This window comes from Rhipicephalus microplus, chromosome 1 (genome assembly GCF_043290135.1).
Source record: "Rhipicephalus microplus isolate Deutch F79 chromosome 1, USDA_Rmic, whole genome shotgun sequence".
Lineage (NCBI taxonomy): Eukaryota > Metazoa > Arthropoda > Arachnida > Ixodida > Ixodidae > Rhipicephalus > Rhipicephalus microplus.
Genome location: NC_134700.1, coordinates 130376056 through 130448144, shown reverse-complemented (window position 1 = coordinate 130448144; position 72089 = coordinate 130376056). Strand labels below are relative to the sequence as shown.

The window sequence follows — 72089 nt, the reverse complement described above, 5'->3', positions numbered from 1 at the left end:
ATTTTGCTGACGAGTCCATAACTAAGTTAACTGAATTTATTAACAAATCATGGAAGGCAGGACAGATTCCGCAACAATGGAAGACGGCAAAAATTGTGTTAATACCCAAGCCAGGCAAGCGACTGCAGATTGCGGACTTTAGACCCATATCTCTCACGTCTTGCGTGGGGAAACTCATGGAGCACGTGATTCTGGAGAGGAAAGCTACCTATCTCGAGGAACGGGATGCGCTTCCACCCACAATGATAGGGTTCAGGAGGAACCTCTCAACGAAAGACGCAATTCTACAGCTAAAACATCACATTATAGATAATCCGGGAACAGCGACAAAGTGCATTCTAGGGTTAGACCTCAAGAACGCTTTTGATAATGTAACCCATGCAACAGTGCTAAAAAGGGTAAACGATCTAGATCTGGGACAACGGACGTACAATTACGCGCGTAATTTCCTGACAGGAAGGAAGGCAAAGATCATGATAGGGGACCCAGTTTCGGAGGAAATTGAGATGGGCAGTGTAGGTACGCCGCAAGGATCGGTATTATCACCTATGTTATTCAATCTGGCTCTAATTGGACTGCCAACCAAACTCCAAGAATCAAAGGACTGCATCATACTATATATGCAGACGACATCACCCTATGGGTGAGAAGTGGTAGTGATGGCGAAATAGAGGAAACGCTTCAAACAGCAGTCAAAACGGTCGAGCAGTATCTGGAAGGTACTGGGCTAGCCTGCTCTGCGGAAAAATCGGAGCTGTTGCTGTACAGACCTACTCGTGGAGGTCGCAAGCCAGACAACTGCCTGCAAGGTCTCGCTCATAGAGAATAAATGCAGTTAAGAACAGCCGATGGAAAAACCATACCCATAGTCGACAGGATCAGGGTACTGAGTCTACTCATCGAAGCCAAGGGCAACAATGGAGAAATCCTCAGGCGACTGGATGCAACTGTAGCCCAAATAATGAGACTCATAAAAAGGATAGCAACTAAGCACAGTGGCATGAGGGAGGAAAACATGATAAGGTTGATACAGGCATTCGTGATAAGCAGAATAGTATAAGTAGCGCCATACTTAAAATGGCAAGTCGCGGAAAATATCAAGCTAGACTGCTTCATTCGAAAAATATCCAAACTAGCTATAGGGCTACCGATTAGCACAAGCACCGACAAACTGTTACAGCTAGGCCTGCACAATACAATAGATGAGCTTATTGAGGCGCAGCGTATACGGCGCAATATGAACGTCTCTCTAAGACACGAGCAGGAAGACATATTCTAGAGCGAATAGGCATAACGTATCACACGCACACGGAGTTAAAGTGGACATACCGAAAGAGACCAGAGAAACAATGATGATACCACCCTTGCCAAAAAACATGCACCCCGAACACAATAAGGCCAGACGAGAGACAAGAGCAAAACAAATACAAAAAAAGTTCGGTAATGACAATGACGCAGTTTTCGTAGACGCTGCTCGATACAAGCGCAAACGGGGGTTTACCGCAGCCGTAATCGATAGCAACAAACGCTGTATAACATGCGCATCGATACGCACCACAAGTACCGAGACAACGGAATAGGTAGCCATAGCGCTCACTGTAGCTCAAACAAACGCAACCGTGATAGTCAGTGACTCTCAAACGGCAGTGAGAAACTTTGCCAACGGCCGCATCTTCCCGGAGGCACTACGTATTCTCAAAGGTGGGTGTCGAGCAAGCCCCAGAAATACATATATTATATGGACACCTGCTCATGCCATCGCGGGGGATAGCAACAACGGGGCGGTACATGACGCAGCTCGAGGGCTCACCGACCGAGCTGCCCTCTCAAGTGCCGCCCCAGCCTCCTCCGGTGATTACGGCGTGGCAGACGGATGGGAGTGGGAAGACAGAATGACCAGATACAATGAAATTACAAAACATTATAGATTACAGAGGAGCATATTCCCGCCCCCTCACCCAAAATAACAAAAAGACAGTCTGTCGAATGGCGGCAGTTACAAACTAGGACATATCCGAACCCTGTGCTATCGCACATTATCTATCCTGATATATACAAAACGGACAGGTGCAAGCGTTGCGACTCCAGAACCACTCTGGAGCATATGTTATAGGAATGTAGAGGGATTAGTACTCATAACAAGTATGCGGCCTCTGCTGACAGCCTTCGCGCGCGCTGGGAAGTCGCAATGCTCAGTTCCGTCCTCGAAGACCGAATGTGGGCCGTCCAGTGGGCCGAGGAAGCCGCCAGAATTCAAGGACTCCTGGCCGTAACCTATGCGGGGCCAATCGCCCACCCCATCTACTCACCGGACTCTTAATAAAGTTCTTTCTTCCTCCACCGGGCACAGTACAGTATTGGTAAGCAGTTTCAAAAGGAGGCGCTCGTCAGCGCGATGCAGTCCCTTACAAGGGTCTGCATAGCGCCGGTGCTCTTCCTTGTAGTAATTGGTAATATTGTTACGGGGAGAAGGCATCTGAAAAATGCCTTTACTTTTGGTAGACAGGCAGGCATACAATATGGAGCCCGGTCTGCATGAGCTCGCGCTAAACATCGTCCTCTTTTCTAGAATGTTCATTTGTGGCGCCCCGTAGCATCACCCCCGGCGGCGAAGGCACCGTCTCGGTGCTTGGCTGGTCTGAGTAAAATCGTTTCAGCCGAGTCACGTGAACAACGTCAGAACACGATCGCGCGCGGGTGGCGTTAAGAGGTTCATTTTCATATGTCACGTCGGTGACTTGGCGCACAACACGGTACGGACCTGAGTACGGTGAAGTCAGCTTTTCGCACAGGCCAACTCGCCACGACGGCGTCCAGAGAAGGACTGTGTCACCTTGACTGAAGTGGACATCACGATGGCACGCGTTGTAGACCTGTCCTTGTCGTTCCTGCGAATCGGTCAGACGCCGGCGAGCAATCTCACGTGCCTCTAGAGCTCTAGAAATCACATCGTGGGCGTATTCTGACGTGTGGCCAACGGCAGGAAGGAGCGTCTCGAAAGGCAACGTAGGTTATCGTCCATACAGGAGTAAAAATGGCGAGAAACCTGCAGTGTCATGCCGAGACGTATTATAGGCAAATGTTACAAATGGAAGGGCGAAGTCTCAGTCACGATGGTCGGAAGAAACGTACATGGCGAGCATGTCCGTGATGGTTCTATTTAGCCGCTCCGTGAGCCCGTTGGTTTGAGGATGATACGCCGTTGTGAACTTGTGCTTTGTAGCGCAAGAGTGCAATATGTCTTGAATAACTTGTGATAAAAAGTAGCGACCCCGATCGGTAAGCAGTTGCCGAGGAGCGCCGTGGTGTAATATGACGTATTCTAGAAGAAAGTCAGCGACGTCGGTCGCACAACTGGTAGGAAGGGCCCGTGTGATGGCATACCGAGTGGTGTAATCCGTGGCGACTGCTATCCACTTGTTTCCGCTCGCCGATAAAGGAAACGGTCCTAGTAAGTCAACACCTACCCTATAAAATGGTTCGGATGGGATCTGAATGGGTTGAAGGCGTCCCGCTTTAAGGGTTGCTGGTTTTTTGCGGTGTTGACAGGATTTGCATGAGGCGACGTAGCGGCAGACGGATCGGTAAATACCGGGCCAAAAGAAGCGACGTCGAACGCGGTCATAAGTTCTTGAAACTCCCAGGTGACCAGCTGTCGGAATATCATGCAACTGTGCAAGGACAGTCTGACGCATATGTTGTGGTATGACCAACAGCAGCTCAGGTCCGTAAGGATTCATGCTGTAGCGATATAAGACGCCATCTTGGAGCAGGAACATACGGAGAGACGGAGGAGTTGTGGGACCACTAAGCCGAAGGATTATATCTCTGAGGTGAGGATCACGGCGTTGCTGATCTCCGATGTTGCTAAACGCGGAAAGTGCCCAAACGCAAGTAGACTCATCGCTCTCAGAAAGGTCTGCTGGGTCTACTGGATGACACGACAAGCAATCAGCATCGTCATGGTGGCGACCTGATTTGTAGACAACCGTGTAGGAATATTCCTGTAGCCGTAGAGCCCACCGGCCGAGATGTCCACTAGGATCTTTTAAGGACGACAACCAGCATAAGGCGTGGTGATCAGTGACAACCGTGAACGGGCGTCCATACAAATACGGCCAAAATTTAGCCACTGCCCAGACGAGTGCGAGGCATTCGCGTTCTGTGATGGAGTAATTTCGCTCTGCTGGCGATAAAAGACGGCTAGCGTATGCAATAACGCGCTCGCAGCCATGCTGTCGTTGTGCCAAAATGGCTCCGATGCCGTGGCCGCTGGCGTCGGTACGCACTTCCGTTGGAGCGCATATATCAAAGTGGCCGAGAATCGGTGGCGTCGTAAGTCTACTCGTCTGTTCAACGAATGCTCTGGTTTGTTCAGGTCCCCACACAAAAGTCAAATTTTTTTTAGTAGTTCCGTGAGCGGTCGTGCGACGTCAGCGAAATGCCGCACAAATCTACGAAAGTAAGAACAAAGGCCCACAAAGCTTCGAACATCGTTCGCGGAGGTCGGCACAGGGAAATCTTTGACGGCACGGATTTTCTCAGGATCGGGACGAACACCAGAAGAGTCGATAAGGTGTCCAAGGACAGTGAGCTGCCGGCGGCCGAAGTGACATTTCGACGAGTTTAGTTGGAGCCCTGCTTTGCGGAAAACCGAAAGAATTGTTGAGAGACGCTCGAGGTGAGTTTCGAAAGTTGGCGAAAAAACAATGACGTCATCAAGGTAGCATAAGCAGATTGACCACTTGAAACCATAAAGAAGAGCGTCCATCATTCGTTCGAATGTAGCCGGGGCATTGCATAAACCGAACGGCATTACTTTGAACTGATAGAGCCCGTCGGGAGTTATAAATGCCGTCTTTTCACGGTCCAGATCACCAACTGATATCTGCCAGTACCCGGAACGAAGGTCGATGGAAGAGAAATAATTCGCGCCACTAAGGCAGTCAAGAGCGTCGTCTATCCGCGGCAGAGGATACACGTCTTTTTTTGTAACCTTGTTAAGATTTCTGTAGTCGACACAGAAGCGCCAGCTGTTATCCTTCTTTCTCACAAGCAGAACGGGCGAAGCCCAAGGACTTGAAGAAGGTTCAATGATGTCTCAGGCAAGCATCTTGTCGACTTCTTGCTGGATCACGTGGTGCTCGGTGGAGGAAACTCGATAGGGTCGCCGGTGTACTGGATTTGCATCACTGGTGTTGATCGGATGTTTTACGACGGTCGTTTGACCTAGGGGTCGGTCGCAGGGATCAAAGACGTCTTGATACGACGCAAGAAGGCCACGAAGCGCAGACACATGCTCGGCCGGGAGATCATAGGCAATCATTCCAGTTATGCAGTCTAGTGTACTGCGCGACTGAATACTTGCAGATGATGGTGTATCCTCTGTTAAGGCCGATATGTCGCAGTCGCCGGCCGGGGCAAGGGTTGCAAGGGATATTCCTCGTGGCAGCACTTCAGAGCAAAGTCCAAAATTCACAATAGGGAGACATGCCACGTTGTTCTTCATTGTGATGATGGTGTGGGGGAACGCAACATTGAGCGAACAGAGTACTGTAGGATTAGGTGAAATGACATAATCGCCGTCAGCCACAGGTGGATCAGAAGAGACGTCGATATACGTCACAGCTCGACAAGATAGGCGGACAAAGTCGGCGGAGCATAGCTTTGGCGGCGCAAGATCAGGAGGGTCAACGGCGTGTGGTAGGACGAGCTGAACAACACCAGCAGAACAGTCAATTAGGGCGGAATGCTCTGACAGAAAATCGAGTCCCAATATGATGTCATGTGGGCAGTGGTCCAGTACGTAAAACAGAACAGTGGTATGACGTCCAGCAACAGTGACACGGGCGGCACACATCCCGGTTACCGCTGTTGTTGCACCATCAGCTACTCGAACAAGAGTGATCGGAGCAGGAGTGAGCACTTTCTTGAGTCGAGCACAAAGGCTGGAGTTCATGACGGATATGTGAGCGCCGGTGTCAATGAGTGCTGCCACAGAAGTACCGTCAACATTTACTTTAATCAAGTTGTTGTGTCCGGGTATAGTGTGTAGAGGAATTTTGGGCCGGGTCGTCGAAGCAGGCTCACCTCTAGGAGCTGCGGCCGTCAGTTTTCCGAGGACTGGTGGTAGGAGGGTGAGGGGGAGCGACGTCGGTTAGTTGAGCGGGACATGCGTCCAGAGGGCTTGGTTGGGTGGGCCTGGATGGCGAAGCATCATTTTGTGCCGTGTAGATCGGCATCCGAGAGCCAGCAGGTGGGCGTCGGGTGTTGGCATAATGCGACCATGGCTGCCAACCCCAGGAAGTGCGGCAATGACGTGAAATATAGCCCACTCGTCCACAGTTGAAGCAGGTCGGCCTGTCATCGGAAGTTCGGCATTCTGCCGGGTTCCGGTAACGTGGGCGGTTGTTCGGTCCGCGGGACATATTAGGTGTACTGGGCAGTCGGTAGTCAGGTCGGTTAATGGGGCATAGCGTCTGAAGTCCGGCGTTGGCCAGTTCCTGGCGTACGACGCTCTTGATTAAAGAAATCGTGGCGCGAGAGTCGTCAGGGGCCTGGACTTGGTCAGACAGAGGAGATGCTGCCTCGATTTCGTGGCGCACAATGCTCACGATATTGTCGGAAGCAGCAGGGGCTGGTGCCAAACGGGCGTCCTCGCAGGTTGATGTTGCAGCCGTGTTGGGAAGACGCGAAAAGTGTGGAGTGATACGGCGACTTTTCGCGTCTTCGAAGCGTCGGCATTCATTAATAACGTCGTCTATGGTCGATGAGTTTCGATATACGAGGAGATTGAAAGCGTCATCGGCGATTCCTTTGAGGATGTGCGCGACCTTTTCAAATTCCGGCATCTTGTCATCAACCTTCCGGCAGAGGGCGAGCACATGCTGTATGTATGTGACGTACGACTCGGTGCCGGACTGGAGTCGGGACGCTCGTTCTTTCTGCGCAGCACGACGACGCCCGATGGGCTTGCCGAAGAGATCGATGAGTTTCTGCTTACAGATGTCCCAACTCGTAATATCTTCCTCGTGGTTGGAAAACCAAACTTTAGCTGTACCGTCAAGGTAGAAAATAATATTGGCCAACATGAGCGTCGGACCCCAGTTGTAAAGAGCACTCACCCTTTCGTACAGCTGGAGCCATTCCTCCACGTCAGTACTGTCACTGCCCGAAAATGTGCCTGGGTCACGCGGTTGAGTCAGGACGACGGTGCGGTTAGTAGCAGCTGGATGTGGTGCTGTTGGTTGCTGCGTAGTTGGACGAAGCACGGTTGGGGTAGTCTCCGAATAATCCTCGTGTTCGTCTTGATCAGGCATCGCACAGGCAGCCAAGGAACGTCCGCTGCGTAGAATCGTCGTGGTGTTGACTGTGGGAAGACCCGCACTCTCCACCAAATTGTTACGGGGAGAAGGCGTCTGAAAAATGCCTTTACTTTTGGTAAGCAGGCAGGCATACAATATGGAGCCCGGTCTGCACGAGCTCGCGCTAAACATCGTCCTCTTTTCTAGAATGTTCATTTGTGGCGCCCCGTAGCAATATCTTTGAATGAAAGGGCCGAATTGTCTGATTGGGAGTAAGCTTCCAAAGACAGGGAGATAGCCCGAGAAGAGAGTGCGCGGGGGGCCTGATCGGCCTGTTCGTTACCCCTGAGTCCTTGGTGACTGGGTGCCCAAACGAGATTTCGCGGAGTTGGATTAACGTATCGGCAGCTAGGTTCCAGTGCGCACTGAGCAAGCGGCGAAGCCCACCCTAGCTGATAGTTCGGACAGGCCCCTCGTGATTCGGTGATGATATGTTTAGAAGAGGGATAGGTGAGAGCCAGAGCGATGGCAATCTCCTCCGCGTGTGTTGCGCTGTAGTATTTGAAAGTGAGCCCGTTTATGGTGTTTGTGTTGTGTATGACTGCGGCCGTATACCACCGCCCATGGTGCGGGCCGGCAACTTCCACGTAGCACACGTGTTCCTCTTGACCAAAGTGTCGCTGCAACGCTTCCGCGCGCGCCTGGCGGCGACCACTGTGGTTTTCTTTGGACATGTTGCAGGGAAGGGGTTGGACCAGGAGGGCACGTCTCCAAGGTTTTGGCACTCTCACCCTTTCCGCAATATAGTAATCATGTTTTATGTGTATGCGGTCCAAGAGGCGGCGACCGGAATGGGTCTGTGCAAGGCGCGTGTATTGGTTAACGAGGTGGGTTTCTCCAAGTTCCCGGTAGGTATTCACCTCGCCTAGGGCCAGAAATCTCTGATTGGACGTGGTGATAGGGAGGTCGAGAGCCCGCTTGATAACTTTACGGTGGATGACCTCGAGTTGATCATCCTCGTGTTTGCGTAGGTGCAAGTAGGGAGTCGAGTAGAGTATTCTACTCGTTACGAAAGCATGGGCAAGCCGCATTGCATCCCTGCTTCGTAATCCGCTACGCTTGTTGGAGACCCGGCGGACCATACGCCCCACCTGGTCTCCCACCGTGCGAAGTTTGGCTATTGTGGTGTCGGCCTTGCGTTGGTGGTGTATGAAGAGGCCAAGGACGCGGATCTCTTTGGCCTCACGGATCGGTCCCGAGGGAAGACTGATATGGAGCTGAGTTGTGTCCTGAGGGGAGGGACGTACGTGCACAAATTCTGACTTAGCCGGGGCACACTGGAGTCCGCAGTAGGTTGCGTAGTCGTCGACTACAGTCGCTGCTGCTTGCAGGCATGACTCCATGTAACCCAGGTTACTTTGCGTGGCCCACATTGTGATATCATCCGCGTAAAGAGCGTGATGTATCCCCGGTAGAGAAGCCAATTTGGGGGGAAGGTGAAGCATGGCTACATTAAATAGGAGGGGAGAGAGGACCGCGCCTTGAGTAGTTCCCCTAGAGCCAATGACGTGAGGCCCATGTTCCTCATCTTGTATGCGTATGTAGGCTTGACGGTCTCTAAGAAACTGTCTAACATAATTGAATGTTTTATAACCACAGTTGGTCTGACTGAGGTGGTCAAGGATTACCTCATGCTTCACGTTGTCGAATGCCCCTTTAAGATCCAAGGCCAGGACTACCTTGTCATTGTGGGGGCATTCAACAGGATCTAATATGTCATGGTGGAGCTGTAGAAGTATATCCTGGGCTGACTTCTGAGGGCGGAAACCAAACATGGTGTCCGCAAAAGTGTGCTGTGTTTCTAGAAACTAGGAAAGTCTGTCGCGCACCATCGTTTCAATCAGCTTGCCGGCACAAGACGTGAGAGAGTTGGGGCGAAGGTTCTCCACGTCAATAGGTTTACCTGCCTTCGGGATGAAGGTCACGAGAGCTGATTTCCATTCAAGAGGGAGAGGAGTTTCTCCGTCCCAAATGCTATTGATGTATTTGAGGAGCGTGGCGTAGGCTGCGTCGGGAAGATTGGCCAACAGTTTGACCGTAACCTGGTCACGCCCTGGTGCAGTGGCACGCTTCATCTTGCGTAAGGCCGCCTGGAGGTCGTGGAGCTGGAACGGGGTGTCCAACTGCGTGTTCTTTTTGTCTGCGTAAGAGTATGCGGCCGTCCGGGGGTCCTTGGTGGTGCAGAGGTATTGGTCCCTGAGTGTGTGTGCCAGCTGTGTTGTCGTTCCTGTAAAGTTGTGCATGACCTTATGTAAGTGACGTTGAGTTTCCGTGCGTGTTTGTGTTGGATCGATGAGAGCGCGAAACAGGCGCCACGTGTTGCGACCAGACATCTGGCGTGCAGCCGTGTTGCACCTGTCTACCCAGTTAGTGTCGGCTAGCTGAGCAGCATATTCCGAAGCTTGCTCCGTGAGTTCTAGGATGCGTTTCTTGAGGCGTCTGTTCCTGTTTTTTACATCGTTTGGTGAGGCTGCGGTGGGCCTGCCAAAGATGGAGGAGGTGGTTGTCCACGTCCGTTCAAGTTTCCGTGAGCTGTATCAGCCGTTCATGTTGTTTCAGTGTAGACGTCAGTTATTTAGACCAGGTGTCGTATCCCGACTGGAGAGGGTCTACAATAGGTAGAGTGGTGCGGACAGTTGTCCAGTCTTGGATATGAGCTTGTGTAAGTGGGCGTTTCAAGGGACGCATGTACACGGTTGTGTTTAATAAATACACAATGATCACTACCGAAAGTGTCCTGTGTGTTCAGCCAGTCGGCATGGCGTATGTTGCATGTAATTGTGAGGTCCGGGCAAGTATCTCGTTGAACAGAGTTGCCTACACGTGTTGGGCTGGCGGTATCAGTGTAGTGGGTGAGTCCAAGTGTAGAAAGAAGTTCCGCAAGCTTCCTTCCACGCGTGGCCTCTCGCGGGTAACCCCATAACCTGCTTGGTGCATTGAAGTCACCGACGATCAGGAGGGGTCCCTTCCTGCCACCTGCATAGCTTGTGTGAAAGTTGCGCTGAACGTGACGTTCTTAGGCTTTGGGGGACAGTATATGTTTAAAATATGAACAGGTGGGTCAGATCGCCTTATGGGCAGCACCGACACCATCGTTAATGGGAAAAGCGGTGTTGTGGGGAGTGTGACACTCTGGGTGGTATATTGCTTGTGAACAAGTATACATGTCTCCGGATTGTGTTGAAATGTAGCGTAGTTTGTGAGTTTGACGTCCATGCCGGGTTCCTGAAGGGCAACCACGGCAACGAGGAACTCAAAAATCTCAAGGTAGAGGCGGAAATGAGCCCGCTTCTTGTGGTTCTTGAGACCTCTGCAGTTCCACTGTGTTAGTAACAACGGCTGAGTTGCTCTGGCTTGTGACCTAGGGTTGGGGGCCATGTTCGGAGATGGAGGGTGGGGTTGTGTTGTTAAGATTACTCAGTTCACTAGCACCCTGTGCTGACGTGCTGGAGTCTTCAGAAAAGTCATACTCATTTGGAGTCACTCTGTTAAATTTTGAGGGGTAATTAACGTCCCTATTGGGCCCTATGCGCTTGAGGACGCGTGGATTGTCTTGTATCCACTTTTTAATAATGTGAGTTACTGTTTGTGTCACCTGTGCGATGACAGTCTCCATATGACGCGCGATGATATCGTGGATAGTTTTGGGGAGTTTAGCCAGTTGTGTTTCTATTGCATTCACCTGGGTCTCCTGGGCCGCGACGCGACTCTCTACAGTAGTAGGAATCTCCCTCTGTTATATTTTCCTCTTCATCGCTCAACGAGGGCTGAGTACTGAGATTGGTTCTGAGCGAGTCAAGTTCGCTGGCTAGTTTTTATTCTGAGATCGCAAAAGGGCGAGCTCGTGCCTGTGTTTTGGTAGTGCTTGTGGTAGAAGAAGGTGGAGAGGAGAGAGAGGAGGGAGAGGAGGGAGAGGAGGCAACCTCCACCCAACTGCCTACCTTGGGTTGGTTGCGTGCAGCGTTCCCAAATGGAGCGCCGAGAGCTGGAGATTCCGCCGCGCCAGGTGGTAGCGTTGCCGTTGCTGCTTTGCCAGGGGTTGGCGCTTTGCCAGTTGACCGGCGCTTTGGTTTTGTTGGGGTCCCCGATGTCCCGGACCCTGGTTGCTGAAGCCTGATGAATTTTTCAGTGCATTCGTGGGAGCTGGTGAAGTGCGGACCCCCGCAAACTATGCACATTGGGTTGCATTCGTAGGGGGCCATCCCCCCAGGACCAGCGCCCACGTTTTGGCCACAAAGGCTGCATCTTTCGGTGACAGGGTAGGGACAGATATCCACCCGGTGCCCCAGTGCGCCACAGCGGTAGCACGCTGGCACTGTCTTCTTGTACTCCCTGACGGGAGTCAGTTCTGCGTTATAGTGGACGAAACGCGGAACGTTCCTTCCCGTGAAAGTCAACACAGCTACGTTGGAGTTCCCCAGCTTGCGCACAAAGACTAGTTCACCACCACACCACTGCACACTATGTTTCAGGGAGGCACTGGTTTCGAGGTTGTGCACAAAAATCACGCCGCGACACACATCACCGGTGAGCTTGAGGTGACCGCGAAGTGGCAGTGGTCCTTTGCTGGTGTTGATTTGAAAGTCCGACAGCAGTTTCTGAAGCACCCCGTTAATCTGCACGCCACAGATGATGTTGTTTTGCTCCCAATTGGGAAAATGGTGATGTCATTCATGTGCTGCCTTCCGATGAGTTAAGAAATGGCAGCGCCGAGCTCACCTTGTTGAAACGCTGCCTTGAGGGCTACTGTGATGCTTGGCTTGAGCACGATCACGTAGTCGCCAGGATTCACCCTGACCGTTGGTTTTGGCGTCCACTTGGAGACTGGTGAAGTCTTTTGTGGAGCTTTAGGAGATGGACCTCGAGCGTCTCAAGTGGCTGGATTGTAGAGAGGAGTGTTCAGCGCAGACGCTCCTTCCGCGTTTTTTCCGCGGCAACGCCGACCCTCGACGAGTTGAAATTGTCGGCTTGCTCCGCCGAAATGGAGGATGGGCCGTGGTCTGATTGATTTTTCGGGATATATGACCATGAAAGAGTCGTAGGGTCGTAGCCACGTTGTTCAGGCAGCGCCATGTTAAGGAGTTGCCCGAGGGGCGTCTCCGCATCCAGCAGCGGTGGAGCCGCAGCCGTGAGGCTTAGCTCGTTCGCTACGTTGTGATGCAAAGTTGCTCGAAGTGGCCGAAAATTGGGCATACCTGGGTAAGATCGATGTCTCCAGAATCTTGCTGACTTTGCAAATGCAGTCGCGCAAGCTTTAGAGCAGCCACATTGAAAAGAGCACGGTTCCAGCCGAAAATCGACGGAGCCGATGAGCGTCGCGTCTGATCACTTCGCGAAGCGCCCACCTATCCTCGGCGACCGCGGGCGACCGACGACGTGAGCGTAACGCCCCGCCGCCGGCGCCCCGCGGCCACCCTCGGAACCCACCAGACGTGTGCCGAGCAGGATGTCACCCGTTGTTTTCTCTGTCTGCTGTCAGTCGCTGCCGCGTTTATGGCTTTGTAACCAGGAAGTTTTGCCGGATAGTTTGTCTCCTGTAAAATAATAACACCAGGTTTCCTTGCGCGGGCGTGAATATATTGCTCGAGATTGCCCCGCTTCCTTCTATAACCCCGACAGTTCCACTGACACATCTTATACTACTGTTGGCTACTGTTTGTGCGATTATGTGTGTGTCTAGCCATGGGGATAGTCACATTTAATTTAACCTATCGCCATCAAGGCGACTTGGGTTCGGCTGAATTTGCGTTTCTGCGTCTGTGAGCGTGTTTTGCTGTTGTTGACTCGGTTGCTGTCTAGCGTACGGCTTGTTTATCATTCTAATCGGTCCGCCCCCCGCTAGTGGCAGTCGGGCTTCTATGTTTTCTATGCACGCCACGTGCGCGGCGAACTTTTGAGCCATTTGCTAAGATAGCTTAGTTATCGCACTGTTCAACACGTCGTTCATCTGCGCCACATGGTTTGCAAAACGCTCATCGAGGCTGTTTTATATAATATCGATGCGTTCTTGTATATGCTCATAACGTTCACTTTGCCGGGGGGGGGGGGGTTCGGCTTTCGCAGTTTCTAGTGCGATTCTTTTCGCGGTACATGGGTGGTCGTCTCGGCCATCTGCCTCTTCCCCAGAACCACTCTCATCGTTCGTGTCCATCTCCGCCGCTTCGGGTCGCGTGGAAGTCGAAGACCGAAGCGGCGAAGGTGGGAGCGGCGTCACCTGTTGCTGCGAAGGTTGAGATCAGGGAGCCTCGCCTTTCAACATGGAATTTTCTGCTCTAAGGATAGCGTTTTCACGTTTAAGCTCTGAAATGATCGATTGTAACGGTTTTAGGTCTTGTTCTAGCGCTCGCTTTATTGCTTGCTCGAGCTTGCTCCGTCCACCACCACCGACGGCGGGACCAAGAGAGGTAGGTAGGTACTCAACTTTATTGCTTCACGAAGGAATCATTTGAAGGGAGGTGTGGTAGGGGAAGTGCAATCAGGATGATGATGAGCCCTCGGGCCGCTCTACGTGGCCGGACACTGCTGTGCTTCGGCGACCCTTCTAGCCCAGCTCACTGTCCGGAGCTGTAAACCTGGTTGCGAGCTGCGCAGAGCAGCCTCCCATCGCTCCTGGTGTTCTGACCCTTGCCACGGAGGCTTGGGTTTGTTTGGACAATTCATAAATATGTGCTGGAAGTTGGCTCTAGTGCTAGGACATAAGTTGCAATGAGGCGAGGTTTCGCCATGGGTAAAAAGGGAGAGAAGAAAAGGAGTCGTCACTGTGGCCCTTTGAAGTCGTCACTGTGGCCGTTTGAAGTCGTCACTGTGGCCGTTTGAAGATTTATGCGGCGGGAGATATGTTAGGCGGGAATTTCGGTAAAATAGCGTGATATCGTGATAGCTGAGGAGTCGATTCCTGGCACCTCGAAGAGAAGGCAGGTTGCTGTGAGCCCGGTTGGCGAGCGCTCGGGCCTGGGTGTGAGCGGCCGTGTTGCCTGGGTGTCCACAGTGCGCAGGGACCCAAAGGAGGGTAATGAGCCGATCAGGCAGAAGAGCTGATTCAAGAATTTTAGCAGCCAGAGAATGAATTCGGAAAGTGGCGAAATTACGAATTGCAGTTTTTGAATCGGAAAAAAATATACTCAGCGGAGGAGTGAACAATGGCTAAAGCAATTGCCGCCTCCTCTGCTTCCAGGGATTCTGTCGAATTTGGAAGGGACGCACTAGCGACCAGTTTTTGAAATCCATCTACGACGGCTACCGCGAAAGCTCGATGATCTACATATTCGGCCGCGTCTACATAGAGTGCGGGATAATTAGGAGGGAAGCGCTTCTGAAGGGACTTGGCTCGAGCTTCCCGTCGCGCCCGATTATGTTCTGGGGGAGTATTTTTGGGGAGTGGCGGGATTAATAGGTTGCTGCTAACAGTGATGAGAACTGCGTACGTGGCCGTGGTGTGACCAGGAACGTTGATTCCAAGTCGGCGCAGTAGTACCTGCCCTGTTTCTGTGAGTGGTAGTCTTTGATATTGGCTGAAAAGATGCGCCTCTACAAGCTCTCCCAGAGTGTTGTGCACCCCAAGATGAAGTAGTTCATCCGTGGCTGTTGATTTAGGGAGATGGAGCGGAGTTTTATAGGCATTACGAATGAGTCTGTTAAGTTGCTCGATCTCCGTGGGCGAGAGATAGAGGTAGGAGATAGAATAGGTAATCTGCACAGGCAAAAGGCCTGTATGAGGAGGCGTGTGTCTGCTTCCCTCATGCCGCGATGACGATTGGATATGCGCTTAATGAGGGAAGCTGTATTTTGAACTGAGGTGCAGATTAACTTTAAGGTGTCAGCGTTCGAACCATTGTCGGAAATATTATGGCCTAAAATATTGATTTTATTGACCCTGTGAATAGGGGTGCCATCAAGCATGACTTGGATGTGACATGTATCTTGCTTTTTAAAGTCAATTACTAGGAGTTCCGATTTAGCCGCCGAGCGGGTGAGCCCAATATTGTTGGCGTGTTTAACAAGAATGTCAGCGGCCAACTGAAGCTTCGATTCGATTTCACCATGGTTGCCAGTATTGACCCAGATGGTGATGTCATCCGCGTACAAGGAGTGATTGATGGAAGAAAGTTTGGCAAGTTCCCGCGCTAGCGGTATGAGAGTAATGTTAAAAAGGAACGGGGACAAAACCGATCCCTGGGGCGTTCCCTTGCTACCTAGCGTGAAGGAATCGGTTTTGAAAGGGCCCAACTGTAGGCAGACGGACCTATTGCTGAGAAAGGCAGAGACATACCTGTGTGTGCAAGAGCCTACGTTTAGTTCACTAAGTATTGTAAAATCGAGGAGTGAGAAACATTATCAAAAGCCTTAGTCGAGTCCAATGCAAGGATGGCTCTGGTGATGTGCTCAAAAGTAGGATTTAGCCTGTCCTCCTTAAGCTGCAGCATGACATCCTGAGTGGAGAGTCCCACTCGGAAGCCGTACATGGTGGAGGGAAACAGTTGTTCTTGTTCCATGTAGCGATTTAGACGATTGAGAATTACATGCTCCATCAGTTCTCCTGTACATGAGGTAAGAGAGATCGGTCCCAAATTATTAAGGTCTAACGGCTTATTATGTTTGGGTATGAAAGTCATTTTAGCTGAGTTCCATTCCTGGGCAGCGTGCCCTGCTCCCATTGTTGATTCATGTAGTCGGTAAGAGCTGCCACTGACTTGGAGTGTAAAATTCGGAGTGTTTTGTTAGTAATTCCATCTAGTCCTGGAGCAGATGTGGTGCGAAGTTTGCTTAGGGCAGCCCAAAGTTCCGCCTCTGCAATTGGTGCATCCAAGTCTGCATTGGGAGCTCCATTGTAGGTAGGTAACGATTCTCGCCTTGGGCCAGGGAAATACGTAGTTTTAAGAGCAGTTTCAATGTCTTGCCCTGGTTTTTCTACTTCAAACAAGAGTTTCGTATTTCGCTTATCACTTTCACATCGCGAGGAGCATGTATATAACATATGGCGAAGCAGGGACCAAGAATTCTTCATATGTAGAGTACCGTCGAGTCGGTTACATATCTGGTTCCATTGCTGCGATGAAAGTTCGGCCGCGTGTTCCGTTACAAGCTGGAGTGTTTGTGACATTTTGCGTTTTAGTTTACGATTATATTTTTGCTTGAGCCATCGTTTCTCCAAGCTCTGATAGGCCTCCCATAGGTGGAGTAGCCTGCTGTCTACTGGATCACGGATATGTGCCGCTGGGGCTACTTTTTCGCTAAGAGCTACATCCTGTTTAAGCTGAGACGCCCAGTCTTTGTAATCTTGAATTTCTTTTTTCGGGTTTCGGTCTCGGATTTCGCGAAATTTGTCCCAGTCAACAATATGTTGTAAATGAAACTGTGGACGAAAATTGGCATGGGACAGTGTAATTGTTAGGATGTAATGATCACTGCCGAGGTTGACCCCACTGTGTTTCCTGTTAGCTTGTCGCACATTTTTAGTGAAAGTAAGGTCAGGGGTGGTATCTCTGCTCACACTGTTGCCAATTCGTGTTGGTAGCATGCAGTCAGTGACTAGAGGGCACCTGTTTCGCTGAATGTATTGAAAAAGGCTGGTGCCCTTCCGAGTGTTTCTCCTGTAACTCCAATCTACGTGCGGGGCATTAAAGTTACCCGTTACAGCTATGGGAGCAGAGTTTGCTATTTGGATGGCCCTATCGATTGCTTCGAAAACAGCAGTGAGGGCATCTCTAGGATGAGAATAAATATTGAAAATAAAATATGTGCCTTGTCCTGTATGACGTGGGAGAAGTTCAAGAAGAAGGCAGTCACTGTAAAGATCGGAAAGATCATGCGCTATAAACGAGATATTCCTCTGTAAATATGTGGTAGCCCATGGGGAGCTAGGATGAGAATGTACAGCCTGATAGCTGAGGAGTTTGCAAGCTTTTAAAGGCTCCTGTATGGAGATGACATCAGGGGCCCGTGTAGACCGCTTCATATAAGGTGAGAGGTTGTCTCTCTTGTTTCTTAATCCACGGCAATTCCATTGCCATATGCAGAGTGAAGAGGGTGAAGATGAGGCAAGGGTGCAGGAGGGGGTTATGGCTGCGAAGGCGCTGGAGAGGGTTGAGATTGTGGGAGAGATTCGAGCCGAGCAACTAACACGTCTAGAATACTCTCTATCTTATTGAAGCGTTCAGCAATTTGCGTAAAGCCTAAATCAACCTTATGTTTGAGTTCCCGGTGTTCTTTCGAATTTTTTTACTGGTACTTTTAAAATCATCCTCCGATGACTCGGGTTGCTCTGTCCTTTTCTTTTTTGCTGGCTGTGGAGAGGAATCTGTAATATCGGTCCCTGACTCGGCTGCCATATCAGGCTCTATGACAGAGGGGGAGATGGATAGTGGTGGAGAAGACGTGGGTGGGGCAGCTGTAAGTGTACTTAAACGTTCCAGCACCAGAGCCAACTGTTGCTTTAACTCTTGATTCTCTCGCATTACACGTTCGATAGTCTCCTGGGTTTTAGAATTTTCTTTAGCGTCAGTGAGCATGCAACAGGAGCATGAGGCTTGCTTTGCCCAGCTCAACTTTTCGGGTTAGGTGCTGAAGTCGCGGCTTTGTGATGCACTTCGTTCAGGGCTTTTGCCTTTGCTGCCACGGTTTCGTCCAGGACTCCTGCTTCTGCCGCTACGGTTTCGTCCAGGACTCTTGCTTCTGCTGCTACGATTTCTGTCGTCGATGCTTGAAAAAACCTCCTTCTCGAGCTGGAACTTGGGCAGCTCCTGCTGGTGCTCTTGTTGTGGCCTTTGTCGTGGCCGAGAGAGACGGCTGAAGCCACGCTGAAAGCGTTGCTTGCATGCCCTGTCACCCGTCTTGTGAGCGTCTCTACAGATGACGCACTGCGGGGTGCAGGGATAGTCCTCCGGGTGTTTCTGTCCGCAGCTTGAGCAAGTTAGGCGATTTGGCAAAGGACATACATCTCGTCGATGGCCGACTTGTCTGCAGTTTAGGCAAGCTTCCACCTTCGGTCGAAAGTTGAAAACGGCGTAGAGGATGCCAAACATTTTGACTGACGGAGGAAGCTCTTCAGCCATGAAGTGAATGAGCACTGGGCGTGAAGTACGCCCCATGTCCCTTGCTTGGACTATTGGTAGAAGGGGATTCGCCCGACGTAATTCTTGAAGCAAGTCCTGAGGAGACTCACCATTCCAAGCGCGGTAAATGATCCCTGCCCATGCCCCGTCCGGGGGAGCTATGTACGCGTGAAATCCCAGTTTTTTACGACGTAGCGTGAGTTCTCGTATTTTTGCATAGTTGGCAACTCGGTCGGCGCAAGAAGTGGACACGGTGAAAATATTCTTGGCCACATTAGTGCACTTAAGATCTTCGTCGGCAACCACAAAGTGCAGTTCACTGTTGGCGACAACAGCCGCTCGTATCTCTCCATTGTTGTATTGGGCCAGATCTACGCCCGCACTCGGACGAAAGACAGTCTTGAAGTCATCGACTGGCAACCGTGGCAGTCGTTTTAAGCGAGGACGCGCCACAGCTGTGTGGTCGAGCTTTCAGGAAACGCTGGGCGGTGATTCCGTTTTGCGCGCTCGCGTTTCGGAAGCTGACGCCGCTTTACTTGACTACGTTCTTTCAGTTTCTTTTGACTGCTGTCGAGGTGAGCGTTGTCGGGCATTCAGGACTACACTCCATTCTTCTAGGTTAAATTCTGTGGCCGGTAAATCCGGGCCACTCACCATGTATGCCATTGCGTTGCCGAATGAACTTGTGCACGCGCGTCGAAGCGCGAGCCCGACGCCGGTGCCGGTGGCGTTAGGGCTAACGAGGCGGCGTTCCCCCGCTCAGCAATAGTCGAAGTTTGCAAAACTCCTCAAGAACAAAAAGGTTTGAGGCACTCACCAGCAGCGTCGGCAACTTGCTGAAGTGCAAGAGAGACCACTGTTGGCACCAAAAAAGCAGTCTTGGTTCAACAAAAACTTCGTAGAATACGGAGCCCATGCGAGGCACACCAGCCTTGCCTGGCCCCCTAGCGGACTCCCCGGGACCAAGAGAACGATCTGCGGAAGCGACGCCACCGGCGGGAAAAGCGGCGACATCCGCTCATCTCACCAGTGCTGACGTGCCCTTGTTGCGGCTGCCGCCACGTCTGGTGCTGCTGACTGTGTGTGCCTTGGTTCAAGGCTGCGTGCGGTGCCTGGATCGGCAGCACCACGCGTCTTCGACGTGCTTCTCGGCGTCGGTGTGCGGCTGCGAGAGCGGGACCAGCGTTTCCCCCTGCCGCCTCTCGCGTCTCGGCTAGTCGAACGTCTTGTTGGGCCGGCGTTGCACGAATTGTTGTCCAACGACTGATAATGACCATAGTGAACTGCGTTGCCTCCTGTGCCGATGCTGCTGTTGTGTCTGCTGCCGTACACCACGGCCGCTTGCTTTTGTTCTCGTCGTCTTCGCTCTAGTTGGCGACACTTGACTATGTACAAAGTCTTGCATCTTGCTTTGCAGCTGAGGTCTCCAGTGAGGTGACCTTTGCCACACAGTTGACACTGCGGCTCACATAGATGGTCACACGGTGAGTTGCTGCTTCGACAGCCCCGGCATATCGTGTCCTTAGGGTTGGGACACACGTCAGAGCGATGTCCCAGCCTGCCACACTCATAGCACACGTCGATGTGCTTCCTGTACAGGGAGCTCCTGACAAGCATAGGTCCATAGTACACGTGTCTGGGTACGTGGAAGCCGTCAAACAATATGATTATGTTGCCCGTGGTGCCCATGCGCTTAGCGTGCAGCACTCCGGGGTTGCGCTGCGTCACTAAGTTATTAACAATGCCCGCCAGGCTCTCATCCTTGGAAATGTTCCTAATGAGACCTTTTGAAGTGTTTTCCGGGGCGGCTTTATAAGCATTAGCAGCGAACTCTTTGCCACCGATGCAAAACTTGCTGATGGCTCCGAAGCGTGTGGATCTGTCTGCTGACGGTGTGCTGAGTGCAACGACGTTTTGCATCACATTGAGGCAGATGCTATCTGCTCTAGCTGCTTCTCTGCCAATACTCGCCGCGTTACGTAGGCAGCAAGAAACGCGATCCATTCCATATTCGGCCCTGTTGAAGCCATCTTAAGGGCGTACGGTGATATTGAAATCAAGTGGTAGTTCTGGCATTCTGGAAGGATTCTGGGTGGTAGTTCTGGTAGTAGCGCTAAAAGCTAGTTCTGCAGTTCTATGAAGTCAGAAATCGCCGGAAATGTTCATGAAAAAATGTGCCTGCGTGTGATTTTTTGCTCAGAAATCGCGGGAATAAACCTGCCACCAATATATGAGTATATATGGCAGTTTGGTTTGTCTCTGGTGAACCCCCCACAGGTTTCCCCCTGTCTATTTTTGAAGGCCTTTGCACGGGTCGAGGAATGTTCTAGTTTCTTTTGTTCTTCAATGATCATTGTGGTGATTTCTGAGATCGCTACATCAAGCGAATTAGCGCTACAAGGCCGCTTTAGCGTTCGCAACAACTTGTAGTCTTGGGCAAGTCGGTTCATGTGTCCGCAGAGGAACACGCATAACAGTGATAGCGCTGCACTGCCGACTAAATGTTTATTGAACATTTACTCAATTTTCTATAAATATTTTAATAACTGCATCCAGCTATTCACTACTTCAGCGATTCTGCGAATATACATGGCTTGCAATGACGTCACCGTGGCCGACATCTTGGCGTACCAGCTGGTTGAGACGCCGCGGGAACTCTTGCTTGAAGGCACGGAGCGAGAAACGGGGACAGCTCGCCATCAGATTAGAGCCGCTGCCCCCAAGTATCTTTCATACCCGAGACCCCTAATTTCTGTGTGTTCGCCCTCAACGGGCCTGGCGAACAAACGAACGCGGGGACTAAGCAACTGGTTTGCTCCATTCCCTGTGGAATAGTCACAGTGGCCGCCGTGTTGGAGCACCAACGCAGATAGCCTCTGTGTGACGTTGATTGGAAGCTATGCATAATAGATAGTTTGCAAAATAGTTACAGCGCAATGACGAGCAAGTTTGTTTACAACCACATAGCCTCAACCACAGACTAGCCGGTGAAATACATTTCTTTTACATTCACTATTAACCCCTGCCTATCTGCTATTTTGTTTCTCCTGTCCTCTCATTGCACGGGCGTAGTGTACAATGAGGCGTGACATTCCTGCATTGTGCTTAGAAAACGTAGAGGTGTGAGCGTCCACGGAGCTAGAAAATTAGCCTGAGAACGAGGATTCTGGTTGAAAACTATGGCTCCGGAAAAGCCAACTTACGTGTGTTTCTCGAGGTTATGGAAGGGGGTACTCAGTGTATTGCAGTGACCATTCGCAATGGAGCCGATACCTCGATAAGGTGGCTTAATCTTTCCTCTTAGAAGTCGAGCGTGAGGGCGAGTTGAAGATCAATTTGAAAGGTACCGACGTGTTTCGACAATTCAGCACAACATCTACCCTTCCTGAGAAGCGTTTTCGTTCTTACCTTGCTGCTCACTCTCTCTGGATCAATCCCACCGACAAAGAGGGCACTCTCGTAGTCTTCTCCCGCAGTTGCTTGAACAAGGCCGTTTTGCTCTATTTTCACGCAGTTGTTTCAACAGTAGAGGATGCAAGATCTTTTTCAAAAAGTTTAACGAAAGAGGGCGTGTTTCCTCGCCTAAAACCAGGCACATTGCCTTAGAATCGTGTAAATGTCTAGGTCTCGACAAACTGCGGTAAAAGTTAAAAACTGTCAAGAGATGTTTTCTTTAGTGTTAGGACCCACTAACTGGGCACTCCTTTTAGACTTATCATCCAAGAGAAAGGCACAGCGCAAACTTGTTGCGTAAAGTGTCCCGGAATAGCCCCCTCCCCCTTTTTTTAACGCATTTAAAGAAAAACTCATTTCATAACCACCATTGTCTTGGATTGACTTCTTGAAATCCGAGATCCCGTTGCCTTAAAAAATCTAACCAGGTTTTAGAATGTGCTGATTGTCATGCCAACGAAGACCCTATGCGGGTGGTACCATCATATTTGTGGCTTGCGCGTTCTTTGCTGCAAAGTTTTTATATAGTTCCAAGAAGCCTGATACACGCAGCAAGATTTATTCATTCTCGCTATGTAATTTAATATCGCCTTAGGCATGTGGACAACTTACGGTTTTGGTTTCTGGGCGCTAAGTTGGGCAGTGACATATCAGTGTAAGTGGCTTGGTCACGTGGCCTCACAAGGCTCGCCTACGTGTGCGTGCCACACAAGCACCTGCGAAACAAACGCGCTGACAGGGGCCATTGCTAGCTGCAGCAGCTGCAATGCTTTGCCGGTACGGTACCTACATGGCTATGGTACCATAACGTGGCAAAGGTCTGGAGGTTAGTCACCTCATTACAATAGGGGGGTGGTACTCAATTAAAAGAGGGGGGAGGGGCTCAAGATCAGTCCCATATATCGACCTATTAGGAAGAAGGCGCTGCGAGTAAGGGGGGGGGGGCGGGTTTCCAAAGTCAGCCTCGTACACTGACATATTAGGAAAAGGGGGTGCGATGAAATGAAGGGAAACCCTGCGTACGTTTATGCTCAGTACAGATCTGGTGTGACGTCACCACAGCTTTCACTCAGTGTTGGACGCACTAGCGATGGGCCTCGATCGAGGGAATAGGCATTTAGGGACACCTTGGAAGTGGATTAAAATATGACCTAATGTTTGCTAAGTGCGACAACACTTGTGAAGTGTCCTTGCATACAGAGAAAGGCCAAAAGAGGCTTCTTATAGCCTCGAAATTTGAAGGCATCACCCATTTATGGTGCTTTGTGTTGATGTGAAAAACGTGAGGATTTCACTTGTCATTTGGTTCATTAGTGTTCTACCCCGAACCCCGAAAAAACATTGTATTTAGTTTTATTTATCTTCTTGGTGCACGCCAACTGTGGGAAAGGGGTGTTGCTTCGCAATGATTCACCAGCTGAACAGGTCAGTCAATAAAAGTTTTGCTTGACAATAAAAAAAGATAAAAAAGAGAGAAGCATTGTCGTCGCTCTGTGGCGAATCCTGCCTAGCATGCAGAAGGCCTCGGTCCAATTTCCAATATTTCTACTCTTTACTTACCCATTTCTTTCCGTCTATCTCAATGAAGCGCTTAGAGCTTACACTGGAATTCTAAAGGCATGAATCTTTTGACGTTATCGTGGTACTGGTGTCGTAAAATGCGCAAGTTTCTTGTATACTGTATGCATTTATTGCTGTACAACAAACTCATTTTGTGTATGGTTGGTACTCATTGATTCAATAATTCTAATGAATGAGTGAACTATATTTAAAACTGATCCGACAGTTATATCTATTTATTTATTTATTTATTCATTTATCTCTTGCAGACGTCAATCGCTGTGACACTCTTATAGGAAAATATTCCAAAAGTATTCGCCTCGATACGCACTTGGTTTGCCTTATTAGAATTCCCGTCATAGTTGAAATTCCGATCTTCGCACAGCGCAACTGCCAAGTTGGATGAGGTGACAGTCAGGTTCAAAAAGTAGCGGAGATAATACGGGTGGCGTTATGAAAGCGAGGCGTGCTTCCCTGAGTCAGAGTTCTGAGGATCGTTATTATTCAGTTTTACAAAAAGTAAGCTTTTAGTTAAACCTAGCACGAAGTGAACCGCAACTTTTTTCTTGACAGCATTGTGGAAGCTACGAAACCGATGCGCATGCCTGCCACCGATTCATTACTAGTGCTTGTGTATACTGATAATTTTCGTAGTTTACCTTGCTGAAATAAAATCCGGCTTTATTTAAGGTCAGACTCGGGCAGTAACACAAAGTCGTAGGGTATCATACCGTTATTGTTCACTTTGACGGAATCCTTTCCTTTCCATTTATTAGGCACTACTCAGGGCACCCGTTTTCCAAATCAAATATGCCGTCCATAGTTGGTCTGTGTTCGGTGCAGAACAACGTGCTGGTTCATTCTCCAAGAAAAATATACTCGTAACATGGCACTCAACCATCAAAATGTTTCTTTGCTTTGCATTTTCGTGTATATAATATTCTAAACTCGTCAACGACGCGAGCGAGCAAAACCGCAATCAGCCGCATGCTGTCTTACTATTAGTGGAGGTGCACGAACGAATTTACGGAAGCCCGGCATCCGTATTCTTCACTTTAATGTCAAGATAAATCGTTGCCGTGTCTAGTGTCTTGGTCTTATATATATATATATATATATATATATATATATATATATATATATATATATATATATATATATATATATATATATATATATATATATATATATATATATATATATATATATATATATATATATATATATATATATATATATATATATATATATATATATATATATATATATATATATATATATATATATATATATGTGTGAGATCTAACAGACAGAAATGCCAAGGAATGTACAGGGGAAGTTATTAGAGCCAATGGAAAGTAAATAAGAAGAAAGAAAAGTGGCTGGTTATTTTTTCATCCACTTTTCTTCTTATTTACATTCCATATGTTCTAAGAACTTCCCCTGTACATTCCTTGGCATTACTGTCTGTTAGATCTCATTAATATTGTGTTAAAACACGGAAAAACGAGCCCTTAGATATACACTTCTTTCCCTTATATATATATATATATATATATATATATATATATATATATATATATATATATATATATATATATATATATATATATATATATATATATATATATATATATTAAGCGCTCAGAACATTCTTTTTTGTCAGGGTGCGGCAGAAAAATTGCATGCCTGAAGAGAAGGCAGTTACAATTGCTTAAATGGGGTCCGTAGGCATGGTCGCACCATATGTTTAGCAGTGCTGCGAAGTGAAGTTCATCTCATGATCCTGTATATTCTCTGAAGTAGCATCACTCACGGCCTCCCCGGTGTGAGCGACTTCGAGATTTATACAGCGGACGAAACAAGCCTTCAGCGTTTTCCGACGCAGGCTTGTTTTCATGTCCACTGCTGACACCACGCCCGCGGGAGTACCTGCTGTTATCAGAAGTCTTTGATTCTCTGGGGTAAATATCGCGTACATAGCTTTCACGTTGCTCCTTGTTGTGGTCGTAGCGTTCCCACGGGTTCTCAACGCGCCTCTCAGTGGCGCTTTGATAAAGCCGATTGTCGTAGTCTTCGGAGACTAAATCTCGCACATGTTTCCAGCGATCTCTGCCACCTTGGCCTTGCGTCTCAGAAGGCAGCCTTTTCTGTTTCGAGTCATTGCGTCTCTTGCGCACGCTTGAGTACTGATTGCGGTCCCCGGTTCTCTCGGGCCTTCCTCCGCGATAGCCGCGTATGGCTGTGACGTGGCCTGCGCTTTCGACGTGGCCATACTTGCTTACCTGTCGCTCGCTGTATTTTTTCTTGTGCTTGGAGTTCACCTCGTGGTTGGTGTGGCGTGCCCACTTACCATTCTCTTTTCGGGAAAAGTTCGCCCTATGCGGACCTTTATGCTTCCCGTTCCACTGCTTCCCACCCTGGTTCCTCTTCGTCGCCTTCCGCCAATGCACTTCACCCAAGCCATCGCCAAAAGGCAACAGTAGGTCAACAACCTCACGCCCCGGGTCCTTCTGATGAAAACCCGCAGTGATGTTCTGAGAATTTTTCCCCGTGATGACGCTGGCTGACTTATTACGGTAGGCTGGCGACTTTGATGTCGTCGACAACATTACTGTGGCAGTCCGCACGAATAAGACTCTGGCCGGTTCGGCTGTGGCAGGCGTGGTTGATAATCCCGGTGTCTTGTCTACTTCATTGGCCTTCTGTTTAAGAAATAAATAAAAATTAGCACGTATATTAGGCACACCCAGTATATAATTCAATACGCGTTGGTTTGAAGATGTATGTTCAGCTGATTACATGTTTTAAGCATACTTGAGCCTCAATTATTATTAGCCTAGTAAACACTTTCTTTTTGCCTATGAAAGAATGTCAACTGTATCTCAACTTTCATATTGTTCTTAAGCCTATAAATATGATTACTCTAGTAACACGGACGGTATTATACATGGCAAATTGTTTTCATGCCTCAATGATGTTTTGATGTAAACGCGCAAAGGACACGTTATGCACAAACTGTACATGTGGAAATGTCTTTTAGGAATTACGAAAAAAAATTAGGGTACGAATGGTTCAAGTTATTACACAGTTGCTATAATAAATACGCTCATGAGATACAACGTTTTATACTTTTTTTACACGAGTGCATTCATTATGGAGCTCAATACCCAAGCACATTTTTTTTTTTGTGACGAAGCATGCTTGCGTTTAGAGGGAGTGAACCAACATAAATACACTAATTAGGTAGCGAATTCTCACGGTAGCAAGTTATTATCTATGTTAAGTCAAAATCTTAATCTGCCTATGTAACCTTTCCAACAAGTCAGCACTGCTCACAAACATTTCATGGGGGTACCTCAACCACTCCATTCCACAATAATTCTTGCCGCTCACAATCATTGTGCTCAAACTCTTTTTTTTTACATGTAGCTATGTGTATTCTGTCAATTCAAGAAGAACTAAAACAATCTATGGCGGTTGCTTAGCTCCATTCTTTTGCCCCGCCGTGGTGGTCTAGTGGCTAAGGTACTCGGCTGCTGACCCACAGGTCGTGGGTTGAAATCCCGGCTGCAGCGGCTGCATTTCCGATAGAGGCGGAAATGTCGTAGGCCCGTGTGCTCAGATTTCGGTGCACGTTAAAGAACCCCAGGTGGTCCAAATTTCCGGCGCCCTCCACTACGGCGTCTCACGTAATCATATGGTGGTTTTGGGACGTTAAACCCCACAAGTCAATCAGTTAGCTCCATTTTTTAAACACTGCCTTTTCCTAGGAACAGGCTCTTACCAGCAGGCAGTAAAGCTGCTCGAGCTTCACCTCCAGGTAATTTATGTAGCAATCCTGGAACATTAAAAACAGGTCTAGTTAGTCGAAAATAGGGAAAATGTTTCAATGACAACTGCGGACATGAAATGTGACCACAAACTTCACTGGCGATACGAAGTAACAAACGTACCCAGTGTACATGTCTTCGATATGAAAGAACGAAAGGCTGGTAATTCTGAGAGTTAATATTTCTTGTTACACGCAACAATAATCAGAACTAATAGACTAGCAAGCCATAAGAACGCAAAAAGTATGCTTTATGTAGGGCCCCTAAGTGTAAATGTGATATTTATATAATTACTAAGGATAGCATCCCGCATACCATCCTTCACTTTTTTGTCTGTTAGTTCTCGTTGATGTCGTGTCTAATAAAGAAAACGAATCCTTAAGATTCTCCTTCTTTCGTTTATTCACAGCGAAGGAAAGGTTTTGTCCGGGCAGACTTCATGAAGTCAATCTTCCACACAGATGTTTTCATTTTTCGTGGTGCAGGTGTTCAGTTTTCGTTCGGTTTTTATGGCGCGTGACGCACGCGTAAAACAGCAAGACTCGGCCCTATTGCGCTTCACTCCTAAAAGACAGTTTTGCACGTTACGTGTATCATTCCATAATAGTTACGGTAAGGGCAAAAAGAGCGCGAAAAAAACGTAAAGCACACACATTGCCATACAGAACAAGGAGAACCTGGGCGTAAGCCTAGGGTACGCCACACCTTTTTCGAAGTATTATGCGTGCCGACGACAAAGTACCAGTGAAAGAGCCCACAGACTCAGGCACTGTGTGCGTACTTGCGTGTGCGTGTGCGAACGTATGTGCGAACGCGTGTGCCCGTGCATGGGTGTCTCCTTTTAGGGGCGAAGCTCCTTATAGCGGCACCTGTTCGTCTCTCGTACCCGTTGTAGTATGTAACAAGTATAACATTTTGACCTCCAAGGTAGTGCCGGTGAGAGATTTCTTCTGTGCGTTGTTTAACAATAAAAATAGTGCTCAATGTACATGCCAATGGCTGCTAATGGGGAATGAGAGACAGGAGAATTCGGCTTTTAGTTAACGCGCATACTGCGATCCCCATTAGCAGCCATTGGCATGTACATTGAGCACTATCTGACAAGAAAGGGTTGCTACGTTATACTCGCTGGGCGTAACCTCCTTGGTTTTAGAAAGGTTTAGCGAGCGTTGGGCCACAGTGCCATGAATACAGTGAACTATTGTATTTCATTTCATTTCACTTTATTTTCAATTCCTACATGATAGTAGAAAAACTGTTTGGACCCGTAGCCAAAGGCTAGAATACGGTTCGATGATACGATACAAGATGGCACAGTATCCAAACGATAGCACAAAGCAACAATGGCACATGTAGCAAAACAATAAAACAAGGCATTGAACCAGGATACAAGATGCTGAATATTGGGAATATAGTAAAGAAGGTTAGGCATTGTACAGACAAATATACTCTGATACTCGAACTTGGGTAAGATAACAGAAACATGTAATTTTCATACACAAACAAAAGAAGGTAATAAGTAATAGCAACTACGCAGTAAACTTTCACTGGACGTAGTGATACTTATATACAAGAATTGAACGATTTTGTTACGATTGCAAGGAAGTGTTTTCTTTTTATTTTCAGAGGAAAGTTAACAGCCGATTTTATATCCTGGGGCAATCTATTCCAGATTTTGGTACCGACGAACTGCAGACGCCGTTCTCCATAGACGTTGTTCGTGGGAGGAAGGTTAAAATTACTGGCAGCAGTATACCTCGTAGGGCGGGATGAGGAACAAAGAATGGACGAATGAACAGGATGGTTATACCATGAACTCGAGGTGGTTAAAGGTGGGAAGTAGACTCGAAGCGCAAGCCGTAAGAAAGTGTTCGTGTGCCACCTCTCGTTTAGTCCTTGGAATGTCCGCTGGATGGCGGTGCTTCTATATGGGGAGTTCTATACGCAGAGTTTTTCAAAGCACTGGGGTTTAGGGACCGGGAGGGCAAAATAGACTTTAAGCAAGTAGACTTAACTAGAAGGAGGTTATCTGATTGGTGGCTAAAGTCAAGGCACGAGTGAAAATTAAACTCTTCACCGCAAAGTACGAATCCTCAAACTCACTTCTTAAGGAAAAAATAAATAAATATAGTTTTGAGTTCATTAACTATTACGGCTTGGTGGCGCTAGCCACCGCCCGAGCTAAAGGGTACAGCCATATCCATCCATCGAAGCACCGCCATCCGACTTCGGTTCGGACTGTCACGGTGGATGCACGTGTTTTTTTAGCACTGTCGATCGACTGCGCAGATAAGTTGTTTTGCACGTTTAGAGCTTGTCTTTTTAATTATAGGCCAGCAGTTAAAATTCCTGTAGCACTTATTTTATTGTACGGCTTTTTCGGCAGTCAGTCACTAGGTATTTATTAGTTTGTGCGTGTGTGTGTTTTTATTTTTTTTGTCACCCCGTGGGGGAGGTGCATGTACATCGAACACGCAAATTTTTGTAGTAGAGCTTAGACTTTGTCTTTTTCGTAGGGCAGGGCTCGAGTTTTGTAATTATCGAGTGAGACAAGTCATAGGGACAATTGGTGTCGTAAAGACATGGTTAAAAAGACTGTGAAGTGTTCAGGATGTGGGCTTGGTTTGAAAGTGGACCCAAGTGTAGAAGCGGAAGGAGAAGATGTTGACGCGAAGTGTAGGCAATGTGAGGCCGAGGAAAAAATGGAGCAAATGATGGTTACTAAGAGTGACCTGCTGATGAGAATCGCCGAGCTCGAGACTGCGTTGGCGACAGAGTAAGAGAAAACGAGGTGTATGGGAGAAAAGCTGAAGTCTGCCGAGGAAGCACTAGCCAAGGTAAACAGAGGAGCGGCCTACGGAGAGAACAGTAGGGAACCGGCAACCAGAACTGCGGAGAAGAAAGAGCAAGCAAGTTTGGAAAAAAGAGGTTCAGCCGGTTCATTTGTCGCAAGGCGCAGCTTCAGCGAAGTAGTGGTGGGACTGGGAGGGGACAAAGCAGACGGCGTCAGAGGTGCGAGTAACCCCCAGGTGCAGGACGCTCTAGCTGAAAAGTCACAGCATGTGATAATCGCCGGGGACTCGAATTTAAATCGATGCACAGAAGCCATCAAGGAGAGAGTAAGAGGTGACAAGAGGGTTGCAGTAGGGGCGTTCTCAGGACGCAAGCTGGAGGCAGTCATGAGGCAAGCGAGCGCAAAACTCAAAACTACAGCTGATAGACGAAACCTCGTGATAATTTCAGGCGGTTTAAATGATGTCTTCAATGAAGATACAGCAGGACTAGCAGCGACACTGGCGAAAGGCGTCGAATACATGCGCGCCACTTCTCCTCAGGTACAGCTAGCGATATGCACGATACCGGAGGTACCGGTGCGTGATAGCAACCTGCAAAGAGTGGTTGTCAACGCAAACCAAGATATATGGCGGATGATTCGAGAGAAAGGCTTTGAGGGGGTGGAAATAAACAGAGAGGTGCATAGGTGGGGTGGTTTTCAACGAGACAGAATTCACTTCGATGGGCGGCAAAGTCATGAGGTGGGTTGGTGACTTGCAGGACGCGCAGTAGCTTTTTTGGGGGGCAAGCGGGCCCTTCGGGGTGAAGGATAGCTAGTAACGAGGAAAAACACCAGGGAGACTCTTTGACAGGTGGTATGGACACATACGATTCCAAAGTGGCACCAGTGTCTAAGATAGGTAGAGTCCGTGGCAGAAATAGACATAGCCACGAGCGCCGAGCCAACTCAGACATAGGGTATATCAACATGCAGAATAGTAAGAACATGCCGAAGTGGGAAGAGATAGAAGAACAGCTAAGGGAGAAGAAGCCGATGGTATGCGGTTTTGTAGAAACACATCTCAGGGACATGGAACAACCTTCTAACAATGCGGACTACGCGTGGGAATATTGTAATCGAACAGAAGGCAGCAGAAAGGGGGGTGGTATTGGGGCATTCATTCATAAAAGTACACACTGGCAAAGGGTCCAGCAGGAGTGCAAGGAACATTTATGGCTAAAACGGAAAGTGGCAAGGCAAATGACACTCCTTGGTTTCGTTTACTTGTGGACGGGAGCAAAGGCCAGAGAGGAAAACCAGACAATAGTAGAGTGCATATCAAAGGACATTCAGCAGTTAGGAGGAGAATGCGAGATAATTATACTAGGAGATATGAATGCACACATAGAAGATATAGATGGGTATACCGACCAGACAGGCAAAATAATCATGGATATGTGTGAAAGGCTTGACTTGATCATTTGCAACAGTACCGAGAAGTGTGAAGGGCAAATAACATGGGAGGTAGAAAGGCTGCAGTCCCTGATAGATTATGCACTGGTGTCACATAGGATGTATGATAGGCTCAGGGGAATGCACAGACATGAATGCAGCTCCAGAAGTCTGGATAGTGATCACAAATGCATCAAACTGAGTTTAGTCAGAGCAATGAAAGTGGGAAGGAGACAAGAAGAGCAACAACAGGGGAATTTCTATTCAGAAAGGCAAATTGAAATAGCCACTAAACAAATTGAGAAAGTAATCACTGAGGATAATAAAACAGTGTGGACATACACGAATCTAATTAGACTGAGCTGGAGTTTGCTAAGGCACGTGAAAAGTCACCCTGGAAAAGAAGACACAAACCCAAAAGTTGGTGGAATGAGGAATTTAAGAGAGCCATAGCAAAACGTCAGGAAGCCTCTAGGGAACACAGACATGCTAAGCAGCGGGGTGAGCCGACAGATGATGTTGAAAGAAAATGGGAAATCTGTCCAAGCTGTAGAAATTATGCATCCCTTCTGATCAATGAAAAGATTAGAAGAAAGGGAGCCCAGTGACTGGCAGAAGTACAAAAAAGGATAGAAAGGCAGCTGCGAAATTTTGGAACCATCTAGACTCTAAGAAATGATACGAGCCTAGAGCAGAGGTTTATAACTACAGCTCAAGGTGCTAGGCTAGAAGGGGACGAAACTATTGAATATATAAGGGCAATGGTGGCAGAAAAAATTTAACAAAGAAGTGCTTTATGCACCACAATAGACAATGATGAATCAAGCGGCGCCATGGCTCCATTTTCACAAGAGTGCGAAAGGGCCGAGAAAAGGGTTCCTAGTAGTACGTCAACAGGCCCAGATGGCATTCCAATTATGCTGATAAAGACCTTAGGTCCGAAGTCTAAGCAGGCTTTGAGAGAGGCAGTGAGCAAACTAATAATCGATGGTGAAGTTCCCGATGGATGGAAACTTAGCAGGATGAGCATGATCTATAAAGGAAAGGGGGACAAAGCTGACATAAACAACTACCGTCCTATAACAGTGACATCAGTGGTCTACAGGCTGGCGATGCAGATTATAAAGGAAAGACGGCAGGCATGGATAGAAGATGAGGGGGTGCGGGAGGAACTGCAGAATGGGTTTCGGAAACACCGGAGGTTGGAAGACAATCTGTTCTCACTGACCCAGTTCATCGAAATAGCAGAAAAGGAACACAGGCCCCTGTGGCGAGCATTTTTGGATATCAAGGGAGCGTACGATAGCGTGGTTCAAGAGGAATTGTGGGGAATACTGGATACACAGGCGTGGAAGATGTAGTCACTAATCCTTTAAAGGATATATATAGAGGTGACAAGGTAATTAAAAAGTGGGAAAAACAGGTATCCAAGCCTGAAAAGGTAAAACGGGGGCTTAGGCAGGGGTGTCCCCTGTCACCCTTATTATTCATGATGTACCTACAAGGATTAGAGGCCAAATTAGAGGGAAGTGGACTGGGCTTCAGCCTCTCTTTCGTCAAACAAGGAAAACTAATTGAACAGGCACTACCAGCATTTATGTACGCAGATGATATAGTGCTAACGGCCGACAACAAGGAAGATTTGCAGAGAATGATGGACATCTGCGGTAATGAGGGAGATAGGTTAGATTTCAGATTCTGTAAGGAAAAATCAGCAGTCATGATTTTTAATGACAATGAAGGTAGTGAGTTTAGAATACAGGAGGTCACGCTAGAAATAACAGATAAATACAAATATCTGGGCGTATGGATAAGCAATGGGGCCGAGTACCTAAGGGAACACGAAATATACGTGTCGACTAAAGGTAACAGGAATGCAGCGGTAATGAAAAACACGGCACTGTGGAATTACAATAGGTATGATGTTGTGAGAGGAAAATGGAAAGGGGTCATGGTTCTTGGTCTAACGTTTGGCAATGCGGTCTTGTGCATGAGATCAGAAGTTCAAGCAAGAGTAGAAATTAAGCAACGTGGAATAGGCAGGCTTGCCTTAGGAGCTCATAGGAATACACCAAATCAGGGAGTACAATGTGATATGGGATGCACATCATTTGAGGGCAGGGAAGCTTGCAGCAAGATAAAATTTTAGAAGTGATTGAGAGAAATGGGGGAGGAACGTTGGGCTAGGAAGGTATTCAGCTACTTTTGCATCAAGAATGTCGATACAAAACGGAGAAAGCGAACCAGAAAATTGACTGGTAAATACTTGGAAAACAGCAGGGGGCCAAACCAAAAAGAATTATTGGTTAAGAAGAAGGTGAAGGAAGCTGAGATCGATATGTGGAGAATCAGCATGATTAAGAAGTCTGCACTAGAGATCTATCAAACTTTTAAGTAGAAAATTGCCAAGGAAAGGATCTATGATAATACTTGGGGTAGTTCTCTACTGTTTGAGGCAAGGACGGGAGTATTGCGAACCAAGACATATCGTGCCAAATACGAACGGGTACACACGGTATGCGGTGCATGTGGAAGGCAGGAGGAAACTGCCGAACACTTGATAATGTTCTCTAAAGGGCTTCACCCTATAGTTCAGGATGATGGCGCAGAGTTTTTCAAAGCACTGGGGTTTAGGGACAGAGAGGGCAAAATAGACTTTAAGCGGGTAGAATTAACTAGAAGGAGGTTATCTTATTGGTGGCTAAAGTAAAGGCACGAGTGAAAATTAAACCCTTCTCTGCAAAGTAAGAATCTTCAACCTCAATATTTAAGGGGAAAAATAAATCTAGTTTTTGGTTCATTAGGTATTACGGCTTGGTGGCGCTAGCCACCACCCTATGTAAAGGGTACAGTCCTATCCATCCATCCATCCATCCATCCATCCATCCATCCATCCATCCATCCATCCATCCATCCATCCATCCATCCATCCATCCATCCATCCATCCATCCATCCATCCATCCATCCATCTATCCATCCATCCATTCATCCAATATATGATGAAAAGATGCGAGATGGTGGTATTTGGAGCGTTGAATAGATGGACGAACGGACAAACAGACAGATGCATGGATGGACGCATGAACGGACGCAGGGGCGGATGCATAGACGAACGCAGGAACGGACGCAGACGCACGCACGAATGGGCGAATGGACGCATGGACGGTCACACAGACGGACGCATGGGCGGACGGAAGCAAGAACGAATGGACGGACGAATGCTTCGCCCCACTCTCCATCATTCACTCCGTGAATATGCTGCCAATTTTTCGTCCTTTCACGTTATTGCGCATATTTCTTCAAAATATGATGAGTAAAGTCACCCAGCCTGCCATTCTTATGTCAGGCACGCCTCACACTGATTCTCTGCGAGCCAGCAAATAGGCATTGGTCGATATTACAGCCTTCTTGTGCCCAGAGTATCGCTTTATTGGAGTACGTAAACGGGCACATGGAATGCAGAAGTGTGTTGAAGTGTGGCGCACGGTCACGCGCAACAAAAAAAGTTAAGGCAGCTTCGCCCTAGTGTGCCAAGCCTGGAGGAAGTGCGGAGTCTTCTTTGCGTCTCTTTGGATTTCTCCTTCTTTCCTAATACCTTTTCTTTCTTGTTCTGACTTCCAGTGTTTTCTTTTCGACGTTTTTATCTTTCTTTCTAATTGTTACCACTATTTTTTCTATTTTTCTACTTTCTTTGTCTGTGTGTCTATTTTTAGATTGCTTCGTTTTTTATTTTTTTATTCTTGGTTGGCGCTGTCGCGTTCCTCTAGTCATCTAGTCAAAGCAGTATTGTCAACATCAACAAAGCGCTCAAAGAACAAGAGGCAGAATGGCGAAGCAGCGCTCACTATGTATACAACTGCAGACGCTATCTGTGGTCTTGCCTGCGTTACAACTAGCGACGACGACAGCGCACGGTCCAAACATACGACAGCATGGTCACAACAGCCCGGCCTCCTATATAAACATACAAATAATGCATGCCATCAGTGGCTTTGCTAAGACGCCGGTATCGATTGTAAGCCGCTGTTGAGCTTTCCTGCATTGCCACACATGAAGGCGTTTCATTCGTGACGTTGAACTAAGAGTACAGCGGCTTCAGTCAACGGCGAATCACCATTGATCAACATGACATTCTCCGTGGAAAAACTCGGCAACGGGAGTTTGAGCGCTCGTTGGAAAATAGCGGTGGCGGTACCGGGTGGTGTGATCTGTTAACTTAACGAAACCACACAAGCGTACAAAAAAGCGTAAAAAAAGATGAAACTCTGCACGTGATACGATAGCTTGTTTTTCGTCATTGACTGGGCGCCGAGACGTAACGCCCGGCATCGCAATGCAGATTGGGCCAGGAACTACCTATTCCTAGAGTTCGGAATCTCGGTGTAAGGTAGACATGTTCTAGGATGACGGGCGACTGCTCATATATTAAAGTGAAATGCACAAAAATTCTTGGAATATTTGATTGTATTGCCACGTTCCTTCCTCATGTTTTCTTATCCCGCTACGCTGCCACGCGATAATCAGCGCAAACCGCGCCTACAGTGTTCGAGAAGCTTCAGGACTGCAGTAGATAATTTTGTTGAGATTACGCCCACTTTGTGAGCATTTCAGATTCTGGAATCTACGTCACCGCTAGCGATAACGCTAGAATGTTCGATGGTGAGTGTTTAAATGCCGTCACGCTTCCCCGTTTGTCGCTTGATCGACGGCCAACGCTGCATTCGCCGCTATCAGTGCAACTTACTGTAACCCGACTTTCCGTTTACCAGACACAGGTTCGCCCATATAAGCGGTTTGATCTGACCATTCGGTTTTCTGCCTTCAGCCACGTCACGAACCCATGGCAGTATACTTTATTTCAGTGTTTGGCCGTTCCTTCATACAAAAAAAAAAACGTGTAAGCGGAGATGAATACCTTACCAATAGATCCATTGCATTGTCGCCCTATGGTAAAAAAAGGAAAAAAAAAGAATGCATGTTAATATCAGCCGTGTACTTCACAGATATATCAAACAGTTATCAATGTTTTACTTATTCTAGGCAGCATGAAACATCACAAGCTGCTTTGAGTGGATTTTTTACCACATTTTACGCATTAATGAGTGAGTGAGTGAGAGTAAAAAAGTCACAGCTTTACCGCAAAGGTGAAGCAATGAACTCAATAGCAACAAATGGGAAGGCCATGCGAAGAAACGTGCCCCGCGTTCATCGAGCACAAATGACGCACGAAACGTACTCATGGGTGCACATGAACGCGAATAAGTGCCTCCGTTAATAGAGAGTTTTAGTAGTGCGGAATGGTGCCACGTACGCATCACGCAAGTGCCTTGCGTTACGTGGCGTCGTTTGCCACTAATCGGCTTTTAGTACGCCGTAGTATCCGCGTACGTAACGAGCGAGAAGCGTGTTTCGCCATCTGGTAGATCAAAATAGAAGCACGTGTTGTTGACAGCCAATGTGAGCCAATCCAAGTGTTATAGCCATATTATGGCTATATTTTAAGCCACAGAGCCGGTCGGTGCTTGCCTTCGATGCCGCCATTTTGCAAAACGAAGTCTCGCGCTTTCGCGAACTTGTTCGAGAGTGGCGCGATCCCCTCATACGTACGCACGCACGCATCTCATGCGTGCGTACGTAGCGGCTGCGTGCGCGTTGTGGTCTGCGCGTGCACACTACAAAAAACCGGGCTTCCTTACGTACGCAACGCCGCCACGTACGCAGCGTACGCAGTACTAAAACTCTCTATTACCTCGCTGTGTTCGAAAAGCGCGCCCTTTTCGCACACAGAGGCTGTGCAACGAGTGCAGTAGCCATTGTGCGCCCGGTAACTACAACAGAATTGTTCTGGTAAAAGCCCGATGTTTACGATTGCCCCCACTCCCTATATTATAACGAGCGCACGTGAGAGCGTTCCTTCTCCGCGGGGCTGAGTACGCGTGGGAGGCGAGCGTGCGCGAACCCGCGTCATGACAATCTGTCCGCGCGCGCTCTTTGCGCCATCTCGCTGGTAATGCTGAAAACACAATAGCAGTTACCCGAAATGCCCATCGCTAGCAGTAAGTGGTAGATATAAATAGCTTGCCATTTGAGCACTGAAGGAGGTGCTCCTTCGTGACTCAATGGCCAACGCCTCGCACTCACAATTCATGGGTCGGAGCAGTGATGTTTCGCACTACTCCGAATAATTCCCATTCAGAGACAGAAATTTTCTATTTCGGGAATCTCTTCCTTCAAACATTAAGGAAATTACCAGCGTAATTTGCTGCGCAACAGTGCTAATTTCCGCCCCCCCCCCCTTCACGCACACGTACTATAATTACGCTTGTCTGACGTACTGGCGACTTTTGAAATCTAGCCCTTCTACGGCCGCACAACAAAGCATGACTTCATTAAATGGTATACTGTTAGCACACTGCACATTGTCGGCTTCAAGTATAGCACCAATAGTGAACTAGAAATCGCTCCGCGTGCCCCACCGCACTGGTTTGGTGGCTAACGTACTCGGCAGCTGACCTGCAGGTCGCGGGATCGAATCCCGGCTGTGGCGGCTGCATTTGTGATGGAGGCAGAAACGTTGTAGGCCCGTGTGCTCGGATTTGGGGGCACGTTAAAGAACCGCAGGTGGTCGAAATTTCTGGAGCCGTCCACTACGGCGGCTCTCATATATGGTGGTTTTGGGACGTTGAACTCCACATATCAATCAAATTTCTCCGTGTAATTATCAGAAACAAATCTCAATGGCTATCCTTGCGTGGTAAATGCGCCAGAGCCTATTACAACAGATTAAGGCGCACTGTGACTGCTAATTATCGGTCGATGATAAGAAAATTTTGCCATTCCTGAGATTTCCTGCAATATTACGAAAATTTCTTTTTTTCCCTTTGGCTTAAAATGACCGGCGAAAATTCTTCGAAAAAGAAAAAAAAAATTCCCCGCACGGACAATCGCTGCTTCGGAGGTTCGATTCCGCGTGCCGGAGTCTTTTCTGGATCACTTTTACTTCTTTTGTTTCATATATATATATAGTTACTTATACATACGGTGAATCACCGTGACGCCGACGTTTATGGATGGATAGACAGATGCTATAGCGTCCCCTTTATAACGGGGCGGTGACATGTGTGCCACCAGGCTCTCAAAAAAAAATATTTCTTTTTATGTAGGCCTAATGCCTTAACTAGATTGAATAAATCAATCTCATTATTTAACTAAAAATATATAAACTTGTGCTCCATCTCTGTGCCTGTTCAGGCACAATGACCTCATTTTCCCACTATTCCTGTCCTTCATATCTCTTCTTTTCTGCCACCAGTACTCTAACCGTATCTTACTTGCTTCTATCGCAGACTTGTTCAGCTTTTCATGTTTGTCCCTGAAACCCAGAGCCTTGATGTAGGATTGTACCCACGCGTATACCTGTGTTGATATCGCAGCATTCAATCAGAACTCCCCCACAGCATGTACATAGTTCTTCTTTACTGAAGCACGCTTTATGACTACGCGCTCTAAGGCAACCCGACCTTGCTTCGAACAGTAACGCTCTTCCCCTTGAATTATCATAAACCCTCTCCCGCCTTTACTCATTCTTGCCCTTTCGGTAGTTACAGACAGCCGGCTTCTTTTCCATCGCTATCATTCAATAAATCCTCCCAATCAATGCTTTTAAATGCGAAGCATTTTCTAGCGAACTTCGGTGACTTCGAGCGTATCTATCTATCTATCTATCTATCTATCTATCTATCTATCTATCTATCTATCTATCTATCTATCTATCTATCTATCTATCTATCTATCTATCTATCTATCTATCTATCTATCTATCTAGCCGCCTATGACTTTTAGCTCTCCAGGCCGTTTTGATAATCGTATCAATACCAAACTTGATACGACATAACATGACTATATGAACAACATATTTGACTAGTCACAACATGAAAATCATGACATAGATATCATGAATGTCATGATTTACATTTCATGGTTCTGCAGCTTTTGCGCTGGTTTCGTTCTCATCGCATGTTGCAAAACTGGTATGGTATGGCATGATTGCATGGCGAACACAAGCTACAGACCCTAACATAAAAATCCTGACAAGTGGGTCATGTAACTTCATGACTACATGCAACGTCATGATGCACTCGCGGCCGTTTCGCTAGCGTCACATATACCAAATTTGTTATTACAGTACGTGAATGAATGACGAAGGCATGGGACTGGTGCAAACATGATAATCATGAGATGTGTTTCGTGTAACAACATGACTACATGCCACGCTTATGATGCGCTCACGGCCGTTTCGCTAGCTTCACATGTACCAAACTCGGTATTATGCTATGCGAACGGACGACATAGGTAAATGACACATCCATACATGATATCACGCCATGGGTGTCATGTAGCAACATGACTACATGTCACACTGATGATGCACTCGCGGCCGTTTCGCTAGCTTCACATATGCCTCATTTGGTTTTACGTGACGCCAATGGCTAACAAAGATATGTGACTGGTGCAAACATGATAATCAAATTGCATGTCATGTGAGAACATGACTACATGCCTGCAGTCAAGGTGCCAATACATTTCGACATGACGCGGTGCGCGAGCTCGCCGGCGTTCATTTCGTCGCGTCACGCCGGCGTTGCCATGCCAGGCCCCCATCCTGGCGTATACTGGCACGCCGCGCTGCCTTGCTTTGACGCATGCGCGTTTCAGCGCGTCCGGCTTCCCTCTGTCACGAAAAGAGGAAGACGCAGTGTTGTCTGGGTAACGCATCGGCGCGAAATGACGAAATGCAGCATGTCGCATTTCGCTCCGGTTGCCGACGGGCCGCGCCGACGGATACTGGTCGCGCCTGGCGTCAGACTATATAGTGCTCATGCTTTGATAATGTAGCGTCACTGTTCCCAGCGTGCGCGCTCGTCAACGCTACATTGGAGTATACTAAACCCTTCATGATGCGCTCGTGGCCGTTTTGCTAGCTCTACATATGCCAAATTTGGTGTTACATGACGTCAATGTATCAGGAAATATATGAATGGTGCAAACATGATAATCCAGACACGCGTGTCTTGTAAAAACATGACGACACAACACGCCCATAGCGTGCTCGATGTTGTTTCGCTAGCTCCACATATACTAAATTTGGTTTACGTGACATGAGGAGATGACAATGGTAAACTACACATCCAAACATGATAATCATGACACGGAAGTCATGTACGGGATCATTTACCTCCACCTTGTAACGTTGTGCTGATTTTAAAGTGACATATCAACATTCCTCATTCGTGCTTCGCATATCATCGATTCCCACTGTACGTGGGATCTGCCAATTTTTTGTTGCCGTGCCGCCCACTGCACTTCCAGCCATATATTTACTGGTGAGCCTCCTAGTTCTCTTTCTCCACATTGTGTCCACGCTCTTCTTATACAAATACCTGAACACCTTCCCTGCCCATCTACTCTCCTTCATTTTTCTAAGCCTCTCTTGAAATCTCATTTTACACTGAGCTTCCTTTTCTTGAAAGCCGGCCCATCCCATATCCCCCTCTACAGCCTCATTTACCGTCTTTCCGTGTATGCCCAACGCGAGACTTCCCACAATCCCTTGATTTGCATTCATTCCTGATTGCACCTCTGACTTCATTCGCACCTCTGAGTTCCCAAATCTAAGCCCTGGAATAATTACGCCTTTCCATAGTCCTCGAGGCACCTCTTACGTATTATACCCCCATAAACCCCCTGTGCTTCATTCTTGCAGCATTCCTATTTCCTTTTGCTGCTGAAGTTTTTTTTTCGGTACCTTCATATATCTATTTCCCTCATTTACCCATATTCCGATATACTTATACTCGCTTACCCTCGGGTATTTTTTGGCCTTCTATGGCGACCGCCTGGTATTCCTGATCACTGAAGGCATCAATCCACATTTTGTTGCACTAAATCCTAGTCCTGGAGCCTCGCCTTTCCTTCCACATTTATATACCAGCCACTGTATTGTCTTGAATGTCCGAAAATAGGACAATATTGCAACGTTCCTTTCTTCAACTTTTGTTATCATCCTGTTACACTATGTACTGCGCAAACCGCGCCTACGATGTTCGAAAAGCTTCGAGGCCCTAGCAGATCGTTTTTGTTAAAATTAAGTCCACTTCGCAAACATTACAGATTATTCTGGAACCTACGTCACCACTAGCGATAACGCTAGAAAATTCGATGACAAGTGTATTAATGCCGACGTGCTTCGGCACTTGTCTGTTGATCAACGGACCATGCTCTGCTCACCGCTATCAGCGCCAGTGTGTTGCTGTAATCTAACTTTCCTTTTACGGGGCCAGAAGTTCAGCCCGAATAAACACCTTACTATTCGACCTGAAGTCTGTTCTCTTCATCCACGTCACGACCTCGTGAAAATATCGTCTGCATAAAATAGACCTCGAATATTCTGCTCAATCATCGCGCCAGCTTGTTTGTGTGACAGATAAAACCCATTGTTGCCACCTTCCAGTGCTTTTTCCATCCTTACCACGAACAGCATGAACAACATTGGCGACAAAGCACATCCCTGTCTCAGATCCTTAATTTCAACGCTGTCATTGCTACTTATTCCTTCCTATTCTATGCAAACTGTATTTTCTTGGTATATTTCTCTCAAAAGCTGTATACAACCGTAACTTATGCCCACGTGCTTCAATATGCCCCACAAAGTTTCCTGGTTAACGTTGTCATATCCCAGTCATGTCTATAGGCTATGTATAAGGGCCACTTTTCTATTGATTGATTGATTTGTGGGGTTTAACGTCCCAAAACCACCATATGATTATGAGAGACGCCGTAGTGGAGGGCTCCGGAAATTTTGACCACCTGGGGTTCTTTAACGTGCACCCAAATCTGAGTACACGGGCCTACAACATTTCCGCCTCCATCGGAAATGCAGCCGCCACAGCCGGGATACCACTTTTCTATTTTAGATATTTTTATACACTGAGTAAGAACAAATAGGTTAGCGTCTAACCGTCTGCCGATTCGGAATACGTTCTGAATCTCTCCCAAAATACTATTTTGCTCTGCCCACGTTTCTATTTTTAATTTTACTGCCTGCATCGCCACCCTGTATAGCCCAGATGTAATGGTTAGCAGTCCATACGAGCGAACGTTATCCTTTTCTCTCTTACCTTTATAGATTGAGTTCATTCTATTTTTCCGCCAAGTCTCTGGTATTTCCTTCTCCTGTAACCACTTTTCTATGAATTTGAGCAGTGCTTCTTTAGTGATATGTCTTAGTTTGTTAATGAGGTGGATGGAACCCCATCTAAGCCCGGAGTAGTGCGCTTAGGAATGTATCGTTCCGCTTTTTTTTCCATTGAAATTCTCAAGTACTACCTTTTCCTTGGTTGCACTCTTTTTCATACCTTTACTCTCCGGTGAAGTCCCCAGGGCGACCTTTTTAAACGAATCTGCTGTTATCTTTCAGATGTAACCTAGTGCTTCATACTCTTCCAATTTATTTCCTCCTTTATATACCATATGTTGTTGCATTGTGACAAACTTCTTACCTAGCGGTTTTAGTTGGCTCCAAATATTCTAGACACGGGCTTATTCTTTTCGCGAATCTCTGTCATCCAGCGTTCACTCTCACCATTAGTTTTTGCCTCGACCAATTCCTGCACAATGTTTTTTTTTCTGTAAGTGTATTTCCTATATTTGGTTGACTTCATCCTGAGACCGCTTCCCCCTTTTTACCTGTTTGTGGTCCCATGATGCCTAACGTCGCATCTCGATCACTTCCAGGATTTCTTGGTTCCACGAACTTTTATGCTTCATCTTTCCTTTCCAGCAAGTAGTTTTCTTCTCTTTTTCTATCTCCCTCGTCATTACATGTAACAACTGAGTATACTCCCAGTGTTTGCTCAGTAGTTTTTCTACCTCGTCCTCGACTCTTGCGGCTGTATTTGTTATTTATGTGTAATTTAAATACGAGCTTCCAAACTTTGATTCTTTGTTTTGATTTTAAGTTTTTGATTTATATGTTGGGTTAACGTCACAAAACCACCATATGATTATGGGAGACGCCGTAGTGAAGGGGTCCGGAAATTTCGACCACCTGGGGTTCTTCAACGCGCACCCAAATCTGAGCCCACGGGCCTAAAGCATTTTCACCTCCAGATTTTCTGTTTTATATCCCATGTGTAATGTTATGCGCTTATAATCCCTACCCAAGCTGTTATTGCCTTCGTCGTCTATTTTCATCTCTCCAAGTTTGTCATAGATTTCCTCTGTCATAAGACAATAAACAATGCTCAATTGCCTGAGTCCAACTTCCCACGTGATGTGCCCCTCAGACTTACGCCCCGCGTTAACTATATCGAGACTATGTTGCTCGCAGAGACCTAGCAATAACCTGCCATTGGTGTCTGACAACAACGTGCAAGTTAGAGACTCGGGCACCCGTACAACAAGGGCCATACCAACAATCCCATGGGCTTAAAACCCATGATGGCAGTTATCGCCCATGAAGGTCATGTATGTGAATATCGGTCAAGTTCCTTGTGTGAGCATTTGTGTCCCTTAGACAGGTTATTTCGGCCCCATGATCAAATTCTTTAATATCGGTGCTTCTGCAATTCAGTATCTCCAAAATATTTTCCTCGCAGCTATTCCCCATTTATAAGTAAGGTACACCTAGCCATGTTTTCTTTCCCCCTACTGTGCCCAAAACCCGGAGGTGCTCTGAACATGTTTGCTTCACTCTGTCCCGTTTCCCTTTGCTATGGATAAGCATTGCAACACCCCCACCTTTTTCTTCTGATATGATCATGTTGCATCTTTCCCAAGCATAATTCAGCGTCTTTGGTGACTCTGTTAAGTCTCTAAGGTGTGTTTCTGTAACCACATAAACGCCTATATGTTCCTTGTTTAACTGCTCCTCCATCTCTAATAATTTGCCTTTTTCTGCTACTCTGCATGTTAATCTAATTGCTTTCTTTTATCTTTTCTCTGAACTTTTGCTCTACCACCTGTCAAAGAGTCCCCCTTGTTGTTTTCCTCGTTACTAGCTATCGTGGACCCCGAAGGACCCGCGTACCCCCCGAAAGAGCTACTGTGCGTCCTGCAAGTCGCCAGCCCACCTCATTATCTAGCCTCCTATAGAAGTAAATTTTGTCACGTTTAAAACCACCCCACCTATATATGCACCTCTCTGTTTATTTCAACTACCTTAAAGCCTGTATTTCGACTCATCTGCCATATCTCCTTGTTTCCCTCCAAATTTTACCCACGTCGACGTCGATGGCGACGCCGGAGACAAAATCCAGCCTAGAGTGCCCATATAACAGCTACCGCAATAAAATTGAATTCAAAACAGAAGTATTTGGTGGGTCACTCAGGCCCCTGTGCCCAGACAGTACTTCTCTTGACCATCGCCTGCAAGTCAGGGTCAGAGCTGCCTAGCACAGCCTCCCACTGCTCAGTATTATTTACCCCATTAGTATGGTCTAGCACGCACAAAACCTTCGATTTCCTCTAAGTTTCCTTTCGTTTTCCTTCTCTTTATTGTTAACCTTAATATAGTAACCGCCCTCTATGATTATCACTTCAAGAAAGCGGTAGGCAATACATTATAGATATTACAAATGAGTTTTCCGCTGCTTCTAAAGCTTAACATGGTTCACTTCTCTCCAGAATTCTGCTAGCGAATGTTCAGGCGTGAGCCAGAGTTATTCTATGCAATGAAGGGTACACTAGCGAAACTTGACTAGCATTTTAGGCCTTTTTTTTTTCTCTAACACTGCCAAATAACCATCTACATAATGCATGCGCAGCTGACGATTGCAAAGCGTTTTATCGCGACGATTGCAACAAAATTAAATATCAAAAACAAAAGCATGAATGCCATGTGATTATGGCATGATATTTTATTAACGTGAAATGATAATATCAAAATTGGAGACATTGTTACCTGACGAAAGGAAAGGCGGCCACATTCGCTCCTTTCTATAATTTCGCGCATCGCGCAGGAAAATAATTGTGATGCTCGCCGGACAAGTTTTATAGCATTCTTTATTAGTTAGGATGTCGTCAAGTTCAAATATTAAAAAAACTCACAAAGCACCTGCTCTTACGTTTCAATAATGTGGGATTATCCTTTAGTCGCGAACGACTAAGTATAATATTAGTGACAATTCACTGTGAAACCAATAAGCTCATGGGCAGCTGGTCCCGACTCAGAGGTGTAGTCATCTGTCTAGTTCAAAGTGCTGGTTGACGTTACTGTGTATAAACATATCGTACGCATCGAGGGCATAGTCGTAAAATCTGGTTGTGACGGACGGCATAAATCGTTACGACGTTATGCACTACAACGGTTTTATCTAAACTGGGCGTCTGTTGTTGTGCCGAGCAAACAACCACTTGTGCTATCCTAATTTTCGTCAGTACTCCGTGCGTTTCCAGCAGCGCAACATTATGCTGTACCAAGTATTCCAAGTTGAAGCTTTTCTGGTTGAGACTTGCGTTGTGTCGACGCATGTCTTCAGAGTGAAATAAATGCCATTGTTCCATAGTGGTGAACGTTGAGAGACGCTTCGGACTATTAAAGTATTTGTCGACTACAGTACTCAGCCATAATCTAATGTGAGGGAGATCCGTAATCTGTGAGGGAGAATCTGTGAAAATCTGTGAGAGAGCCATAATCTGCGAGGGAGAATAAAAGTATCCAGGGTAGCGAAGCAAGTTAGGTACCACGTGGGCTAAAATGGCAAACTATACCATCACGTTTAGGGCAGACAAAGTTCACAAGTATATGTGGCTGTATTAGTTACTTGCTTTACTTGTCCTTCAGTAATCTATGAGCCACCCGTTCAGCCCATACAGAGAACCACCAACTATCATTAATACCCCTGTGACACGTGGGAACTTAGGTGCACTTTGAGCGAGTGTACTTACGCTTACGAAATGTCATTTTGATGGTTAGCTTCTACACGAGAAAGCGAAGTGTACTTTGGAAATAATGGCAGTGGCTATTGACGAATTTGTAGCACAACGTATATTTGTTATTTTTGCGCCTGTGTCTCATCTTCGGACCACGTTGTCTTCGTGGAAGTAGCACCTGTGGCACATGCCGCCTTAAATGAATAGAGAACAACTCACTATACATATGTGCAAGTGTACCAGGAAGTAAACAACGCGACGGACGCAGCCATTGCTGTGCATGTGCGGCCGCATCTTCTTAGCTGCAAACAGCGCGGCGGTGAAAGTAGCGAGATTATTGTTGTATTTTATTACTTGTTTTATACATAACAATATCCGTCATAACAAAAACAATAACTTAAACATATTATGAGCGCCGCTTTAGGCAACAGCATCTTTCTGTACAAGCCACTGGTACCGACGCCACACACATCATAGCAGCCGTCGCAGTGAAGCGAGGTTGGGGAACGCACTTGCCAGCAAGTGTACTTTGCAGCGAGTGACACTAAACTTGCTCGTGTGACAGTGCGTAAATGACACTCGCGGCGAAGTGTACTCGCTCAATGTGCACTTAAGTTGCCACGTGTAACAGGTGTATTACAATTCAAGGGTGGCCAACTTCGTACGGAAGCTCTGCATGCTCGCTCACAATTGCACTACATTAAAATGAAACGAGCCGCATTTCAGGCATACAGAATTGCACTTCTCTGGTCCATTAATGTCCCATTAAGAATTTTTTGAGGTGATGCAACAATTTTGTGTAGATTATGGCTGAGCATCAAACTATCATTGCGTATGTGTTCCGCAAAGCCATAAATAGCGATGGAGTCACTGCTATACGCTTCCTGTGGTGGGCGTATAGTGCTTTAGGGGCATCTTACAAGTTTCGTCCCTGAAGCATCTCTAACTTCTCAATTATGGTCGTCGTGCACGTTGCGACACGGTAGAGGTAATACGAATCGCTCCCTTTATAAGCTAGACTAATTACCTCGCTATGTAATAATGAGAGAATCTGGGTACACATTAGACATACTCACATATTCTAGCAAATACTGCTCCTCGCCCATGCACACCGGTTTCTTCGCATCTACCTGCAGTTAAAGACGCACAATAACGAAAGAGATATTGAGGCTTAAAGGGACACTAAAGAGAGAGAGAATTTTTTTCTGAGTAAATGGCGCCATCCTAATACTGAAGTCACCACTATAACCGCAGGAAGACACTTGGTAAGCAAGAAAACAAACGATTAGAAAATGCATGAGGTGACAACTCAATGAATTTTAGCGGAAGCATGCTGTGACGAAGATTTTAACACCGTCTACGGCCTATGTATTCTTCTGGACTGCTTACGCGAAGCTCGCCGGATCGAATCTCGGCCACGGCAACCATATTCTCAATAGTGGCAGATATGCTTCAAGCTCCTGTACTTAGATAAAGGTGCACGTTAATGAACGTTGCCTGAGGTGGTCGAACTTTCCGAAACCCTCGACTACCACGTCCCTTATAATCTTTGGTATACAATAACTTTAGTTAAAAGTAAAAGCTAGACAACTATCAGGCTAGTTAGAACTAATTGACTTCCTTGAAAGAGTATCAGCACGGTCAGGACTGCAGCGTCACCTGACGGGGGAGCTTCTAGCCACGCGGTAGTTTCTACGTGACCTTTGACATCCGCTTTGGCGGCGCTTCGAAACACCAAGTTTGTCCATTAAGGGGTATACACCACGCACCACGATCATTGACTGATTGTTATGTGGGGTTTAACGTCCCTTAAACACCAAATGATTATTAGAGACGCCGTAATGGAAGACTCCGGGAATTGCGACCACCAGGGGTTCTTTAACGTGCACACAAATCTGAGCACACGGGCCTACAACATTTCCGCCTCCATCGGAACGCAACCCGATCATTGCCAGGCCCATAAGTTAAGAATAGAAGCCGCCTCCAGATTTTTTAATATTATTCAGATCGACACAATACGTACAGCCACTTCTAGATAAAAAAAAAAGTTGTTTTGCAATCCTTCATTTCAAGCTCAACTTCAGCAGAGCTATAGCGCTTGCAACGTTACCAGGGGAGTATGTTACTACCCATGTGAGTTATTGTTATAACCTATGAAGAGCAACAGCGAAGTTCTTTGTACACGCGCTGCTTAGGATCAGCACCGCACTAGAGAAAGAAGGCAGCCTCGTCTTAAGGACGACGATCGTGTCGAGATAGCGCGACGCTTGCCTTTTCACGATTTTCGCATGGCCTTCGCCATGGCATTGAGCTTCTTTGACAAAGGCGTGGTTTTGACTGCTGGCCCTGAGGACTAAGTTCAAATTTTGTTGAAATGCCTAAGGGCTTCAGTACATAATAAAGGAGTCCAGGTGGTCAATATTAGCCCGTAATTTCTGATTTAGGCGTGTTTTACATAAATTTTACTTTTCACACGTAAAATGCAGAGTAATGTAGGGAATAGTGCAAAATCTTTATGAACAAAGTCGTATATTTGTCACCTGTGTATTTCTCTATATAATTGTTACCAACCCATGAATCAATATAGTAAACGCCATTTGTAAATGCAAATGATTCCTGCTGGAAAGGTTTGTCAGTAAAAAAAAAACAAATCCGGTCATTCAGTGTGCTGAGACTAGTAACATGAGTAGTGCACTTAAATACGCTGGCAGAAGTCGTCATGCAGCGATGCTGCGCGTTAGCTTTAGAAAAATGAAGAAACAATAATTGTGCTTACATTTTCCGGCAAACAGCTGCTCGCCTTTTGTAAACTTCTCGCCTTCATTCCGCACCTTTCTAGATTTGATGGCGAGAAAGAGTGAACACTGAAGGTACGTAATAAATCAAGATTAGCGCTTACTAAGAAAGAGTCAAAACGAAAGTTTGTAGCTGCACAGTTTGCGTTCATTCAGCAGTAAGAGTTGACGCGTATGCGGTCACTTTTATGACCGCAGTTCATACAGGCTTTTTGACCATAGCCAGGCTCTGTACCCGTTTAAGAGACCGTTTAAGTTATATTAAGTTTATTGATACAACAGCCTTCCAAAGGTAATGAACAACAAACTTGGCGAAGAGCACAACCTGCGGTAAGCATACACCTTCATGAACAGCTCAGCCAAATCTTGCAGTCGTATGCGGCTAGGCGAGTTTTCAAGCGGATAACGAAGTTTCCATTTTTTAGATGTGAAGCAGCTTGTGGGGAGTACAATCTGGTGTCCGTAACCACCCTCACTGCGCATGTGCAACAGCTGTTGGCATTGTTACGCAACAGTAAGCATGCAGCTGTTTGACATATGTTTGAGCGTACAACATTTGTACACATATACAGCGTCATTTCGTAATGTTTGGCTCAATAAATATGTTACAACAGTCGCCTCCCCTCCACCTGCTTCGCATAGCATCGATTCCCAAGGTAGGTGGGATCTGCCGAATTTCGCTGAGAGATGCTCTCTGGCAAGACATGTGCTTCAGCCAACACCACCTAACAGACCCATGTACTGCTTTCGAGATGGACCAGTGTGCATTGTCCGTGGCGGTGCAGTTTGCGCATTCAGGCAGTGGCGGAAGTGAACGCACTCGGTCAGTCGACGCTATCAGCCCGGCCTGAGCCACGCGCTCATAGCCTTAGAGCATTTTAGCATTCCTCTCGGTCGGGCAAGGTTGCTCACGTCACAGAGAAAGTGCGCAGGCCTTCACTTGTCTGTAGGCGCATAAACCTCAAGAATAAACACTTGTTCTGTGCCCAGAATACATTGTGCGGGCGCCATTATATGAGCAAAAGAGTCGAACCAAGTGGTTTTTCGTCGTACTCATTGGTAGCTATTCGCTGCTCGTGCCTATACGTACTTATATGTGCATAAGTACTTATTCGCTGCTCATTAAGTTCTGCGCATTCGTATAAATAAAATTTTGTCAGCGTTAACTTTTTTTGAAATTACGTTTTCCAAACCAGTGATGGCGACAGATACGCTGAATTTTGCATGGAAGCTCCATTGATCTACCGTATAAAAGTGTGACCTATATACCTGCTGACGTGGGCAAAAAGTACAATACTCCGTGGAAATGAGCAAATACAACTGTTTGGGGCGCCTTCGCAAGTTTTCTCTGGTTTGACAAGCGACGGCAGTGCCCGTTGAGCTTACATATATTAGGTTGTAACGGACCATGAGTGTTGTTCCTTCAGTTGGCATTTAATTAAGCTTAGAAATAAGAAATATGCGAACCGAGTGCCTAGTATAGAGGGGGCAAACTGCGCATCGAAATGTCCTCTCAGTAGCAGAATGTGCATGCGACTAAGGGGCGCATGTTTGCGTATAGAAGCTGTACCCCACTTCTCACTTGTAGTATCCGTGAATCTGTAATTCCTACTTATTGCAACCTCAGTTACGTGTAACCTTTGACGTCCGTTTCTGGATGAGTAGTTTCGCAGTTCAAAACAGGTGCAACGTATTACTAAATATTCAGTGTTAGGCGTAGGTTTGGCGGAATTTTCACGAAACCACAAAACCAGAACAAGCATTGTACTCAACCTAGCAGTACTCCTAGCTGTCGTCCACAAAAGCGTTCGGATGCTATAAATATATATTTACACTGTTGTAGTAATTTGCATTCATTGATTGATTGATATGTGGGGTTTAACGTCCCAAAACCACTATATGATTATGAGAGACGCCGTAGTGGAGGGCTCCGGAAATTTAGACCACCTGGGGTTCTTTAACGTGCACCCAAATCTGAGCACGCGGGCCTACAACATTTCCGCCTCCATCGGAAATGCAGCCGGTAGTAATTTGCAGTTGCTTGAAAACTGCAACAGTTGTTTCCTTCAGAAGTTTTGCCACCTAAGTAACAGGTTGATTATACAAATTTGTTCTACCTGTATTTATTATTTACATGGTTAGTTAGTTAGTTAGTTAGTCAGATTGTTACTTATATAGTTCGTTAGTTAGTTTGTAATTTAGTTAGTTAGCTAGTTAGTTAGTTAATTAGTTGGTTAGTTACTCACTTAGTTAGTTAGTTAGTTAGTTAGTTAATTAATTAATTAATTAATTAATTAATTAATAATTAGTTAGTTAGTTAAAACACAGCCGTTTTTTATATGTACCCGAAGAGGTACCGACGTTATTATCATCAGTGCATAGCGGCTATGATTCAGGTCACAACCACTCTGGAAGTTAAAATTATTTGGCCTATTCTGACATTGTCGTTCGTATGACTCACGCAATATCGTCGGAAGCCCTTTTTTTTTTGCCTGCAATCTCCTAACACAGTCTGTCACTGATATAAAATTGGTTAATTAATGCTCTTCAAGTTTGTTGGCATTGGCACAATCGATGACCCAAGAACACGATAACTTGAGCTGATAAATCACGAAGATGAAAAATTATTCGTGCACAAGCAGCTCACGCCGGCCTAATCCTTGAACAAGAAGTGAAGCATCGTTAGGTGTATAGCAATGACAATTCGTCACTCACCACATGCGACGTTGTTGATGAGTGCGTACACGCCGAAATGGGGCCGCTCCTGAATGATCCTGGCGTATTCGGGAGCAAGAGCCGCCAATTTTCCTGCCAGCTCAGCACATCCTCGATGCATAGCACACAGGAGGAAAGCACCGATGTACAACAGCGAACAGTTAGTCATATCTGGCTGCAGAGGTTATACTAACAAATTCTGAGGTATTAAGTTATGACGGAACACGGGCGACGATATCCGTGAATCATGGTCTCATCATACGATCTTCCATAATGGCGTCAACATCCATCTGACGCACATCGGAGAAACTGGAAAGAGTAAGAGATCGTATAGCCACGCATGTTTTCACCGCCGGGTTTTTCTGTGAATATTATGGGCAAAAGACGCGTGGGGTCTATTATTCAGTGTGCCTAAATAACAGCTGTACCATTGTCGAGTGCGCTATAAAGGAGCGCCAATTTTATGCTTGGCGGGCTGAAAGTTATATAGAGAGGCAAATCCTATGACGCAATATTGGGCGCGTTGACTGAGCGCTGACGTGGCTCCGAGGTAGAGCACCAGCTTGTCATGCAGAAGGCCTTGCTTAGATTTTCACTCGGACTATAGGTTTTAAATGCGAAGCATTTCTTAGCGAACTTTGGTGACTTTTAGCATATCTATCTATCTATCTATCTATCTATCTATCTATCTATCTATCTATCTATCTATCTATCTATCTATCTATCTATCTATCTATCTATCTATCTATCTATCTATCTATCTATCTATCTATCTATCTATCTATCTATCTATCTATCTAGCCGCTTACGATTTCTAACTCTCCTGACCATTTCGATAATGGTATCGATACCAAACTTGGTATGGCATAACATGAGTGTATGAAGTACATATTTGATTAGTCATAACATGAAAATCATGACATGTATGCCATAAATGACATGATATATATTTCCTGGTCCTGCAGCTCTTACGGTGGTTTAATTCGCATGACATGTTGCAAAACTGGTATGGTATGACACGATTGCATATGGCGAACAGAAGCGATAGACCCTAACACGAAAATCATGGCATGCCCGTCATGTAACAACATGACTATATGCCACACTCACGATGCCCTCGCGGCTGTTTCGCTAGCTTCGCATACACGAAATTTACTATGACGGAACGACTGGACGACTAAGGTAAATGACACGCCCGAACATGATAATCATAATATCCGTGTTATGTAAAACATGGCTAAATGCAACGCTCATAGCATGCTCGCGGTCATTTCGCAAAACTCACATATACAAAATTTTATATTACGAGACGTGAATGAACAACGAATGTAAATGACAGGTCCAAACTTGATAATCATATTATGCCTGTCATGTAAAACGTGACCACAACTACGTTCATAGCGCACTCACGGTCATTTTGCTGGCTCAATATATACCAAAGTTGGCATTACGTGACGTGAATAAACGACGAGGGTAAATGACACGTCCAAACATGAGGATCATGACGTGGAAATCATGTACGGCATAACATACCTCCACCTTGCAACGTTGTGCTGATTTTAACGTGACATATTAACCTTCCTCGTTCATGCTTTGGATATCACTGTACGTGGGATCTGACAATTTTTTAAGTGCAAATGCACTTCATAAGCGACCCTGAATCCGCCATCCGCGGTGCGCCTCCTCCTCTCCCCTAGCAACGGCGTGAGGAGCGGAGAGGAGCGTCTGTAGCAACAGCGCAGCGACGTCACACACCACGTGATTGCGCGCGCTCCGCCCTCCGCTCCGTGGCTGCGCGCAGCCACGACTTGCTCGAGATCGGCAAGTCGTCATAGGTATGGATCCATCGCAGGCATCAACCTCGACTGCGATACCTCTAATAACGAGTACAACGCAATCGAACGCAAGCATTGCACGCGTCGTTGAAGATGTCGCACCGGTTGAAGACGAACGGACGGAAAAAACTGTTTTTTAAAGAAACCCTGCAGGGTTACCAGCGCGGGCTCAGGCCACCCCGACGTTTTGTGCGGTGAGGCGTAGCCTTTCCACCGCTGTCCAAGGCAGCGCGACGAAGGGCCCGTGATGCCGAGCGCAAGCGGGCGAAGTGGGCCGCGGACATAAACATCATTACAGTGCGAATCTACTCTCACACATACGCGTAAACTCACCAAGATTTCCCGAGAGGGTCCAATGGTTCCTGGAAATTGCAATGTGATCACACGGGAAAGTGTATGTTAACTCACTGGCGAATACCAACAGATTTTAACTTTACTCCCTCTCATAGCATCACCCCGTGCATTCGCACTTGACCATGTTCACCCTCGGGGAAATGCTAGGGAGTTTTTAGGATATATTTATCTGTGTCGTTCTCGAATTTTCGCTCACGGACAACAACGATTTCTCACTTACAATTACTGCGAAACAAGCTCTTAATGGTGTCGCATTTAAACTTCATTTGTGTTACCAGTATAAGAACTCGGGCGGGGCATCTGGCACGAATATACCGTTCATTTCACCGTAGCTCTGTAGGCCTGACCCGCAGCCCCTCCGGCTGACAGTCAGGATGCGGGTTGAGCACAGCAGCCTACCACTGCGCTTTGTCTGTGTTATTGTGAGATAGCGCAGCGTGCAGGACCATGGTACATTAGTGGCCATGGTGCTGCACTCTTAAACGCCAAAGAGAGAGAGAGAGAGAGAGAGAGAGAGAAAATAAAACATTTATTTGCGACCAAGTAAGGAATGTCGGTGAGTAGGATCCATAATGCGGTATCCCATTGACACGGGCCGCTGTCCTCGCTCGTCTCACGAGGGCCTTTTGGGTCTTCGGATCCGAGCTGGACAGAGCTGCCTCCCAACAGTCGGCTGTGCTCTGGGTTGTAGAGGTGGATAGGCGTAGTTTCCACACCCGGCGCCAGCTTTTGATTTGTGCGAAAGTATATTTAATTTAGGAGCACGTTAATAGGTTGCATTTTTAGTAATGGACAGATAAATGGATTTTTCAAATTTGAGAGTCCAGACCACGGTGCATGAATACTTTAGGTGAGCGAACTCCGGGACTATCGCTGCCCGATGATGTTCTTCGCAATGAGCCCGAGAGATGGCGCTTCAAACTTTGCCCCGGTAAGGTGCCTAGATGAAACAAGTTTCCAAGGTAGCGACACCTTTCCCTTTCCTCTTCGCCTATGTTCCTGAAGCGCCCCCTAGAAGGTTTAAAACTTTCATCCAAAAGCGACTGTTTGGGTTCCGTTGCTACGGTGAATAGATGTAAATGAAACAAAATGGAACGAAATAAGACGTAGAATAAACAGTTACCTTTATGAACATAAACGGCACAACACAAGAGCAAGCGGGATGTGCGTTACTCAACCGGCAACGTTGTGCAGTTCTATAATTTACACCACTAGCCATGGCGTCTCGCATAGTACATCGTAGTTCCACGGCCGCGGTATTTCGTCCAGTTCTAACTAGTCCACTTCTCCGATTGTATTTTGTTCGTGCTGTGACACAGTGAACGTGCTTCTTGCTGGATCCTGTAAGTGGCCACAGGGCGTGACGTTGTGACGAGTGATTACAACCGGCTTGTGCACACGCAAGAAAAGAAACTACGACCAGACTGGTACGAACACTCGTCCAGCAGCACTGCGATGACGTTTTTTTTTAAATGTGTCCATTTGGACAATCGTGATGCTAAGTGATTCTGATGCGGTGCTGGGAACTTCCTGAAAAGTGAGAGTTCTACTGGTGAGGTGTCTCGAAGCAGCGCGTTTCGGCTCAAGCGGGAACTGGTCAAGAGTGAAATGTTTCTGAAGGTGCGTTGATTACAACCTACAGCTGCTCTGTATACGTGCATACCCACATGTATTTGTACCAACTGGCATGCACTAGACACGCATTAGACGCGCGCCTGGCGTTTCAATAAAAACCGACAAGTGAACTCGCTTCGTAGATCCGCGTCGACATACGTTGACGGAGTTGCACGAAAGCATTCGCGTGAAATGGTTCATAGTTGCACTTCATGGTGCGCTTCATCTCGGAAAGCACGAGGTAAGTTGAAGAGAGCGAAACCATTTTCTGTTGTTTACGGCAACGCAGCATTGCTGAAAAACGCAGATGTTTCATTGAACGAGCACGGCGAAACAATCTTGGTCGACTTAGCGCACACCGAAACGCTCCTCCTCTTCAGTTTATGTTCTGGCTATGATTTTGTCTTTGGTCACGGCGAGAATCCGGCTGGAGCCATATGCGCATGCGTACTCGTTTTGAACCTTTTGCATAATAATAAATAACACCACCAGCCATTTGCAAGATCACGTGCAAGTAATGCACCAAAACAGACGCGGATGGCAGAGAAAAAGAGGAGTAATCGAGAGAGTGAGGAGGACGGCTCGAGAACAATTAGTGACGCTACCTTGGAAACTTGTTTCATCTAGGGACCTTATGCCCCGGCTCCCCCTCTCAGTTTAGGAAAGCCCCGTGACGTAAGTAGCGGCGCTCATCTATCGTCGCGACAACACCTTCGCCGTGCCGTCAACCTCCTCCCTTATCACCCCCTCTTTCGCGGTGCTGCTGGTTGATATCGCACGATATTCCGGTTTTCTCAAATTTGGAAACCATCGCCCACGTGCCGGGTGTGCGTTGCGGAATTTGCCAGCAGCCCGCCACGGTCCTCAGTCCGACGAGCCATGTATCAGCACGCCGCAAATAATCGGTCCGTGCCCGCTAAGCGTTTGCTCCGTGGCGTTCGCTCACCTAAAGTGTTCTTGCACAGCGTTCCTGATAAACGCGGCTAGCGCATAGTGGGCTTCTCCCAAGTTGGGACGGGCGGGACTAGCTTTACCGCCGTATCGAGCAACACCACCTATACTTGTATCGAGGCGGTAAACTCACCCACCTATAGACGTTATTCTGCTAGCCGGCTTTGGTTCTCAGAGCATGCGCCCAAACCGTGCCGCTAGAAAACGAATGACTGCGGCACTGGCCGCATCAAAGTATATCATTCAATGCCTATTGCAAGCACAGCTGTTAAGTGCCCACTACGCTACAACTATTCATTTTGCGAATCAGCGAATGGCCCACTACGCGTCCACATCGGGCAACAAGCGAAGGTACGCAGCCATTCACATTGTTGATGCTTTTGCTGCCAATGATGATTAAATATGTCTGAGCGCTTTGTACTGGGTGGGCCTAAAATATCCACTCATTTCTCAGCTAGTTTGGATATTTTTAATGCCAGGTGCAATTTTACGCCTCTGCCGCGTAATAGATGATCTGTTGAGGCGACTCCTTTCACCGTTTACCTTAACGGTGAAAGGAGTCGATTCATATAGTGTTTTTTTTTTCTTCGCAGTTTCAGCAAGTATTTTGGCTGTGTGGTAGAACACCTGCTAGCCACGCAGACAGCCTGAGTTCCTTCTTCTGTTGGACTCAGAAAAGTTATTTTATTTTTTTTTTCGCATCGTCCTCAATTTTAAATGCGAAGCATTTCTTAGCGAGCTTCGGTGACTTTGAGCGTATCTATCTATCTATCTATCTATCTATCTATCTATCTATCTATCTATCTATCTATCTATCTATCTATCTATCTATCTATCTATCTATCTATCTATCTATCTATCTATCTAGCCACCTATGACTTTTAGCTCTCCTGGCCATTTCGATAATGGTATCAATACCGAATTTGGTATGGCATAGCATGACTGCATGAAGAACACATTTGACTAGTCGTGACATGAAAATCATGATATGTATGTCACGAATGCCATGATTTACATTTCATGGTCCTGTAGCTCTTGCGGTGGTCTTGTTCACATGTCATGTTGCAAAACTGGTATGGTATGACATGATTGTATGGCGAACACAAGTGACAGACCCTAACATGAAAATCAAGAGATGCATGTAGTGTAATAACATGACCACATGCCACGCTCATGATGTGCTCGCGGCCGTTTCGCTAGCATCACATTTACCAAATTTGGTGTTACGGTACGTGAACGAATGACGAAGGTATGTGAATGGTGCAAACAATATAATCAATAGATGCGTGTCATGTAACAACATGACTACATCCCACACTGATTATATACTCGTGGCCGTTCCGCTAGCTTCACATATGCCAAATTTGGTATTACGTGATGCCAATGGCTGACGTAGGTATGTGACTGGTGCGAACATTATAACCATCAGATGCGTGTCATGTGAGAACATGACTACATGCCACGGTCAAGGCGCCAATACATTTCGACGTGAGGCGGTACACGTGCTCGCCGGCGTTCATTTCGTTGCGTCACGGCGGTGTTGCCATGCCAGGCGCTGGCCCTGCCTTATACTCGTAGGCGCGCGCCGCGCTGCGTTGCTTTACGCATGCGCGTTTCAGCGCGTTCGGCGTCCCTCCATCACGAAGAGAGGGAGAAGCACTCTTGTCTGGGCAACGCCGCCTAGAAAAACTATGCCTGGAACGTCGCTCCCTTTTGAATTGGATGCCTCCTGCCAGCACGCCATCTCGAAGGCCATTCCTCCTGCCGTCTGTTGCGACCGGCCACCGCGTGAAACCAATCGCCTCCGTGCCACTCAGTCACGTGACATTACCGTACCACTCTATCACGTGATATGACGGCTGCTCGTAAACAACTGTGAGAGCATTGCTGTGTTCGCAGGGGGCGGCTGTCGTAGACGCTCGGCTTTGTATCGAAGGAGGAGGGTAACATCAGAGGGTAGGGCAGCGCGTTTGCGGCTCACGTTCCAGGCATAATTTCTTTTAGGGGGCGTTCGTCTGGGTAACGCATCGGCGCGAAATGCAGCATGTCGCATTTCGCACCGGTTGCCGTCGGGCCGCGCCGACGAACGCTGGTCCTGCCTGGCGTCAGACTGTAAAGTGCTCGTGTTTTGCTAACGTAGCGTCGCTGTACCCAGCGCACGCGCGCATCAACGCCACATTGGAGTATATTGGGCCCTTCATGATGAGCTCGCAGCCCCGCCGCGGTGGTCTAGTGGCTAAGGTACTCGGCTGCTGACCCGCAGGGCGCGGGTTCGAATCCCGGCTGCGGCAGCTGCATTTCCGATGGAGGCGGAAATGTTGTAGGCCCGTGTGCTCAGATTTGGGTGCACGTTAAAGAACCCCAGGTGGTCTAAATTTCCGGAGCCCTCCACTACGGCGTCTCTCATAATCATATAGTGGTTTTGGGACGTTAAACCCCACATATCAATCAATCAATGATGCGCTCGCGGCCGTTTTGCTAGCTCCACATATACCGAATTTGGTGTTACGTGACGTCAATGGATGACGAAAGTGTATGACAGGTGCAAACACGATAATCAGCACAAGCATGTAATGTACGAAGATGACAACATACCACGCTCATAGCGTGCTCACGGCCGTTTCGCTAGCTCCATATATACTAAACTTGGTATCACGTGACGTGAATAGATGACGACGGTAAACGACACATCCAAACATGATAATCATGAAACGTAAGTCGTGTACGGCATCATTTTCCTCCACCTCGTAACATTGTGACAATTTTAAAGTGACATATCAACTTTTCGCATTCGTGCTTCACATGTCATCGATTCCCACTGTACGTGTGGTCTGCCATAATTTTTTTTTGTTATAGACAACGTGATTTTCCGCTCCCTTCCAACGACGCCGACACTGACGCTGGAATTTCTGTGAAACGAGCGATTTAACAACCAAGTGTCAGAACTTTTTTTAAAGTTAAAATCACTACACGTTATTAGCCTACAATATTTTAAGCATATTTGGCACATGTGATCATTTTAAAGCAAGTCCTAATTTTCCTTTATTTGTCATATTTGAAATGTGAATAAATGTGGACCTTACATCATCAGTCCTTACTTATGCCCCACTTATTAAAAAGTTTTTTTTAAAGTGGGGACATAAAACAGCTTTACCTTGTGCATTGAACCAAAAGAAATGAAATCTGATTATTATTACAAACATTGTGATTGATTAGCCGAAAATGTATGCATTAGCACTTGGGGCCTCTTCGTATAACAGGTAGCCATATTAAGTACTTTGGCGCGATTTCGCTTGTTGAGGTTTACTGCATGCCCGCAAATGTAACAAGCTGTGTGCCAAATTTTAATAAAAATTGTTCATGAGCGAAAAAGTTACGATTGTTCACGTTCGGAAAAATACTAGAAATCTTAGTTTTGAGAAAATCAGCAAAAAAAGAATTGAGAAAAAAAAACTCCCAAGCATTTCCCCGAGGGTGAACATGGTTAAGTGCGAATACACGGGGTGATGCTATGAGGGGTATTTATTAATTCGCACTATTATATTTATTAATCACACTATGTTGCCTTTATGGTGTAATGGTTCCTGGGAATCGCAATTTGATCACACGGGGGAGTTTACGTTAACTCACTGGCGAATGCCAATGGATTTTAACTTTACTCCCCCTCACGACCCGCTCTCGACGGGAGACTGAGAGAGAAGGCGGGTGCTCGAGAGAGAGGGGTGCGCGCGCAGCTGCAGCGAGCGAGGAGAGCGGAGGAGCGAGCGAAGGGGGAGGGGGTATAAGGCGCGTTACTGTCACCGATTTCAGCGTCGCGTCCGTGGCTTATTCGGTAGAGCGTCGCGCTGCGGCCCGCCAAGTCCTCTTTCTTTTAAAGATAGAGAGAAGACTGCGGACGCCGCCGACGGCGGTGGATGGTTTGGGGTCGCTTATAAAGTGTATTCACACTTAATATGTGCAGCGCGTCCACAAGGTGAAGAGGAGGGCTAAAATTCTCAATATTTGCAGCCAGCTCCATCGTGGACTTTCCTCTGGGTCTTTGCTTGATTGCTTTTTTTAGCTGTATTGCGGCATCAGTGCCATGACGGGACGCTTGGACGCTGTGATGCTGACCATTTCTGAAGCAAGTTTTTGCAACGCAAAGGCCAGGCTGAATCCGCAATTTGCTGAAAAATATCAATCGTGCTTCCGTTGCGATTATTAAATTGACACACAGCATCAAAAAAAGCCAATTTGATGGTTTATTGGCTGAGATACATCTCCTCGAACGTGAACAACACATGTAACTCGTCACGCGTTCACCTGGCGAAGAGTTTATTACCAGTATGATTAAAAAAGGTTTTGTTGGCAATGTCTTTAGAGCATAACCACAAGTTTGCACTTGATATGTTTGCTAAATAACCAACAAAATAGTATACATGAAGCTAATCCTACGATTCGCCCAAAACTGGTACTTTCAGTTTTGGTTTCGTACGTGATGTGTGGTCTAACATTTTTCCTTGTATCTTTTGAAGGTTTGCGTAGGCGGAATTATTGTAGGGCAAAATGATGGCCGATAAATTGTCTATTTGATTGATTTGTGGGGTTTAACGTCCCAAAACCACCATATAATTATGAGAGACGCCGTAGTGGAGGGCTCCGGAAATTTCGACCACCTGGAGTTCTTTAACGTGCACCCCAATCTGAGCACACGGGCCTACAACATTTCCGCCTCCAACGGAAATGCAGCCGCCGCAGCCGGGATTCAAACCCGCGACCTGCGGGTCAGCAGCCGAGTACCTTAGCCACTAGACCACCACGGTGGGGCGATAAATTGTGCATTTAACATAACCCACAACCCAACAATGATATTTGAAAAAATCGATTTCTACATTTGGCATCTTACCTTACCCCTATGAAAATATTGTCCCCACTGTTCCCGAAAAACAGTTCATTGTGGGACTTTACTTAGACTTAAAGCTCACGCGTAACAAAAGCTATGCCGGGTTATCACGAAAATGCAGGCCTTGAACAATGAATCAGGTTTATGCGCATAGATGTCATTTTATTCATTTTATTGGCGTCTTGCTAACTTCACCTGAGAAGAACTGCATGGCAGTTGCCACAGCATAGAAAAGCGCACTCCTCCAAGAGTTTAAGTCTATACACATTTCCGTTCCAGCTCTGTCTGTCAGGCATCCTTTTTCTCGAGTCTCGAGATGTAAAACTCAAATCAAGTGGCATGCATGCTAATGGGTAGCGTAGATTCATTACCTAATATTATCAGCCACAACAGAGTAACAAGTTAAAAAAACAGGATTTTTCAACTGTCTAAATTAACCGTGCGATGCATAAAAACAAATTGATTGTCTCCTTTATAGTCGAAATGCGCGCTTTCAAGCAAGTCATCGCGGTCACAGCTAAGCAGTGACAGGCGTTGTACAATTTGTGCCGCGTATAATAAAACAGTTATATTTTTGCTGATTATATTGTTGCTGTTCTTTGCTCTTGCAAAGACATAGATGAAAATTTGGACGTGATATAATCATTACAAGAAAAATCTTAAGCCGAGATGAACGCGCAGTACTTTATCGTGCAGTCTTTCTTGTAGCTCCGAAAAAGTCGTTAATCTACGATTTCTGCGACACAAACGCTCATTTCGTGGCACCTTTGTAAAATGCATTCGCCGAGCTTCTGCCATCGTCACAAGTGAAGATTGTCAAGTCGACAGCAGCCGGAGGCGACGCGGTGGTCGTGCCAGCATCCCCAGTCGGCGAACGCAAGACGAAGTTTCGATCATGCACTACGCCCTTGACGTCCGCTCTGCCAAACTCATCATTTCCATGGCGCGAGGCAGGTGACGATGAGTATGCGGAGAATATTTTGGCCAGCTCTTCGGCCGAACTTCCTTCGGAGCGATGACAGCCGGCTGCAGCTGCTTGATGCTTAGGCACCGTGATCTGTAGTGAACAAGCTCTTTCTAGAGCCTTGGACGATCCGCTGCGGTGCCTGCGCACAACCTCCGAGAAGGACGACTCCGTTTCGGGCTCATTCCAGCACTCAGTCTGAATATACTTGGAGACCATCTTGATCGGCGCGAAGAAGTCATGCCAACAACCCTGGATCCCACTCGCAATGTTGGCCGAAGACGCGTTTCCGCTTCCCAGTTGAGCCAGGCCAAAGTCCTCGGTCAGAGAATCCGCACCAAACGCCATGTCCAGGTACCCACGAACTTCTTCGACGTCATCATCTTCCTTCGTGGTCTCGGAGCCCGCCACGTACCCAGAGCTGCCTTGTTCACTCGAGTTCGCGCAGCTTGTGCTAAAGAACGCGAGAGGAGCTTCGTACCACTGGCGCGCGGTGCAACCGGTGACGTCCAGCGAGTGCTTCTGGTGTTCGTCTTCAAATTGTCTAACCTCTGTCACCACTGCTGGACGTTCCGGCTTTTCGTCGACAACGCGGTCCCCTTCCTTGCTTTCCGGGCTATTTCGCGCTTTTACTTTGCCGGTGACAGCCAGCGGGTAATGTGGTTCTACAGTCTGCTTTTCCTGGGATTGATTATGCCTCTGCGCGTGCAGCCGGCTCAGTTCCCTCATGGGAACGTCGAGCAGTCTTGCTTCACCCTCCTCGCTTCCACTACGACCATTGTCTCCCGGATTTGATTTGCGTTTCAGCTCACCCTTCGACGACTTCTCTGTTCGCTTCTTTCGTGCCTTGGCCAAGCTGTTTCTCACCTCTTCTTCGTCTTCCTCGGCCTTGACACACCTGGACGAATGAAGTTTGAGGCACTCCATGATATCGGTGAGGACGGCGTTCAAGACAGCTTTCTCCTTGATCAGTTCGGCTTGCCCCGCGGTATTCTCGACTGTCGCCGCGTTAGACTTGATGTTCAGCCCGGGGTCGTCCACGTTCGTAGACATGACGTACGCAATAACGTTGTCCACGCCAGCGGTCGAGGCCCGTTTTGGGTCAGCTTCCGCCGCTGCGGCGGCGTTTTTCGCGTCGTCATCACTCGGGAACGGTTGACCCAAGCACACGTACAAAGGGTCACGTATGATGTTCTTTCGCGACACCACGACCACCGGTTCACGGCGGCCTTCCTTCTTCCGGCGACCCTTTTTACGACGAGACCTCTTGGTCCGACTGACGCTCTCGGTGCTCTCAGCTCGTTCGATACTCGTTCCGGACGAACTCTCTTGAGCAGCGGGCGTCCAACCGCCTTCAGGAGTCTCGGTATTAGACGGCATTCCACTTGTTCCTGGAGTGCTGATATCAGCAGGATCCAGGGCCACTGTCTCGGATTCTCCCACGTCCTGCTGGTCGCCTACCACTTTGGGTGTACGCTCCAGCGCGCCGGCAATCTTGCTTCCAGCTATCTCCGCCTTCTTCACCTTTCCGACTTCAGGTGCTGCGATCGCGTCCTTGTTGTTGGCCGACAGAGCAGCGAGACTGTCGGTTGATGCGACGCTAGCCGCCGACATGGACTTATGCGATATTCCGCTGGGTGTTGTGTCGTCATTGTTTTTCTTCGCCTTTTCCATGGCTGATAAGGTCTTTCGTACGGGAGCACAGGTTTTTGACTGAGCAGAGTGTCTTGCGAGAGCTGGTGCGACGGCGCCTCTCGGAGATACCGTCACGGCTTCACGGTGATGTTGAGTCTTGCCCTGCACCACCTGCACGACAGACGAACGAAGAAATTGTGCATGTGTTGACAACTTGACAAGATGCTAAAGTATAAGCTGTGTGCGAAATGAAGGTCTCCACTCTTTTCTTTGATCTCTATACCAATGCCTGAGCAGGAGCAATTGTCACAAACAAGCGCTGAAGAAAGCGCGCACCTTCGATTTTGAACGGTGGCGGGAAATCCAGGCGCTGGTACGTCTCAATGAAGCGTGCGCAACAAAAAAAAAATGCCCCCACCAGGAAATCGTGAAGAAATGCGAATTTATTGTGAAGCTTCCATAACGGCGTTTCGAACGTGAGAAACCAGTGTTAAACAAATGTGTGTTTTTTTAGGGGCGAAGCTCCTTATGGCGTGGCTTGTGCGTCCCTCGTAGTACGTAACCACTAGTGGCACATACTCGAAATAGGTATAACATTTGACCTCCAAGGTGGTGGCGGTGAAAGATTTCTTCTGTGCGTTGTTTAACAATAAAAAATAGTGCTCAATGTACATGCCGATGGCTGCTAATGGGGAATGAGAGACAGGAGCATTCGGCTTTTAGTCAACGCACACACTGCGATCCCCATTAGCAGCCATTGACATGTACATTGAGCACTATCGGACAAGAAAGGGTTGCTACATTATACTCGCTGGGTGTGACCTCCTTAGTTTTAGAAAGGATTAGCGAGCGTTGAGCATCAGGGCCATGAATACAATGAACTAGTATATATCATGAATGAATTCGAGGTGGTTAAAGGGGGGAAGCAGATACGAAGCGCAAGCCGTAAGAAATTAAAAGCTGAATCCTCCTGTCTCTCATTTCACATTAGCAGCCACTGGCATGTACATTGAGCACTATCTGACAGGAAAAGGTTGCTACGTTATACTCGCTGGGCGTAACCTCCTTGGTTTTAGAAAGGTTTAGCGAGTGTTGGGCCAAGGTGCCATCAATACAGTGAACTAGTATATACTATGAACTCAAGGTGGTTGAAGGTGGGAAGTAGACCCGAAGCGCAAGCCGTAAGAAAATGTGCGTGTGCCACCTCTCGTTTATTCCTTGGAATGTCCACTGAATGGCGGTGCTTCTGTATGGGGAATATATGATAAAAAGATGCGAGATGGTGGGACTTGGAGTGTTGAATAGATGGACGAATGGACACACACACAGATGCATGGATGGACGCATGAATGGACGCAGGGGCGGATCCATGAACGAACGCAGGGACGGGCGCACGAACAGACGCATGGACGGTCACACAGACGGACGCATGGACGGATGAATGCTTCGCCCCACTCTCCATCATTCACTCCGTGGATATGCTGCCAATTTTTTTTTCTTACACCGGTCCGCCAATAGTGCCCTTCACCGCACGGGGCGTTTTTCTGTCGCGAGAAACGCGGCATGCACTTTAAGCCCTAGTAGCTAGCGTGTGCGGTTAAAAAAATTGGCCACGTATACAGTGGGAATTGGTGATAAGCGAAGCCCGAATAAGGAAGGGTGAAAGGTCACTTTAAAGTCAGCACAACGTTAATAGGCGGAGGTAAATTATGCCGTATATGACTTCCATGCCATGATTATCATATCTGGACGTTTCATATACTTCCGTCATCTAGTAACGTCACCTGATACCAACTCTGCCATACCTGGAGCTAGCGAAACGGCCGCGAGCATGCTATGAGCGTAGCATGTAGTCATGTTTTACGTGAAACACATATTATTATCATCAGGTTTGGACGTGTCATTTACCTTCGTCGTTTATTCACTTTCCGTGATACCAAATTCGGTACATGTGGAGCTAGCGCAGCGGTGGCGAGCGCGTCATGAAGGGACCAATATATTCCGACGCAACGTTGACGCACGCGCAGGCAGGGCGCAGCGACGCCACGCTAGCAAAACGCGAGCACTCTATAGAGCGACGCCAGGCGTGATGCCGCGGCCAGCGTCCGTCGGCACGGCCCTGTGGCAACCGGCACGAAATGCGACATACTGCGTTTCACGCCGACGACGTTACTTAGACAGCGTCACGTCTGCCTCTCTTTGTGACGGAGGAACGCCATGTGCGCTCAAACGCGCATGCGTTAAAGCAACGCAGCACGGCTCGCGCCTGCGAGTGTATGAAATGCAGATCCACAATGACGGTCAGTGGGCAGATGATCCACTGACCTCTACTAGGGGGATATCGGCGCCTGGCGTGGCATCGCTGGCATGACGCTATAAAACGCCGCCTCACGTTGAAGTGTATTAGCGCCTTGAGTGTGATGTAGATTAATGTTCTTACATGCGCGCATCTCATGATTATCATGCTTGCACCAGTCTCATACCTTCGTCATTCATTGGCGTCACGTAATACCAAATTCGGCATATGTGAAGCTAGCGAAACGGCCGTGAGCGCATCATGAGTGTGGGACGTAGTCATGTTGTTACACTACACGCATGTCATGATCATCATGTTCGGACGTGTCCTTTACCTATGTCATCCGTTGGCGTCACGTAATACCAACTTTGGTACATGTGAAGCTAGCGAAACAGCCGTGAGCGCATCATGAGCGTAGCATGTAGTCATGTTGTTACATGAGACGCATCCCATGATTATAATATTTACACCAGTCACATTTCTCCGTCATCAATTCATGTCCCGTAATACCAAATTCGGTATATGCAAAGCTAGCGAAACGGCCGCGAGCACCTCATGAGTGTTACATTTAGTAATTATGGTACATGACACGTATGTAATGATATTGATCTTAAGGTCTGTCACTTGTGTCTGCCATGCAGTAATGTAATACCATACCAGTTTTGCATCATATCATGTGAATGAAACCACCGCAAGAGCAGCAAGACCATGGCATATAAATCATGAAATTTATGACACACATGTCATATTTTCATGTTATGACTAGTAAGGTATGTTCGCCATACAGTCATGGTATATCATATCATTTTTGGTATTGATACCATTATCCGAACTGCCAGGAGAGCTAAAAGTCATAGGCGACTGGATAGATAGATAGATAGATAGATAGATAGATAGATAGATAGATAGATAGATAGATAGATAGATAGATAGATAGATAGATAGATAGATAGATAGATAGATAGATAGATAGATAGATAGATAGATAGATACGCTCAAAGTCACCGAAGTTCTCGAAGAAATGCTTCGCATTTAAATACTATGAAGTGAACAAAACAAAGAGCGTTCTGGGCTCGGCATTGGCGTTTCACAGCGACGTGGCGAGCTCACATTTCCGGATGTTCTTGGAATGCGCCGAGCCAGCGAACGGTCGAGAATGAGGCGTGAGCGGACGAAAAAGTGGGGCGCAGGGAGGAGAGAGAGCGAACGGTGAGAGAATGAGCGGTCAAGCACTGCACCTCTCATCGTACCTGACGGCCGTAATGTCAGCGTGTTATAAACACAAACGTTACACAAACGCTGGCAGCACAAACGCCACAATAGGATTTCAAACTCACTGCATTGAGGCGGTGGCAAGTCACGTTCAAGTCAATGAGGTGAGGGCTCCGATCGCTAGGGACAAGAAGAAGCGCGCGCGCCCGCAGCTGCTGCTTACAGCTATAGCGACGCCGAAGCGTGACATGTTGGGGGCTGCAGTTGCTATAGACGCGCATGCTCACAGCTATTACTATGGGAGATGGCGGTGAATGGATACCAACGGACGCCTGACATAGCCCGACTAAGAAGTGCACTTGCATTAAGAACAGCAAGAAAAGACGCCGCGAGCGCAGCTCCTCTCATCCTCGATACGGCCTGCTCCCGCCGCCACAATTTAGGACCAAACACCGAGCGAATTCTAGAACCATTCTAGAACCATTCTAGAGGCCGCAGTGCTGAATTGCATCACGGGGCGCGGAAACTAGGAAAAACAATTTCCCCTTTTCCCAGCTCTGGCTGTGCTGCGCGTCAAGAAAAAGCCTGCAAGCTTCGAGAACCCAGAGGCAAGCGGTTATAGACAAGCGGCGGAGGGAGGCAAGCAGGAGAGGAAGTAAGTATGTGATCTGCCAGTAGACGAAGGCCTGTCCTGAAGTGGCTGTGCGTGAGTGGCTGATGGTGATGTCAGCGATGAAGTTTTGTTGTTGAAGTGTGGTCAATCAATCTAGAAGAATCGAGTGGCGATGCCGTGAGTACGGAAGTTTCGAGGAGCGTTTGCTGGACGAGAAACCTTGGATGAACGGGATGACAACCAGAGCTTTATTTGGTATGACTGTTTCTTGAAAGAGAAGCACTTAAAAATAGTTCCAAGAACTTGGGAGCGAATATGTTTGATTAAAATTGCAGTCTTTCAAGGGTCTTTGGCAGTTAATGCATGATATTGCATTGTATACGCAAGTTGTCATTTATAGATATTGTTTTGTATGTGGGATGCCGCGTGGATAGAAGGACACATCATAACATAAAACGTAATGATTGTTCACTAACGTGGTAGCAACAGCGGGGTGAGCATGCAGGCGCTGCGCTTGAATGGTTAGAAAAAATCAGAAGCTTGGTAGCTTGCGTTTTATAGCCACCATGCAGTGGTGACGTAAGCCTCCGGTGAAGCTGCGGTCGCGCTGTCCCTTGTCAGAAGCGTCTTCCAGCAAGTGGCCGTGTCACAACGCACTAACAAGAGACGAGACAGAGGCTGCGCAGGTTTGTGCGCAGTGGTCGCCACAGATGCATCGGCATAACCTTGCGAGTTGTATTGTATATGATAACTGCCGAGTGTGCACATTTTTGTGTTGCTTGTACTGCCTTATCTGAGAATATTGTTTGATTTGTTTGAACTCCCTGTTTCGACTCGATCTTAACCACAGCCGTTCTCTCAACGCACCAAAGGGACCAACACTGAATCGCCCGCGCTTTTGTGGTGCATTTAGGGGGACCGATATGCCCTTGGAATCAGCCCGGCAATTGCCTCTCTATTAACGGGACCAGTGTGTGCCTGGGTCTCGGTTCCCGCTCTGCTGCTTCTTCATGGCCCACGCTGCAGGCGCTGTACCTCTTTGGTTCCACATGCATCGCGTCTGATGCACGACACTACAATGGTCTGCAAGAGCTTTGTGACGTCTACACAGCTGTACTTGAAAGTTCCAGATGCCAGTCGCAAATATAGCAAGACCATGCATAGCACGTACCCACGTACGCTATAACATGCTAACGGTAATTTTCTCTAACTTACCGGAAATTTGGAATAATTCAACGCCGATCGAAGCTTCCGGTGCCGAGCCGGAGGACGTGGTTGATGATGATAAGGACGCCTTAAATATGGCTCATACCCACTCAGGGGGGATCGGTCAAGAACTGATTACACGAGTTAAACATTTTCAATATTGAATATTAAATGATAAAGATATAGTACGTTAACTGAAAACAGTGTAATTAGTAGTGTTCGCCCGTTCAGACCAGGCAGAATAGTGATTATCGTGACTACAACTAAACGTGCTTAAAAATAATGCATATATTAATAACCACAGCGAAAAAGATCACTTTTTTTAAAAAACTAAAGCTGCACTAATAAGACGCAATCAGCCAGTTCAAGTCTCATTCGTTTTGTTTCGTAACGGTAAGCAAAAACGGTATCAAAACCGTTGTTGTGGTTGAAGCCCAAAGTCGAAGCAGCGAAGGTAAGTATGTTGTCACTTTACAAGCTCAGCCCCACTTTAGAGAACAGGATAACAAGGATATCTTTGTTTGTTTGTTTCCCAGGACTCATGGTTTACACCCACTCAGGGGGATTGGCCAGGAAAGTGTAGTGCATTTTTTTCTGTGAGCATTATAATTACGCGTAAAAATGAATTTGTATTATCACTAAAGCAAGGAAAACCCCACAAAAAGAGAGCAAACGAAAAAAATTAAAAAGCCATTTTGAGAAATTTTGAGATTTCAGGTGTTGTCATTACCACTCAGTTGTGTTTACTTGACCTTACCATTCAAAATTTTTTGGATGCTAAATGATGATTATTTCATTCAAGATTACAATGGCATACGTTTGAATACCTGAATATAATTGCAAACAGCATTGGAATCATCCCTGTGGCAATGTCCCAAAACTGAGGGACCAAAATTTAGTGCAGTTTCCGCCGTCAATGTAACGCCTATATTCAGAAATGGAATAACTATAAGTCTTTTTCTAAGTATAGTGTATCGGCAACAGTACAAAAAATAATGCTCAATTGATTCCATTTCTCCGCAGAGTGCGGAGAGGGGTGATTCATCTGACCAGCTCTGTGTAGATACAAGCTTAGGTTGGGAACACGACATCAAAATTTAGTAATTAAAACTTCGAGCTTTCTGAACTGACTCCAGTGGGGTCACCATGGAAACTTGAGGTGGTTATATTTTGTCCATGTAGTTACTTTTTCAATCATATCAGTGCAGATTGCTGATATTCGATATCTTCTTGCTGTAATGTATTAAACTTTTGGCAGTACGGATAAAAGTGGGCCATCAAGCGTGGCTCGTGCTACGAAATCGGCCATTTCATTTATTCTTAATCCACAGTGTCCTGGAACCCACAGTAACCTCAGGAGTTTCAACTGCAGTGGTGCTAATGCTCTGAACTCTCGAATTCTATCGAATTCGAGAGTTCTCAAAAGCTGTCAGAGCTGCACAAACTGAAACAGAATTCGTCATTATGACTGCGTTGTTTTGATTTTACGGACGTTTTTGAAGAGCTGAAATAATCGCCACGAGCTCAGCTTCAAAAAGTGGAGTAAAATCAGGCAGTCTCACTGAGAAGGACCAGTCATGCGAATAAGAGGCAATGCCTACACCTGCCTTCTGATTATTTACTGAAGCATCTGTGGCTATTATATTTTCAGTTTCTGCATGCTCCAAGTAATCTAATATTATGGTATTTAAAATTTTGAGAGAATGTAACTTAGCGTTTTGGGGGAAAACATCATCATATTCAATTATACCATTACATTTCAAGTCTTTCATCTCAATTACACTTCTGATGTTCACATTTATACTTTGTAGTTTCTTTTGTACAAATATTATCTGGGGTGTGTGAAACCGTGGCCAATGTGCAAGAAAGAAGGTGTCTGGGTTTGAGATAAATGCATATTGAGATCTTCTTGCCGGTAAGCTATGAAATTTTAAAAATGCTTGTACTGTCAAAATGCGAAATCGACAAAGTAGTGTAGGCAGGGGCACTTCCTGGTACAGTACGTTGATAGCCACAAACCTAGAGAGTCCAGACGTATTCACAGCGCTTGTCGCTCCAAGACAACTAAAACTTTGTCCTAGCACCACGACCTTGTAGCTAGATCCAAACTTCGTGTGTCTTGAAATCCATCCGGAAAATGTATAATGACTAGGCTGAAAGGACTGCAGTTTGGTAATGTGATGTCTACTGCCAAAATTTCGCATTCTAGAGAACTGTTTGTATGACCTTTTGACTTCCATACCAATTCTCTTAATAATAAAGAAAGCTAGATCCCCACCTCTCGATAGACGGTCTAGTCGAAAAGATCGGAAGTTATTTAACTGAGACAAATTATGTACAGATAGTCATGTCTCTTGTAAAGGTATAGTATCAGGAGAAACAAGAATAACGTGTTTACAACTTCGACGTCATCTTTGTTCAGTTGGAGCAGATTTTTGGCACTCCAGCAGATGATCCTATCGATATCAACAGCGTTTTTTTTTTCAAGAAAACTAACCCAACGACAAACGCCCACTCTCCTTGGTGTTGTCCGGATAATTTGGATAATTCTCATCCTCATCTACATATTCTTTTGGAGGGGGGGTGACAGAAGAAA

The 72089-nt window shown here is 47.0% G+C and overlaps 2 protein-coding genes across 2 annotated transcripts; both read right to left on the bottom strand.

Moving 5' to 3' along the window:
* Window positions 1-25105: 25105 nt before the first annotated feature.
* LOC142768797 (uncharacterized) lies at window positions 25106-52159 on the bottom strand. Its single transcript, XM_075870954.1, has 6 exons — window positions 51932-52159; window positions 49198-49256; window positions 47498-47551; window positions 36411-36434; window positions 27216-27269; window positions 25106-26133 (listed from the first exon to the last, which is right to left on the bottom strand). Exons 1-6 carry the CDS (start codon window positions 52098-52100, stop codon window positions 25237-25239), a joined length of 1257 nt encoding a protein of 418 aa, XP_075727069.1. The 5' UTR covers window positions 52101-52159; the 3' UTR covers window positions 25106-25236.
* Window positions 52160-61722: 9563 nt separating this feature from the next.
* Window positions 61723-69570, bottom strand: LOC142768796 (uncharacterized). The gene is made up of 2 exons (XM_075870945.1): window positions 69503-69570; window positions 61723-64337 (listed from the first exon to the last, which is right to left on the bottom strand). The coding sequence occupies exon 2, from the start codon at window positions 64203-64205 to the stop codon at window positions 62319-62321; it is 1887 nt and encodes a 628-aa protein (XP_075727060.1). The 5' UTR covers window positions 64206-64337; window positions 69503-69570; the 3' UTR covers window positions 61723-62318.
* Between the last annotated feature and the right edge of the window lie 2519 nt (window positions 69571-72089).

Excerpts from the sequence above, each read along its gene's own strand:
- LOC142768796 (XM_075870945.1), bottom strand. The coding sequence starts at position 64,205 with ATGGAAAAGGCGAAGAAAAACAATGACGACACAACACCCAGCGGAATA.
- LOC142768797 (XM_075870954.1), bottom strand. The coding sequence starts at position 52,100 with ATGACTAACTGTTCGCTGTTGTACATCGGTGCTTTCCTCCTGTGTGCT. Across the intron at positions 47,552-49,197 it reads GCAGCTGTTTGCCGGAAAAT|GTAGATGCGAAGAAACCGGT; the intron begins GTAAGCACAATT and ends CTTTAACTGCAG. Across the intron at positions 27,270-36,410 it reads ACAATGCAATGGATCTATTG|GATTGCTACATAAATTACCT; the intron begins GTAAGGTATTCA and ends TTAATGTTCCAG.